Source organism: Serinus canaria, chromosome 15 (assembly GCF_022539315.1).
Source record: "Serinus canaria isolate serCan28SL12 chromosome 15, serCan2020, whole genome shotgun sequence".
Lineage (NCBI taxonomy): Eukaryota > Metazoa > Chordata > Aves > Passeriformes > Fringillidae > Serinus > Serinus canaria.
Window position 1 is genome coordinate 13902242 of NC_066329.1, and position 71053 is coordinate 13973294.

General features: G+C 47.0%; 1 protein-coding gene across 1 annotated transcript; it reads left to right on the forward strand.

Annotated features, from left to right (window-relative positions):
- The first annotated feature begins 6624 nt into the window (after positions 1 to 6624).
- MMP17 (matrix metallopeptidase 17) lies at positions 6625 to 60056 on the forward strand. The gene is made up of 10 exons (XM_030233376.2): positions 6625 to 6771; positions 37497 to 37629; positions 39335 to 39461; positions 45066 to 45349; positions 48225 to 48401; positions 48534 to 48633; positions 50235 to 50317; positions 53835 to 53987; positions 57603 to 57860; positions 59076 to 60056. The coding sequence occupies exons 1-10, from the start codon at positions 6643 to 6645 to the stop codon at positions 59399 to 59401; spliced, it is 1770 nt and encodes a 589-aa protein (XP_030089236.1). The 5' UTR covers positions 6625 to 6642; the 3' UTR covers positions 59402 to 60056.
- Positions 60057 to 71053: the final 10997 nt, after the last annotated feature.

Below are 71053 nucleotides of genomic sequence, written 5' to 3' on the forward strand. Positions count from 1 at the left end.
ATGTGAGGTACCTAAGATGTTCCTGATCCCTCCAGACATATAAAGAGCCACCTGAGTCGTGTAGGCCAGCAAACCTCCTGGGTAGGGACCCCTGGGCTGGTTGCCATGCTGTTGTCTGTGTCAGGCTTCTTTTGGCAGCTTTTCCCAGTTTTTTATTATTCCTTTGACTTTTCTCCAGTCTCTCTTGCCACCCACAGACACAGGACCAAGTCAACCAAACACCTTGACCTCTGTCCTGTATCTTCCTCAGGGAGCCCCTTAGAGACATGATGCTGCTGTCAGACTGGGGTGACTGGGCACTGCTGGTTGTGCCCAATCTCCAGGCCAAAGTGCCTGGAGACATGACATCTCCAGGCCACCTGCTCATCCACCTTCTCCATCCTGCTCCCAAATCATGTAGCTGCCCATTCCCAGGACAAAATAGGGCTAATAATGAGCAGAGCAGGGCCGTTTTGAGCCTCCTGCCCACTGGCAGCTCTCCTCTGGCTGTTCAGATGCAATGAGTTCAGGTCTGGATCACTCAGCACTGGGGCTTCAGAAACCCCACACTCAATTGACTGAGGATTTGCAGGAGCTAGACCCTAGTCTCCCTGTTCAAGCTTTAATAACACAGGGAATTTGTGGGTAAAGTATTGGATTGCTTAAAAATAATAAAACATTTCTCTAGTGAAGCTTTAATTTTTAAAAAGGCATTTGGTGCTTTGATTAAGAGAGAGGCTGTATATAAACCATCCCTTTGAATACCTCGTGTTCAAATAATAATAAAAGTTTGATTTATGTAACAGATTTTAATGTGTATGATGCACTTTAGTTTGTGGTGTAGACAGACTAAAGAGCTGAGCTGTGCTGTGAGTGACAGGAGCTGTGGTAATCTGTTTTTCTTAGGACACGGGGCAAATAAGAGCTTTTCTGTAAAACAGGAAAACTTTTCAGTAAGACCTTTAATAGAGCAGTGAGATTTTGTGCTGTATATAACTGGCCATCATTGCAAACAGGGATATTTACCAGTAGCTTCAAGCCAGAAGGTTCATGAGCAATTTACTTCCAAAGCAAAACGCTGTGCTACCACATGTTTGTTCTTGGGAAAACCATTCAGAGGTTTATTTTTTTTCTCTTGTCGTGCTGCCATTCTGCCTGCTGCAACTTCGGCTTCTAATGCAACACGACACCAGTAGCTGCTTAAGATCTATGGAGTAGAGAGGAGTCATTAAAATTGTATCCTGAGAAATAATTAAATTCCCATGGTTGCTCCGCAAATTATGTTGCTTATTTCACATGACTGTGACATACAGAAGCATAATCCTTCCAGTCCAAATGGAGCTTTCGTTCCTCACATTCATTAGTCCAGGGGAGAGCAAAGTAAGAGAATGATGTTCCTCCTGGGACTTGGTCTCAAATTTCCAGTAGTGAATCCTTCCTCTTCCAAGAGAATCCACTTAACTTTCAAGCTTAGTAGAAACTGCCATTGGTGAGAATAGCTGCAAAGGCAAAATGAGTTTTGCCACCAAGAACAGTTTTCATAGTAAGGATTTAACTGATGTTCTTCCTTCAGGCTTCAAGCAGGGAGGACTGATCAGGGATGTGAAACTTTCCTTTGGTTGTAGCTTTGCTGAGAAGGCAGGTAATGATTTGTCTGGATTTGATGCATTGAAATATCTGTGTCTGAGAAATGCAGGGTTTTCCCATCAGGGCATTAGCAGGGAAGCTGGGCAGCACTGGCAGCTGTCCTTAGGCTGTGCTTAGCTCTGCTAAGGGCCACATTAACTTCATGGACAATGTATTTCCAATACATTTATTGTTTATAGCAAGAAAAAGCCCAGAATTTGCAACACTAGCTCCAAAATATCCCTGGGTTTTTGCTGATGTTTCAAAACAGGTTCCATGGTTGCCAACTGGGCTTTGTAAGCGAGTGGTCTGGGAAAAAACACCTGGACATGTAATTTAGTAAGTGTGCTAGCTCTGAATGCAGACCTGTGACTCAAACACATCTTAAAGGTTGTTTGCTTACTGAAGATAAAGTTGAATTTATAAACTCAGGCTCCAAAATCCCATTATATGAGGGAAGCAGCTGTATGAGTGCAGTAATGGCTTTAGGCTAATGGCTGATTTTCCTCACCTTCTGAACTTCTTCATGAAAATCTTAATTGCAAGAAGTTAAAGGTCAGATGAGGAACAGAAGCAATTAAATGTAAAAGAAGATTAGGAAGGCCATCAGGAGACTGTTCTCCATTCTCCTGCATCAGATTTCCCTGAGCTGGTCCTGAGAGCCTCTTGGTCTGCTGGTAGGGATTGTACAGCCCTTCCAGGCAATTTGGTTAAATACTTTACTATTTTTAGCTTTGTTAGCTTTCCATAATATTTATTTCACATCTTCTGTTTTAATCTCCTCTCTGCCTCCCATCTTCATGAATGATTTCTGTCCCTTTTCTGGTAACGTTTCCTCTAAGAATGCTGGGTATGGTCACTCTGAAGTTCTTTCCCATAAAATGTCTGAATGCTTTTTGTTGCTCTCTGTTAACACCACGTAATCCTTGTCTCAGCGAGATTCACAGAACTGGAAGGGAAAGAACAACAGAATTTATCCAGAGTTCAAACCCAGGGCTCTCAGCACCCTAAAGTGTTGCCCTCCAAAAAAACTGAACTTAGAGGGGAGCAGAGTATGGTCAAAAAACCATTTAAGAGGGACTTCACAGAACTGGCAGGATATATATAAGAAGGGCTGAGCAGAGGAAGATTTTGGAGGTAAAGCAGGAAGAGCAGAGCAAGAAGCCAATGCCAGGGATGTGCTGTTTGCAGGAGTGGCCCACAGCACAGAGTGCAGGTGAGGTCTGTTAACATGTCCTCCAGGGCTCCATGATGGAAATTGCATTGCAGAAGACGCCTTCCTGACCTTGCTGGCAAAAACCCCCAGCTGTCTGGGCCAGGCCTCCAGATAGGTTGTCAATCAACATGTCACAAGCCAAAAGAAGATATACGGCCAGATTTAATTGACAAGCTGTTCTGACATTGCTAAAGTAGGTATCTGTCTCTGTAGGGTACAGAGTATGTGTGAATATAACAGATTGCTGGCTTTTGATGTAGGCCACATAATTTGGTGTCTTCCTGACTGACAGAAAGCACAAACATGTATTAAAGCATTATAAAATACAGGTCAGAGGACTTGTGGTTCTCCCTGGCCAAAGGACAGTCTGTAGTGTCTAAGCAGTGTTAAAATTAGTACTATTTTCCACTGGAAAAGGCAATCTAATGATACCTTATAGCTTTTAAAAATTTTGTTTGTTTTTTTTCTTGGACTTTCTCCTCAGTAAAGTGACTGTGTTCTACTTCTCATTAATTAACCTTTGAACTTCTCATCATTGCTTAAACAAGACATCAACATCCTTTCATGGAGTGTTATTGAAAAGCAATGGGAACGAGGCTAGGAATGCTGCTGGTGAAGAGAAAATTACACTTTGGTTTGCATTAACATGGCAGCTCTGACCCATCCTTCTGCTTGGCTCATTATTACAAGACCTTGATGGAGGCTTTTCTGTATTGGGGACACTGCAGCAAAGCTAAGCCTGCAGAACATGATCTTCTTTTGTATTGTTTTATAATTCATGGGTGTTAATGCCTTAAACACTGTTCTGTGAGAAGAACATAATGCAGCAGGGAGGCAGAAGTGGCCAGTGTTGTTCCAGATGGTCTGTGCTGATGTCTGCTCAGTAGCAACATGGCCTTGAGCTGAGGCTGTGGTGTTGTTGGGTTGCCACCAAATCTTCTAGAGAACATCAGGATAAATATCAGAAAGGTCCCCATTCTCAGACTTTGGAGGGTCTGAGATTTACCACTTGGACTTGGGAGGAAGTCCTTGCTGCCCCTTGGGAATTCCGTGTGTGTTGCTGGAGCAGCTGCACAGAGAGGGACAATGGCAGCAGCCTGGCCCTCACTTTGCACAGCAGTTTCTGTCTCCCTGGTTGATAGGGCAGAAAATTTTTCAGAACACTGACAATAATGGGCAGATCAGGGAAATGTGAATGTGCAAATCAGCTTTACTAGCATTTCTTGTTTAGCGTGGAAGTTCTGTGTTAAAACAGACCATAGGCATCACCACAAATAGCGCTCTGCTCTGTGTGCCTATTTGCTTGCTCTTACAGCTGCTTGCAGTTGTCTCTATTATATTCTCATGCAAAGCAAATATTTTGGCTAAAGTGTGTTGAAATACTGTTTTAACTGAGTCATTCATTTGCAATAAATGAAATATAAAGAATGCTTTTTGGAAACTATGCTTAACTAGAATTAAAATCATCGCGCTGTTCCTTCCTTAAAGAAATTCTATTCAGTAACTCACCTGGGTAACGAATGGCCTGAAAACTCCATCTACCCTCATGCAGTTCTTATGATATAAACGCAGATTAAACCTGTGCTGTTGAAGTGGGGTTTTTTTGTTTACTGAAAAGGAAAGAGAGGAAAAATATTCACAGTTGAGTTTGTTATAACCAGGTCCCTTTTATTGCCCAGCTCTGCTCCCTGTAGCTGTAAGGAGCTGATGGCATCCACACAATGTGTCTCATTATTTTGGGCACAGCTTCCACTTTCCCAGGGAGAGCTGCTCTTCTGCTACATTCATTATGGTAAAGTGAAGTTAGCGTGATTACTTAAGATCTTAAATTTGATGCTTAACTTGGAGTATATATACTATATACATTCAAATACAGTGTTCAGAGCCTCTCTGATATTTCTTTGGGTCTTGGTGGTCAAGCAGTGTTTTATTAAAGGAGGAAGACTCATGCAATAAAATTAAACTATTAAAGATTCTTTCCCAGCTCTTTGCACCTGGCATGGCTGTGGACACTTTTGGTCTTGTAATTTATGGCAGAAATCTGCCATCTTGTCTCTTGTAAGTGCTTGCTAAAAATATTTATAAATACAGTGGGAATTACTTTCAACAAGGTATGGACAAAGCAACTACTCATCTACCCTAAGTAATCATTCACATTGCAGGTTCTTGTGGTGCAAAACAGATTGTCGTGCTGACACAGCACAGGTGCTAGTAACTAATACCTGAGCAGACAGGGAAACAGGGCATTGAGATCTACGGAGGTCAGAGGCTGGGAAGTTCATTGACATTTGGCCCCCTAAAAACTCTGAGGCTTTTATGGGGTGAAACAAATGTGGAAATACTCTCTTGCAATACGCAAGTTCAGCACATATCTGCATTTGTTGAAAATGGATGTGCTTTTTGTTTTAGTATGGAACAAAGCTCTTGAGATAACAGCTCTTGAGCTCAGGCAGCTGTTGGTGGGGCTCTGAGCCCTGTAATTCAGGTGTTTCCCCTCTGGTTTCTCTGGTGCTGGAGCAGTCACTTCAGTCCAGCTTGCAGGGACACAGGGTAGTGCAAACTCACCCACAGGAAGTGAGGTTTCCCTGCCAATTATCTTTAACCAATTTCTTTTGGACAAAGATTTCTTCTTCCCTTACCCACTGGTTTTCTCCAGTCCTGTCTGATATTAAACAATCTCCAGGAGTAGCATGGTTCATTGCTGGATTAATCAATTTGTGCAGAAGATGTCATATCAATGACCATTACAATTTTGCCTGAGCAGCACCTAGAAGCAATTTTTCATCTGTGTCCATTCTTTATTATCTCCACTTACTTATCTTAAAATAAAATTGGAGTTTCTGTTTTAAAAGCCCCCAAATTTAAAAATCATTTGCAAAGCTGTTGAATGTATTAACATGGCAGAAGGAACTGGGGAAGGCAGATGCTGAGTAGGAAGTACATGTTCATCCTGAACTAGCAGGAGCTAGAGCTGTCAGGGTGTCCCCTGCCATCTGGCCTGTCGGAGTATGTGGCAGATTCACAGCTCTCGAGGGAGGACACGCTGTAGAGGCCATAGGATCCCATTATGCTGTTTATGGGGACAAGCCAGACATTTGTCTCGCTGAGACAGTGGGTGATGCTACAACCACGCAGTCTTTGCCATAGCCCCTTAAAAGCTCGGAGATTAAGCTGGTACTTCCAGAAATGTTGATGTTTAGAAAAAAACCATGTCGGAATCCTGATGGATTTCAGCCAGACACAGATACTAAAAGGGGAGAGGACTGAGTCCGCTCCTGCCCGCGCGGCGTAGAGGGAGCGGGCAGGGATCGCTACTGGGGCTGGGCGCTGCGCCGCGGTCAAACCGCGCTTGCGAGTCCCCCACCAACACCGGCGGAGCCCTGGCACCGCCTCCCTCATTAGCATCCCTTCCTCCTCCGCCTCCTCCGCCGGCCGGCCGCAGAGGGGTGCATGGCAGCGGCGCCGGAGCCGCGGCGATTCCCGGCAGCTGCAGCTACCGAGCCGCGCTCTGTTCCGTGCCAGCGGCCGCAGCAACTTTGCCGCTCCGAAGGCTGCGGAAGCGGGGGGATGTAACGGCGCACCCGGCAGCGCGAAGCAGCGCGAAACAGATTGCCCCCAGCTTCTCTTCCCGGTGGGGCGGAGCGGAGCACCCCCCTCCTCCATCCTCGGCGGAGCAGCGCGGAACGGAGTGGAGCTCCCCGCCTCTCTTCCTCCTTCCCTCCCCGGAGGCAGCCGCAGCCCGGGGCGGGAGCGCGGATGCGGCGCGGAGCCCGGCAGAGCCCATCACGGGGCCGGGGCCGGGCGCCGCGAAGAGCGGGGGGATGCTGAGCCCCGCCGCCCGGCACCGCGCCCGCCTCCGGGAGATGCTCTTCGTGCTCGCTCTGTGGCTGGCGTGGCAAGAAGCGCCCGCGGCGCCGACCCCCGCGGCGGAGGACATCACCCGGGGAGTTGTGAGTTACCCGCGGCCCCCCGTTCCTCTCCGCTCCCCCCTCCCCCGCAACCCGACTCGCCGGGTACCCCCCCCCACCTTCGGGCTTCGCGGGCCCACGCGGCGCAGGGCGAGCTTCGGCGGCTGGAAACGCTCCCTGGCGCGCCCCGCTGCCCAGTACCCCCTTTGCGCCAGTGCCCTCTGTCCTGCTTCTGCTGATCGGGCCCTTTTACACCCGGTGTCCCCTCCAGCATTATCTACGCGGTGCCTCTCGTTGCAGCTGGTGCCCCTCCGCGCAGACGGAAGGGTCTGTTTTTACCCCCGCACCCAATGCCTCCCACCCCATACCCTCTGCACCGAGCCCTCTGGGAGCCAGAGTCCCTCTCCCTAGCACTCAGTGCATGGTGCCTCTCCTGCACCCCAGCCTGGTGACCCAACTTTCCCCCAGCCGAGCATCGTGGGGCGATGGCCTCACCAGCTTTCACACATGGATGGTGATTTTTCAGGCGCTGGGAAAGGGCTGGTCTGTCTCGAGGGTTCCCTGCTTGCCGTGGAGCCACACAAACTCCAGCAGCAAGCAGGGTAAAATGGCACGTTTTGAGTCAGAGCGATCCCCTAAGACTGAGACATGCGCTTCGAGGATGTGTTAAGGGCTGCTCTGTGCCGACAGCAGGTGGAGGGTTGGCTTCATTGCGGGGGTCTGCACAGCGCGGGCATCCTTGTGGTCCTGCTTCTCCCCTCACAGGTGCCTGCTTAGTCTGCAGGGATATAACAGGTTTCAGCAGGCATGGGGAGCTTAGGTCACGTCTCTGCCAAGTCGGTGGCAGCAGGTCTATACAGCTTCACCCCTCTGAGAGCGAAGAAATTAAGGGCTTTCTCCTGAAGGAGGAGAAGTTTCTTGTAGCTTATACCATCTGTAGCTCAGAGACGACCCGCGACTATATCAAACCTGCATGTCAGAAAGCCATCTGTGTCTGAGTGTGGGCGGGCAGTCCTGGGACTGGACCCGCCACTTTGGAGAAATTCCCTGAAATTTAGTGCCTTTAGAAATGCTGCTAGTGCACTGCTGTGAAGGCGGGAGGGAGGAAGGGCTTGCCGCGTGGTAGGGCTATCTAATGAGCAGGGCTCGCTTAGAGGAGTGCAACAGGACGCTGCCTCCGCCTCGCAGGCTCCGGCTCCAAGCGTGTGCTTCGGCTCACAGGCTCCGGCTCAGACACCTGCCAGGGAAGACACAGCCTATCGTTCCCCATCTGTTCCTAAGAGAATAGAAAATGGGGTGAATATAAAGTATACCTGCATCATTATGGTGCATTCACTTTCCTCTGTAACCAGATGTTAAATCTGGAATTAATATTTCATGCAAACAGCACACAGATTGATGTATTCTGCCCTAGTCAATTTAACTCAAACTTTGTCTTTGACCTGCTTTTACCCTCGCTACCGAACAAGTTGCACTCAGCTTTTACAGGGTAAATGTTAATACTCGAGGGGCTTATTAGTTACTGATGACAACTTTCAGGCATTAATGTACTTTTTTAGTCCTGGAGTAGATTTGAGCGCTCTCTCCAAACCCTGCTGAAGAGCTGGGGCTGCCTGGCAAAGCAGAAGGTAGTGGGGTTGGTGGTACTAGAGCAGAAGTGAACTACGGGAGAGGGGGGTTACGTTAAACTGAGACTTGTTCCCAGACTGGGAATCCGACATTTAGGATGGATGATTGATGTCAGGATGCTGTCTCCCTCCTGTTGATGTTCTTGCTGGGGCAAAGAATCTCTCCAGCCCGAGACAGCATTGGTGGGTTTCCAAAGGGGTTGAATGTAAATCAGGTTTAAGCTTATGCCCTCTACTGAGCAGCAGGGAGCACAGAAGCCAGATATTTTCAGAGCTTTTGTTAGAAAACTACCACTCTCAGGGAAGCGAGAGCCTTAGGAATGATTTGACATCCACTTTACGAAGCAACTAAGAAATTAAAGATCTGTGGGGCATTTCAATCAAATATTTGAAATCTAGAAACATGACACCATGCCAACAGAAAGCTCTGCTAACCCTGGAAAATTATATACAGCAATTCTCTGCAGTAAACAGAGCACAATGTCAACAGAGCTTTTATATCCCAAATGCTCATCCCTTGTAACCTGGAGGTTTTCAGTGCTGAACTGGACTGTGCCTCTGAGCTCGGTCTTCTGCTCCACTCCTGCTTGGAGTTTGTTTTAAATGAAACAATGGTGATGGGCCAAATTAAAGTTCAGCAAAATGAAAGAGGGCTAAAATTCAAAGGCAGCTCTTGTTAGCATGCTGCCCAAAGCAATATAACATGGAATGATTCTCCAGATTTCATTATTAATGGAATATCCTGCCCAGTTTATAAATCTACCTTGATATTAATGTTTTTCTTTTTCTCCATTAGCTACCCTGACAAAGAGAACATAAAGTAGCTGATGGAACAGAGCTTGACTCGAGTGATTCCATTGAATTTTAGTACACTGCTTTTGAGATTTATGACTTTGCATTTTGCACTGCTGCCTTTACAGTAAACCCCCAACCCCTCCCCAGCCATCTGTGGGTGATACAGCATTCACAAATTGTATCTTTTAAAGGCTATTGAGCTCGGATGTCTCAGGGGTGCGGGCAGCAAAAAACTTCCTATACACTAGTAGTAACTTAGTAATGAGATTGCTCATTTCACTGGGCTTTGTACCGGGTCTGGCAGGAAGTCTACCTCCAAGCTGCGCTTTTCAGAATAGCTGGCGTGTGGAGCCTGAACACTGAAGGTGCTGACGTGGAGACTGGCTGGTTTGTAAGGGAGCCGGCTGTTCGGGCAGACAGCTCCTGCCCACTGGGCTGCATTGCTGCTGTTGTGGGGACGTGGCTATGCAGGGCAAAACCTGTGGCTCGGCTCGCTTGGCCCCAAGGGAGACGTTTTGCCTTAGGGAGTTGCTTTGCCTGGCACAGGGGTTGCCAGAGAGGAGTTGACAGTGGGGTGGTGGGGGTGGCATCACTGAGATCATCCTGTGTGAACATGGGCTTTGGTATCAGTGACTGAGGGATGCAGGAGTGCCAGGAAAGACTTAGTTTGGTTACAAGAGCACGGGTGAAAAAAAGAAGACTGTGAGCGGTTTTTTCTTGGCTTTTTCTTGACTTTGTGGCTAGGGGTGAGAGGGAAGGTCTATGCATGCCCCCAAGCCGTTTCTCCAGCTGGGCATTGCTGGGCATTCCAGGGGGCTTTCGTATGCACAGCCTCCTGCTCACAAAGCCCTGTCTGTGTTGTTCCCAGAGAAGTTGCTTCCAGGGTTTGGAGGCATTTGCATTCATCGGGCGGAGACCGGGACCGTGGTCCCCCTCGGCCGTTATCCCAAGTGGCTCTTTGTTTAGGGCAGGGCTCTCCCTTTGTGGCCGCTTCTCATTTGAATGACAAGGATGCATTTGTGGGCAGAGCATGGTGGCACAGAGCCCTTCGAGGCTGTGCCCCCGTTCCCCCCCCTTCTTCCCGCTGGCTGTGGTGGGCAAGGGGAGAGACAGAGGTTCCTCTGTGTCCCCATGTCAGGGAGCAGTGAGACAGGAGGAACAGCAGTTTCCTATGAGTGTGTGCCCTGCATCTTCCAAGTGCCAAATTTCAGACTAGAAGCCAGCCCAAGACTCATCCTTGCTGTTTCTGGGGTGCTTTCCCAGCCTTTTCCTTTTCCCTGGGCATTCTGCTGCCCACATGCTGCATCCTGGTCCAGGTGCCCTCGTGCTCCCATCTGCCCAGAGTTAGCAAAGAACTCCCCTAAACTCCTGCGTTTAAGTATCCAGTGGGGCATGTCCCTGAGACATGGCTTAGCTCCTGGTTCAAGGCTTGGGGTAATCAGCATCTCAAAGTAAAATCCTTGTACAAATGTAGGCTGTTCCCTGTATCAGGAGAAAGTACTGTACTTCTTCTGTTTCTGCTAATGGGGAAATTAAAAATTGATAATTTCTGTTGGAGCCTCATTCAGCCTTCTAAAATGGCAAGTCTTTAAGGACAGAATACTTAATGGAGTCCCTAAACAGCCTTGGAGAGAGGAGCTTTGCTTGGCCCCTTTGCCATTAAAGCACTTCAGCCTTCCCATATGGAGCAGTGCCCATCCCAGGTCCATGAATTCCCTTCAAGAAAGCTAAGCTACCATATTAAAAAAAAATAAAGTTGGTTACATTTTAAAGTACCTCTTGAAGCCAAAGTACAATGCAAACTAAATTGACAAAAGACTGTTTGGAAGCTTTCAAACAGCCAGGCTGCTGTGAAAGCATTTAATCTGGTATTAAAGCCCTTGTTGGTGTAAGCTGCTCCTTCCCTTTCAGATTTGAGACCTCCATGTACAGTAATGCAATTTCCTCCTGGGCTTGGCTGCTATTGTGGTCTCAGCTGTGGGAACTAGCCAGGGTAGTCAGGCTAAATTACCCCACTTTAATGAAATTCGGGTAGTGTTCAGAGCCAGTGGATGAAACCCTGCTGTCACCAGGGACTTCCCTACAGTTGGTGCTGGGGATGGAGCAATGAGCTCTTGCACTGGCCTCACTCTTCATCCTTGGTGCTGTGTTGGGGATAGAAGTTCCTGGCTAGCAGGCACCCCCTTCCCTGGGGGCACCATGTAGTGTGGCTGTACCTCCATCTTCTCCCTTTGCTGCTAAAATCTCCTGTGGCAAAGGAAGATTGCTGCCTGTGTGACTCAGCCTGGATATTTAGTTATTCTTCCTCATTAAATTAAACATGCAAAGAGGCAACACCAAATGCAATGTGTTCCCATCTCTGCCCAGCATTGGCCAGGGATCTCCTGTTTTGATGTTGGGTGTGACTCACCAGTGGGACCAGTGTGTGTTGGCTCTGTGGAGGACAAGGGGTGACATGGGTGATGTATGCATGAGACTGGAGGACAGAGCTGTCTGTGACACCCTGTTTGTCCTGGTAGGTTCATAACTGCCAGTGGCGGCTCACTGTGACTCATCATCAGTGCCATGCACTAATTTCTCATTATTTACTCATTGTCAAAATGCTGCAGGAATGGGGCTCTGTGGCTCTGGGAAAGGTCATGCTGTGGTTGAGGCAGCCTTTGTTTCTGGAATTTCTGGACCCTGTGGGAGCAGCTGCATACCCTGTGTGGGTCTTGTGTCCTGGCTGGCCCTGTGGAGGTGACAGCTTGGAAGGGAGAAGCTGTCACATCTTGGCTGATGATGAACACGGGCCACCACATTGTCACTTTTTAAAGGGTCTCGCTCAGACTAGAGCAGCACTTGAAAGCTTAGGATTTGCTTCAAAATAACCTGTGATCTGACAGTAACAGTTCTCAAAATTCTTTCTTTCATCAAAATCACTTTAAATGGGTAGATTTGGGAGTTTCGGAATCTCCTGCTGCTGCACACGTGCCAACTGCATCTTCTTTGTCCCAGATTTATATGAGGATTGTCTCTGTTTTCTGGGTCAGAGAATTAAGAGATTTGATGTTATATTAAAATAAACCTCACCAAACCACATATGCAAAGTTAAATCCAATGCAAAACAAAGCAGACAAAGGGGTGAGGGGAAAGGGCTGCTGGAGGACCAGAGAATTTTAGATCAGAATGAGAAACTGTGTTTGACAATAGGTTTGTTCTGAGGGAAGACTTGACATGGATAATTGCTGACATTCACCGAGGACTGTGGTCTTCAGGCAGGATTCTGGCTTTTTAATTAGCCATGATAATTTAATATTAAAGAACCCAATTAAATCTGAGGAACTTCCTGCATCAGAAGATACCATGTGCACAGAAAATTGGTCTTCCAGGAAATCTAGAAATGACCTAAAGCTCCTGGTGACAACAGTCCAAATAAAGTGACTTGGAAAGTATATTCAGGATTTTTTTTCGTATTGTTTTTAAAAGAGGGAGTTTCTGCCTGTCAGTGGTCAGGCAGAGTTCTTCACACCGGGTCACATTCTATTTCATCTTGACAATTTTGAGTGAACAAAAGCAATTTCACCTGTGTCATGGGGCCCTTGCTCCAAGGTGATGTACATGTTTAGATTATATTGTCATATAACAAACCCCAACTGGCATCTCTGTGGTTCAGCTTCCAGATGCCAAAGATCATCCAACAGTGCTGGTGCTGCTGTTACATGCTGGGTTTGCTCTGAAATCCAAGACTGTTCTACACAGCCCTCTACACACATCCTTCTTAAAGAGTACAGACAAAAGTCTTCCTCGTCCAAAACAGAAGTGGGAGATAAGTGGACTGCTTTACTCACAGGTTTGTCTTCATTTGTAGAGGTTGCCTGTCATGCACTGTGGTGGGGGCACTTAACCGCCATGCAGCTTCCCCAGGGCTTGCATCCAAGACCACCTGGCTCTGGATTTTTTCACTTTCCACCAAATGCCCCGGCTGGAGATGGCAGACTACCAAGAGATCAAAAGGAAACTTCAGGGGCTGCTTGCAGACTTGGGGAGATTTCACTGTCCAATGGCTGAGGAAGCAGATCTGAGGATGGTGTTGGGACCAAGGGAGCAGCTGAACCCTGCAGGGGTCCCAAATGGGATAAAAAGATGAAAAAGACCAGTGTGTGAGCAAAGGGCTCCCACAGGATCTCTTTTGAGAGAAAAACCTGGAAGCACTCTTCTGAGGAAGCATCCACTTGATTGGCAGCTGTAAACTTTCCAAAATACTGCAAGTTCTAGGCTATAGTGCTTGTTCTTGACTGTCTACGTATCAGTTAACCCTTCATGAAGATTTGCTTTTCTCAGTGAGATGCTGTCATGAAAAAGTGCTACTGCTGATAATGTGGTTGAAGTACATCTCAGGAGACAGATTCTCCTGCTTTCCTCAAAATGGAAGCAGTGACTTCACTGAGCTGCTGGGTGACTCTGCTGGGCTACTCCACTACTATAATTACCAAAAACTTGGATGACTGCTGGGATTAAAGGTGTAACACAAGAAAATGCTCCTTTAGTCTTTCTGTAGCTACTGGGAAATTTAGTGATGCAACCCCAACAGAAGTACAAGGAGCAAAATGATACTGTGACTGCTAGAGACAACCTCACCATGACTCCAGACCTAATTACTTGTAGCGCTGGAGTTGATGTATTTGGTCTTTGGGAAAGGGTATTACGTCTCATTTATCACCGAGTAAGAAAAAGCCAGTAGTCTCATGTTTTTCCTGAGTCCACCACATGCTATCTCCTCTGGAGATAGCACATCCATTCCACATTAATCATGTTCTGGCTGGTTCTTGGTCAAGGTTGTGTCTTTGACAAGGCTTGTGGTGGGGAGCATGGGAGTTCCCACCCACACTTAGGCTTGTTCTCACCTTGTTACTTGTGTTTACTTTGTCATTTCTGTTCTGCTGTCATGTTCATGGTGTCCCTCTGGTGCATCTCTCACAGCAGGATAATCAGTGATGATGCTCAAGAAGTATTTTTCTCCTTTGATAAACTCTCTGCATTAAGCTGGCTTTTATTTCTCTTGTTTGTTCTCCATTTTGATGCTGCTTGGCAAATTCCCCATTGCTCTGTACCAAGCCATGCTTTCTCTGCCTTTGCATCTTTCATGTCAGAGATGCGTTTTTGTTCAAAAGTGAGAGGATATTGGATTCAAAATGGGAAATTCCTCACAGACACGCCTGTGAAATGGCAACATGTTTTATGTGAAGGCACAACTAAAGGGAGATAGGTAGTTTGGGACTCTTGCCACATTTATTTTATACTGCAGCAATGTATCCTCCGGGTCTGATCAATGAGACTCCAAAATGAGGAACCTTGTCGGGCCTCAGCCAGCTCTCAAGTGTACAGCAATCCAGTCCTTCCTCTCAGGCAGGATGCGTGTCACATTTCAGAATGACAGGCCTGTCATGCAATCTGTTGCTGTTTGGCATTTCTGATGCACCTTGTGCTTTGGTACACACTCAGTGTCCAGAAAGATCAAGATAATCTCGAGGAAATCAACTGTCATGCTACAGAGTCCTGTATGGGCAGTGATGAGGCCAACACTTATTTGAGCAGTCTTCTACCTGCTCACCTGGGTTAAAAATTCACCTGAGAAGATACTGAAATTTTCTTTCTCTGCCGAAAGTCCACAGCATCAAAGGCCTGATCTGCCGGGTTCTGCGGCATGAGGTATAGTTCCTGACCAAGTGGTTTCATCACTCCCTGGAAGGTGACCTGAGCTCTGAGCTCCAGTTCTCCAAGCCAAAAGTTTCCTCTGTGAAGGGTATCCACTCCAGACTGGAGTCGGGTGGCTTTCGTGTGTTTCTCATTCCGATTTTTATTACTGGGGGAGGGAACAGGGGGTTACTTTCGCTGGTTTATCTCTTGCCAGCAAAGTTTTTCCATGCATCAGGGTTTGCCAGGAGCCCAGCACACCCTTCAGACAAACAGCTCCCGAGGGTTCGTGCTCCCTGCCAGGTCTGTGCACGGGGATGTAGAGATTGGAGAAAAGAGCTGCCAGTGGGAGCCCCTCCGCAACCCCCGAGGAACGCCTGTTCCCTTCCCTGCAGCCCCTTGGTATTGGCGGAGCTATTCAAGAAACACGCTTTTTTGAGCAAAAGGAGTTTATTTCTGCAATAGCAAACGTCGTGATGAGTCACGGCACCAAAGTCGAGATCTCCTGGGAGATGTGTACCAGCCGCTTTCCTTCTGCAGACAAAACCCTGGGCGAGACCCCGGCCCCGGCTTCCGCTGCCACGAGGATCGGAGCGGGCAGCGCTGCTCAGGGCCGGGGTGAGGGGGGCGGAAACATAGGAGCGTCTCGTCAGTGTCGTGCTGATGCCCTCTTGTGGAAACTGGGAAAATAGCCGAGAAAATATGCTGGTGCTGAGTTGGGAGCGGTGGTTAGAAACCCCTCCGTGGGAGCAGGAGAAGCGCTGGGTGGTTGGTCCCCTGGGGCTGCACCCTTCAGCTGCAGCCCGAGAGCCTTTGTCACTGCTGTCAACGGTATTGACACTGTGGGAGATGCCATTAACTGACCCTGGGGGCAGGGGCTCCCAGGTCTCAAATCCTGTATCTTGTGCACACCTTTGTTGGCTGAATCCCTGTATGGTGACAGCTGTCTGTGCTTTAAATGTGTGAAGTTCCACAAGTGCCTCTGCACCTCCTTGCTCTGCACCTCCTTGTTCTGCAGTAATTAATTCCCATCTCCCTCATAGCAAACACCTTCATTAAGACCTTCATTAGCAGTACAAACTTTCTTCTTGAACAAGCACTGAGCCTGCCAACTGCAGCAGCTCTGCTCTTTCTTGAGGAAACATCACGCTGCTTTGGTCATCCTCTGAAAACATCAGTGGGTGAATGTGCCCAGGAGACCACAGGGCCGAGGTGCTGGCTCTTGCCTTCACAAACCCCAGCCCTGAGTCGTACGCAGCAGCTCTGGCTGCAAAGGTTGGTGATGAGTAGCGGCTCTGGAGCAAACCTGCAGGTGCCAAGTGGCTTCTGACTCTGCCTCCCACCTAGCTCCCAAGCTTCTTTGTAAGAGCTGGCAGAAATGGTGCTGTGCTGGGTAGGAAACACCAGCCCAGTACCATCAGTGTTTTCCATCCTCTGTTCTGGTTTTCCAGCCCTGTGGGGCACTGGTGAGCCACATGCTGGTCTCCGGTTGCTGCTGCTGCAGAACAGCCCTGGCAATAGATCTGGTTCTGCTGTCCAGGAGCCCCATTCCCACAGCTCCCCTGAGATCAAGTTCTCCTTATCTTCTCCATGTTTCTCTTCTATTTAATTTATTAATATCCTTAAAAAGCTGCCTCTTTTAAATGTCTAAAGAATTTCAGCTGCTAAAACCAACTTGTCTCCTGCATTTTCCGGACTCAGCACCTCCTCCCCCTTCCATGTTTTCCTGGAAAGCAGAGTCTATAAAAGCCCATCTGTGTTGGGTAGGTCACCAGTACCAGCCCAGGAAGGGGTGGTGCATCATCAGAGGTGAAAGGAAGCCAGAGTTCTGGGAACTTTGTGTGGAATTCATCCAGAGTCCTTGCGGAGACTTGCTGACCCTCCTGCATTCTGCCTGTCTGTGTGATCACAGATACTCGTTTTGCTTGTGTGTTTAGAGGAATCGGTTCTTTGGGCAACGACATCTGCTATTTTTTTGTAGCTCTATGATCATCTCTCAGCCTGTAGGTTATCTAGACCAATACTGTCTCTGAACCCTCACAGTCCTGAATTAATTTCCTTTGGTGGAGGAACAATAATATATTTCTGATGTTGCGCTGAGGGAATTCAGTGTTGAGAGCCAGACTTGTTCAGAGCCAGGCTTTAACAGGGCCAAGGAGCTGAGCTCACCTTCTCAGTGAGTCTCTGATCTTATTCAGAGCCAAGAGATACAACTGGAAAAATTTAATTAACATTGCAAACCCCTTCAAAACAGAGTTTCTGGAAAAATTGCCAGCTCTGCTCTGCAGCAGGTAGGATGCTTGAACGGCTTCCATAGGGATCTGTTACAGATACAATACAAATGTTTCTTTACCTGGATGGTTGCAAGAACAGCAACCAGAGAAAATCAATATGGCATACTCCCCTTCCCCAAGGTAGCCTTGAACCCTAAAGAGCAAACTAATTGGCAGCCAGGTCCCCAGCACATCACCTTGCGATGCTCCAAAGAACTGGAAGTTGCTGGATAGCAGCTGGGAGTGGGGTGACGTGTTAGCTTGGACAGCCTGGGGGAGGGTGCAGGGTCTCACTGCCATCTGTGATGAAGCTGGGCTGGTGGGAGCCCTGAGTATAGGCTGGTGCAGAGGAGGACATCACAGTTTGCAAATTTGCCATAGATTGTTTATAGCTGCAGAAGTCACTTTTTTTGTTTGACTGAGCCTTGAGAAATTGTAGTAATAAAGGCAGTGGCAGCTGGAGTAAAATATGACCAAGGTGGTTCCCCTATGAGGATGCGGGCCCGGGGAATTGCTCTGTTGAGAAAATCCCAATACCTGAATTTTTCAAGGGCTTCAGGTCTCCATCCACACTGTTCTGGAGAAGGAACTCATTCCTGGGGCACTCCATTGTGGGAACAATAGCGCTTTCTGCTGTCATTGTATTATCACAGTCCAGTCAGAACATGCTCAAACCATCCTAAAAGGAGGTGACCAAAACTGACCCATCTTTGGTGACTGAGCAGAAACAGAGCTGAGGAGCCACTGCTGGTTCTCAGCTTACCTGTTTTTCATAAGGGGCATAAGGCCCTATTGACCAGTGAAAAGGGTGATTCTGCTCCTAATTAAGAAGCATAAGGGAAAGTAGTTGTTCCCATAACGTCAGAACAGCAGAGGGAAGCTAATGGACTCCAGTCTCCCCAAGCCTGACTTGCTGGTAATGCAGCAGGACAGGCAGTAACCTCAGCACAAGCAGCAACTGAGGCAACAGCAAACAAATCCTTTAAGGACTCTCCTGACATAAATAAACATGGAAAATAAGTTATGTCCTTGGCACTCTGCCCTTAACTGATGGGAAACAAGGTGCATTAACAAAGTAGTTCAATAACCTGGAAGAGCTTCAGGAGAAACCAGCTTGCCAGCCCTAGGATAAGGGGGAGTGCTGCCTACAAGCATGCAGAGGAGGTTAGGACATGTGGTACAGCATGAAGCTGTACAGTGCGAAAGTACTTACAAATTGAATTATGAGTGATGATGGCTTTCCTGGGAGAAAGAGCAGGAAGGAGAGGTGGTGCCTGTTGCTGATGGTGGATGTGAAAGGGTGAGGGCAAGGGTGCCAGGTTTGTATCCTGAACTTTGGAGCTGTGACCTGGGGAAGTCACCTGTGCTTTTACTTTGTCATATGACCATGGATCATTTTGTATAGGAGAATATGCCGTGAATTACGGTATAAAGTCTCCTGGGAGACTTGGTGATGTAAATGCCATCCCCGTAGGAGCAGAAGTAAGTGCGTTGGCAGAGGGGCTGCATGGGGATGCTCCTGCCATTCATGGGCAGCTGTCTTGGCTGTTTGTGGCACAGAAAACCTTGAACTTCAGCGTCAGCCTACCCTGCTCTTTCCTGCTTCCCACTACTCCAGCTATCTCCTGCTTCATCTTTTAATTAGACAGGACTGGGCATTACCCACTATCCAGAGCTCCCCTGAAAGCTTCTCTGTTATGGCAATCTCTGAATGCTTCAGAGCAGTTACTGTTTCTTTTATTCACTGTTGCATTTCTCTGGCTTCTCTAGAAAATTCCTTTTGGTCATTAAGTGACCTGGCTACCAGGGCCCAGGTGGCTGCTTTTCTCTCAGCTTTGGAAATCTCCTGCTGAATTTCCCTGGTAGTATGCCAGCCCTGTGCTGGGTTTGGGGGAAGGAGGGTGCCCAGCAAGGCACGCACAGATATGCTGTGGCTGAGAGGCTCTCTCAGGGCTTCCCTGCCACTGTCCTCTTGTCTGCAGGGACAGTTCTGAGCAGAGGGGAGGATCAAAAATGGCCACAGTTCGTGGAGTGAGGGCTGGAGGACACTTCCCACTCATGCAGGGTCTCCTGGTGATCCCACTGAAGGAGGCGGTGCAGCAGTGGCCTGATGCTGCTGCACACCTCTAGTTCACCTGCACCATGGCTGCCCTTCCTGGGCATACCATTGGGAGTTACTTCAGGAGCCAGTTAGTTTTTTTCTGGCATGGCTCAACCAATTTGCTGTCCATCAGCAAGGCCAGGGCAGAGTCAGGGGTGCCTGGACCAGTGGCTAAGCCTGTGCCAGGAAAAGATGGCTGTTGCCACCCAGAGCAACCTCAAGCCCAGTAGAAGCAGCCCTGTCAGGTCTGCATGAAGCAGCTGATAGGTGAGCAGAGAAACAGCTAATGACTTCTTCCATTTGAGAAGTGTTTCCTGACACTGCTGGGGAGGTCATCGTACTTCCCCCAGAACCATTTGTCTTTTTATCCCAGCCTGTTTGCATTCCTGCCACGTCCAGCCTTCCCTGGATTTGCACAGCCACTGGCACCTGGCAGATGCTGCCTGTCCCAGGAGCAAGGAAATGCTCAATCCAATTCCGTCTGTGCTGTATTTGTCACTGTTGAAAATCCTCTCTGAGTGCAAATACCTGAGAGCAGGTGTCCATAGGAGAGAAGTTACTGTCTGCACCCTCAAAAACAATGCATCCAGATCCAGTGAGCAGCTCCCTCAGTAGCACCGACATGGCCTTACTCTGCCGATATCCCTGATCCAACCCAGTGATCTACACCAGAAGGCGCATTCAGTGTGTGATGCCCTTACTTTAGTGAAAGGTGGAAACCACAGCCAGCTCCAGGCAATTTTGCTTGGGAACAGATAATTTTTCCTCATTCTCTGTTATAACAGATTTCAACCATTAAAAAAAAAAGGGGGGGGGGGAAATGAAGTAATAAACAGTCTCCAAATGACTGAATGCAAGACCTCACAAACAAGATCAAGTAAGTCAGAGGAATCCGTAATTTTGATGTTGAAGGAAATGCCTTTTCCTGGGTTTATTTCTCTTGTAAAGAGTGAAGTTGTTTCCAAACAGAACAGGGCCAGCTTTCCTGCAGGGGAGAACCTGTAGTGCCAGTACCTGTACGGAAGGCAACAGAGAAAGGCAGAAGGTAGCCAAAGTGTCTGGGAAGAAAGGGTTGGATCCAGCCCCACTGCAAAAGAGGCAGAAGTGAGTAGGTCCAGAGCCCAAAGACATCACTACAAATTTGCTTGGTCTTCATGACTGGTAGAGCAGAGCATGTCAATGACAGAAAGCCACATTGAAGTGGAACTCATGAGACAGAGAAACTCTGATAGGGAGAGCATCACCACTTGAGAAACCATTGTGTATTGGAAACTGTTTGCAATATTATTATTACTATTATTATTATTATTATTATTATTATTATTATTATTATTATTATTATTACTATTATTATTATTACTACTACTACTACTACTACTACTATTGTCTCTCCTCACTACTCGCTATTCCTTGATATGGTTGGGCATTTTCCAAATCATTCCCATATGGGTGGAGAGCTCAGGGGGCTGTATTTCACATTTCATAATCTGTGTGACTTGATTAATTTGGCCGTATGTTCAAGCCTCATGAAATTGGCCAATTTTGCTGAGGTTTATAATAGATTGTATCCATCTCCTACCATCAGTTGTGCAAATAACCACTTGTTGGTTTCTTAAAGTGTTACAGATAGAGAACAGGCTGTGCACTGCCAAGGAGAAATCATATTTAAAAGAGATAATATGTCTTCTGTGTGAGTTCAAATGAGGAAATGGATATTTGTAAAGCTCTTTAAAGCATGGTTATGTCAAGAGCAAGAAGATCACTTTTGTTTTTCTTTTGTATGCAAGGTGAAGAAAGGATGAGACTTTTTTATTCTCCTTCTCTGAACTCTTACAATCTTCCACCATAGAAATTGGTGATAATTGCTGCAAAATGACCCAACTGGGTCAAGGTGTAATTTTGAATCTTGAGTATCTTTCACTCTGTGAGCAATTCAAATGATTTGACTTTAATACCTTGGCAACCCATCACTGGAACAAATAGAAATCTGGCGAGCAGATGCTAGTGCAGAGCAGCATTGATCCAGGCTGTGGAAAAGGCCAGCTGCTGCCTTCCCTCACACCCAAGGGCCTTTTGCATTGATTCACCTCTGTTTTGGGTAATTGGCTTTTGCACATCAAGACTGAGAAGTGCTCTACAAGCTGCTCCTTTTCTTCCCTCACTTCTTCTTTCTGGGAGATTTTCTTAGGTTTGAAGAAAGAAAGGGTGAGTTTTGAGTTGCAGGTGAAGATGAACTTTGAACAGCAGGGTGAGGGTCCTCAGACTGCACTGGTCCGTAAGAGTGGGACAGGCTCAGCAGCCTGGTGACCCTGCTTCTGGCACCAGCCACAGCCCTGGGTGTGAGATGGTGTGCTGTGTAGCGGGTTGAGATTTCCTGTTGTATGTATGCAGTCCCTAGAGTCCCTGCTCACAACTACTGCTCTGCCAACCACCTCCCCAGGACAGAAGAAATGCCTGTTTAATTACTGCAGCTTTGATTTTGACAGCGCAGATTTCCCTTGCTGCCTTCTAACCTTCACGGTTTCCTGCCAGCAAAGATAAAGTCGCTTTGCAGAGGCTGTTTGTTCCTGTTTGCTCCCACACCAGATAAAAGCAGGGAGAGGAGCATGCGTGCCGCAGCCATGGGACCTTTTACCTGAAAGTCCTGAGGATTCCAAAACCAGGAATTAACCCTGCAGCAACACTTCCTAGTTGTGTATAAATGGGGCTGGAAAGATGGGGGGCTGTGATTTGGGATATCCTTGGCAAAAACAGCCAGCCCTTTGTTTTTGGGGGCTGGGAAGTTTTCAGCAGGTAAGGGCGGAGCCTGCCCACAGTGCCTAGAGCAGGATCCTGCCTGCAGGATGTAGAATTGGGTCATCATGGAGCAGGCTGGCACAGGCAGTGCCAGGGTGATCCAGAGCATTCCCGCTTACTGACATTAGCAAATGCTCTGGGTTTGTCTGTGGGAGTGATTTGGAGGAAACTCATCATCCAGGTGGTCATTCAGATGAAGTTTTGCCTGCAGCTCATTTGACACCACTAGCAGCAAATGTTTTGTCACCATGTTGCAGTACCAGTTTAGACTGTTTTCTGCACTCTGTTTAATGCCAGCTGTGGTTTCATTAGCATTACTGGCAAAACTCAATGGTACATTGGAATATGTCTTAATTTCCCTTCTTACTTTAGAGCAGAAGGCTTGCCCATGCTCCTTGCACCACGCCCATGGAAAAGCAGCAAATCCAGAGTGATCCCACAGCAGGTGGATGTACTTACCTCCCATTTGCAGTGCTACAGAGTTGTCTCAGCAGCTCCTTTTACATGTGCCCCTTAACTGAGCCCAAGACAGAGCACTGCGGTCTAGGGGAAGGGTAGGTGGAAGCAGGGGCTCAGGGAAGCTCTCCACATCTCTCCCCTTCCATGAGTAATGCAAAAATTATCAGTTTAAGGAGGTCTTGCCTTAGTGATGGAGAAGCAAAAAGGTTCTTTGTAATGGTAATTGGGCTGATCCAATTTGGTAGCTTGATTCAGCAATCAGTAAACTATGCACTCTCTTTGGTAACAGCTAATTCAGTCACATGCATCAGCACCTGCTTATGCCCATTGACCTCACTGGGCTTTAGACACAAATGCTCACTGTAGCAGGACCAAGAGAGAGGAAAAGAACCCAAAGACTTCTATCTCCAGGTATGTGTTGTTTTAACTGATACATTTTCAATATAGCTTCACTGGGAGGAATAAATGCAATGAAAAAGTAAAATGTAAAAGCCCAGCTGCATGGATACCTGTGGTGAAGATCTGACTTCTACTGGAGTAGAGGCTGTATGGATGAATTTGTTTTTAATTTCATGCTATGGGAAGGAAAAACAAGGAGGCAGATACATGAAAAATTAAGGTGTTGTGCTTCATATCTTGTGTAATTAGGAAAGCTGACAAACATAATTAAAAAAAAATTGTCTCTTAAGCAAACACTGATTGTGGGTGAGGATGACTAGCAGTGTTTCCTCCAAGAACAGCTGGAGGTGAGGGTCTTGCTTCAGCTCTCCTAGGTTTATTTTGCAGGGATGCTGGCACTAAGCAGCTGCTGTCAGTGCTCGAGAACTTCTTTTGCTGGTGTTGTTTGATGTGCTGTAACAATTGCTCCATCCTAAATTCGGTGTTGTGGCGCCAAAGGGCTTTAATAGGGGAATGTTCCCGCCCAGCCCAGTCTCTGTAGCTGGTTATGGGTCTCCAGGGCAGAGAGGACTGCAGTTGGAGGTTTCTTTCCTTTCTCTCTGTGAAGCTCACAAGCTGGTGTTACAAACTCGCTGGCAGGCTCTCCTTGCCTTGGTGCATGCCAAAGACCTCTTTTATTTTGATGATCACCAAGAGATGTTTTTTCTTGCACAAGCTCCTCAGCTGCAGCTTCTAAATGAGCCTGTATAACTTGGAGGAGCTGTGTATTGCTACCCTCTGGGTGCAATACCAGTGGTATGACATTAAAGTATCAGATGCTGAGAGTTTTCAGTGGCCTCATTCCAGGACGGCTGCTTTTAGAAGAATTGGTGCCTTGTTGTGCATTAAATTATTTATAATTTTTTCTGTTGGTGACTGGATTTGAGAATAAAAATGTATATGTGAGAAAAGGTTTTCAATAATGAAATAAGGTAACAAAAAGATAAAGCCATTACATGCATAATTAAAATTATACATAACTGTATCTTCTTTATGTAGCTGCTTCAGCAACTCAACTAACTTATTAGGCTGAGTAATCAGCCCCCAAATCTTCCCCTTGTCTGCATTTGGCTCCTGCTGTTGCTAAGGGTGCTGCAGAGCTGCCCTGAGTAGGGCACTGGCTGGTCCCTTGGGAACAGTGGTCCTGTCCTGTCTTACCCCTTTTCCCCAATTTCTGGGCTTGGAGAGTGGGACATCATATGGCAAGGCAGAAAGAGTCTTCAATTTGCTCAAGAAGCTGTTTTTGTCATTTCACTTTGCTAGTGTGTTCCTGTTTCAGGTGTCAGGATGCTCAGAGCCTTCTGAGGATGCACTAAGCAGTTCAGACATCCCCTTATGAGAAGCAGTAAATATTTTCTCCTTGTCTATTTCTTGGCATGATGTAAAGCTCAGACACTGAACTGCAGGAGGCTAGACTGGGAGTAATTTTCTTAGGATAGGGTGTTCTCCCTGCAGGCATGGGTAGTTGATGGGCAGTGGCTGTTGGAAGAGGCTGGACCAAAAACCTCCCTAAACACTACCCTGGAGCATCCTGTACCTTTAATGGAAAATGCAGTTTCCTGCTCCTGTGGGGCAGATTTTCTGTGAGTGGTGAGGGAGGGATCGTGGCCCCACAGGTGCCTTCCTTGGGTAAAGAGCCCCGGGGAGCATCAGGCCACACTGGACCTGCCCAGTCCCTCCTAACAAACCAAGGGGACAGGGAAGGGCAGTGCCTGAGAATGCTGCTTTGATTTGCCCTGGGGTGCCTCGGAGACTCACGGCCAGAAAAGGCGCAAAATGAGCTTGAATAACAGCATAGACAGCCAGCTCTTTAATTAAAAAAATGTGGTTTCACCACTTCTCTGGCTGGTCCCAGCTGGAGCCAGCACAGGAGAGAAAGGAAAAGGCTCTTGCAAACCCCTCACTCTTCTCACACAGCCAGCTGACATAACCTCATTAAATGCAGGCACTCGTCTGTGTTCCTATTCACAGAAAGCTGATTTCTTGTGGAAAATTCACAGGACAGTCACAGACAAACACAGTGCTTTTCCCAAGTAGTACAAGCTCACCCTATAAATGGTGGCATTAAATACGGAAAAGGAAGCAAAAGGTGTTTGTTAACCGTTATAGTCTCTTGAGTGGTGGAGAGGAGCCAGCTGACAGCATCACTGCTTTGCCACTTCCCCAGCAATGGCCTGTCAGTTGCAAATGCTGCCCAAGAGATGAGAAATAATGCTGAAAAAAAGCCAGATTTTAAAAAAACCCTTAATCATTTGTTTTGGTTTAACTGGCAGCTGTAACCAGGAAAAATTATGCGTAACGTGAAGTGCTGCTGTGAATGAGTGCTGAGAGGGGTTGAGGTTTGGTGGTCAGGACATCTGACCCGGAGGTAGGGGAAATATGCTCCCTGCACTGTGAGTCCAGCCCAGACCTTCTCCTCCCTGTTTCCTTTTTGCCATTTCTGTTCCTGACATGGTGAGTTCTTGCTGGAGGAAGGACAGGATCTGTGTACTCTGTGAGACAGCAGTCTCAGAGCCAGTGACACTATTGCTCATTGAGGCATATTATTGATCCTGTTGCTAGAAGAAGGTGCATTTTCATGCTGCTAGATTAGTAATGACAAATATGTGATGGGCAATCAATGTGAAAGCCTAAATTTGCATTAACTTTGGGGTGCATGTTTTGATTTCATTGGTTGTTTTACCAGGAACAAGGTTAACTTGCTTTAATGTCTTGATCACTGAACTTGTCCTAATTAAGCTTTCAAAGTTGCATCCCTTTGAGGAAGGGATCGTGTCCTACCTTGGTGGCTGCTGTTGTGGCCCTGCTTGGGGACAGCTGTCTTCCAAAGTGGGTTAATTGCACCGCAGCATCAGGAGATCGGCTCGCACCAAGAGGCCTGTGCCTTTGCTATGGAAGAAAGTAAAGGATAAGGTCTACACCAGTGGCTGTGGCATGTAGGAAAAAAACCCCAAAATAACAAACACCGAACAAAACACAGCTAATTGATTATCACAGCCAGACAGGTCTCATTATCTAACCTGCTTAATGCTGTTTGAAAGCCCTCTGTGGTATCCTTGCTGGATATACCCCAAAACATCTTTTGAAAGGCAGGGCTGGAGCTGCCAGGTGGAAATACCAAATTGTCTCATTCCTGTGATAAGGAGGGGAGTAACATGTACTGGTATTTTTGGCTCTCCTGTGCCAGTTGTCATTTGAGCACAGCAGCATCCTTCCTTTTGCAAGCAAAGCAGGAAGAAGGACAGGATTCACCCTGCTTTTTAGGGGGATGAAACTAATTACCTGCATTTCTGAACAAGGTCTTTGGTGGTCAAGGCAAAACCCTATGCCATGCAGTCAGCAGAACCTGGTGCTTTGCCTTGGTGCCTCCAAGGATGCGTGCATTCTGTTGTCCTCAACCTTTCTGGCAGATTTTGCTGGTCTTTCTGTTGTAGTATCACCATTCCAAGTCCTTGAGCCCCAGGGTGCAGCAGCCATGGCCACATATGGGTCCTCACCACTGTGTCTTTCCCAGCTTTTGGAATAGGTATGTCAGCAAATTGTGGGCAGTTTGTGTAGTCCAACTGGAAGTTCCTATAGACTCTGCAGTGGCAGGGTGATGCTGATTGCATTTCTGAGCAAGGTTTAGTAGGAGATGAGATTGTTCTTGTGGTATTTAGGAAAGGAGACAGCGGGTCTGGGCAGTTGGCTCCCATATAGTTAATAAATGGTACTTGATAGATGTAGCCAAAGAGAGCAGTGGCCCACTCAACATGCCAGGGCATGCCTCTGCTCCTGATGAAGAGCTGCCCTGGTGTCGCGAGGAGAAGGAGTCTGCTTGTGACATGATACAGATAGCCACTTTGGCATTTTCAATCAAATATGCTGACAGACCTTGTGTCAGGAAGCTGTTGAAGTAAAAATATATGGTCCTTTAAAAAAAAAGGAAAAAGGGCAAAACAAACCTGACATGATTAAGCGTATACAATTTACCAGATGGATTTTTGCTCTGCTGTGCAGGATGCTCTCTTCCAGGAGTTTCTCTGCTTATGTAGGAATGTGAGTTCTCTCCATTTAATGAGTTTGATTGGTATCAAAAGATAGTCTAGAATTGTTCTTGCTGGAATGGATCTTGGAAAGGGACCTGAAGTTGAATTTTTGCCTAAATCTGCCAAGCACAGAGTAGTGGCTGGCCGTAACTACAGGCATCTGCCTCATCCTGCCATCACCACCAATACATACAGCCCTTACAGAGGGGAAATGTACTTTTAGCAAGGATTGAGCAAGATAAAAACATTCATCTTCCTTTACTGTTTATGCTATAGGGGTTATGATGCAAAAATCAAACCAAGCCAGAGAAAGATTTGGGAGACCAGCAGTGCTGGGGCAGTCAGATGGGATCCTTTTACCTGGCTGCCAAAGCAGAGACTTCCATGACTGGAGGGATTCCCAGGTCTTTGGCGAGGAGAGGGGCTGGGACCTGTGTCCTTGCCTCTAACTCTCTTGCGGAAGTGGCTGTTGCTGTTTGCTGAGCCATGGTGGTCTGGTACATACACGACTGGTGCTACGTAGTTCAGCATGACTTTTAATACCTAATGAAATAACACTATTTACAGATGGACAGATTTATTATTCCTTAAATTAGCATTTGGGGCGAGGTAAGTACCAGTAAAAGCAAGCTCTGTATTGAATGTTTCAGCTCATATACCAAAGTCAGGCACTGTATAATTTGAATCCTTCTGGGTAGAAGTTTAATGTTAGGATTTGTTTGCTCTCTGCTCTCTTCTGGTTGTTTTCTGCAAACAACCTGAGTTTTGGTCCGGGGTTATGGATCAACACCAGTTCTCACTGCAAGCAGAATTATCTGGTAGCCAGATGCTAGGAAAATGCTCTGGACTGGTCATAATGGGTTAAATTATTAATTTCAGTTAGTTTATTTTAATAATTAAAGATTCTTTTTTTTCCTTTTTGTCACATTTTGAAAATTGTCCCACACATTGTGGTGATGCAGTGCTCCTTTTTCTATCTGTGGGTAATTTCTTCCAACTCATGCAGCCTGTGGGGTGCTCCTGAAGTACTTCTGCAGAGTTCCTGGTACTTTCACCTGAGAATTTTGATAGTATTGCTTCCTCTGGTCTAATAGCTTTGCTTGTAAAGCCAGAAGGATCCTTTTTGTTCTGTTCACCAGTTGCCCACAGCATCAATAATTGTTTGAGACACTTGTACCGCTAATAGAACATTTCAACAAGAAAAGCTCATTGTAATACCACTGCTTTAAAGAGACTGGGGAAAGCAACAAAGCCCACTAGAAAGTAAATGTGTTGTTCCCGTAGTCACATAGATCTGGGGACAGGAGACATAAGTAGAGCTTAATTCATTCCCAAATGGAAGTTCTGTTTCACACCCCAGCACAGCTTCTGAGTTATTGATTTCTAACACCACAATATTTTTCATTGCTAAAAACTAAATGGGAAGGTGCAGCTAAGTCCTGATCTAAAAGCCTGATGTAAATAGAGGGACAGTACGTGCTGTTACCAGTCCTTAGACCAGTCCTAGCACCAAGTGTGGTGATAACAGCATTTGAATTCCCAGTTTGCGGGGGACTGGAGAATCTCTGCAACCTCTTGAAAGGGATATTGAGCCGCGCTTCAAGCAAATTTAAACAGGCAGCCTGTGTCCTGAAGTTATCTTGGGCTAGGCTACCAAGCTTAGCTGGCTGAAGAGAAGTGTGATGCTACGAGGGCAAGAAAGGAAGGCAGGAAGGCACTGATATGCGAACAAATGCCGTGAAGAAAAATGTGTGGCTGAGCCGATTCGTTCAGGTAAAATGTTGTTGGCTTCTGTAAATGGGGAGTAAGCCAAGTCGTGCTGGAGGTGCAACTCTAAAGGCTGGGATGGAGACTGAGACCTCTGAACAAGGACATGAACAGGCCAATGCAAACTCTGGTGTTCCTAGTCATACTGCTGGGAGACAGGTCTGGAGTCTCTCTTGGAGAAGACGCTGTCCTAACAAAGGATCTGGTAAATTGAGTTAGCAAGGATTTGTTTTGTTGTATAGCAGTCTGTTCAGTTTGCCGCCAGATATGCTGTTGAGTGACTGAAACCAAAAGAGGAATAGCTCATCTCCGTGAGACTGGGAGAGAGAATAGATTAACTCCATTGTGCTCTCTGTGTGACACTCACTTTCCCTACATACCATGAGCCATGTGCTCAGGTCTGGTGAGATGGCCAGGCTCATTAAGCAAAATCAGAACCTCTCGTGTCAGCCTTTAAGAGAACCTCCATGTGTATTCTCATTTTGGTATAGCGCAATTTGTACTTGTTTTAAAAGAATGCATCGTTCTCTTGCTCATCTTGGTCTCAATCCAACACGAAGATAGGAATGTTCAGAACTTCTCTGCACAGTCTTTTTGAGTGATGTCAATAGCCCTATGTCAGCTACTTGGGAGGCTTGGAGATTTTAAGTAAAAATCCAAACATCGGTGTGCTGACAGAGCTTCCCTACTGTGTGGAGGGCAGGTGTCCTCACTCCAGCGATTGAGAGGGTTCAGGGAGCCTCCTGATTCTGGAATTCCCTTGGACATGGGCCACAGCAGCTGCCCTCCCTGGTGTATGGATGGGACATGGTGGAGGAGCATGGGGAGAGGAAGGTCAAGGCACATTCTGTTCTCTCAGCCCCTCTTCAGCAGATGTTTCCTGAGGATTACTGTCCAGCTGGCTCTGCTCACAGCAGCTCCCAGCTTTGGACTCTGATGACCCTTGCACAAAATTCTCCAGGAAACCACAGGTAGTCCTGTCCTGTCCTGTGCCCAGAAAACCCCGAATTTACAAAGTTTTGGTTTTCACTTTTTGTCATACAGAGAGGATGTGATGTCGTGGATGAGGCAGTAACTCGCTGTGATTTATTGTGCCGTGTCAGGCAGGGAAACCTCTTCCCTGGCTGCATGTGGATTGCAGAGAGGGCACATGCAGAGAGGAGTTTTGGGCTTACAAAATGCTGTCAGAACTGGATCTGGTAACATTTAATATAGCCTTGTCACAGCAGATCTGAGGTTAGATTTGATTCTGTCATACCTGCTCAGAGCACAATAGTAGGTGATGCAGATAGAGAAGGGGAGATGCCAGGGAAAACCATTTCCTAGATCTGGGCACATGCTGGCTGCTGGTCTCCAGCACAGAAGGAGCCAGCATCTAGAACTGCCTGTCCTCGGGTTTTGTGTGAGCTGTGGACATCACATCTGCAGCTGCTTCAAGAGTGGTGACTAACAGGTCTTGTGGATTCCTGTTGCTCCATCTCTTAACACTGGAGTTGAGTTTTCCTCTACTCCGCTTAGCCACTGGATTTGTCAGTCAAGACCATACTCATGGTTCATCTTCTGTAAATGGAAGTGGAGCAAGCCTGTGAATTAATCCAACAGCTACCACACTGAAGGATGCAAAGGCGGACACAACCTGTGTACCAGCAGCACACATGCTCTAAAGTGGGTTTGAAAGCACATCCAAACTGATGCCAGTATTTATGAGCCATATGTTGCAATGGTAGTTACTTATTGTGCTTCTCAATAGAGCACAGGGGTTGTTTAGCTCCCCTCCAGTGATGTTACTGGCCTCTGTGCCTACCAGAGGACTAGAACTCATTGTGGTTTTATTTTCCACTACGTTTTCCTTTGTAGTGAGTAGTGCTGAGGGTACTCGGTGAGAGCCAAGGTTCCAAGGTTGCTGTTCAGCACAGGATCTGACCATAGGCATCTGTCACCAAGACATGGCATTGCCAGGTGAAAGCCTCCTGTGCCTGCCACCAGCAGCCTCCAACTGCACCTGCTCAGTGTAGCAGGGCTATTTCCATAATGAGTTAAGTGATTTAGAGCTATTTCTGTAGCAAGATAAAAGGATGCTAATTCGGTCACTTACCTAACTTCCCATCACTGTTCAACAGACCATTATACACCAGACATTTCTTCTTTTCCTTCCTAGATAACTCAATGTTGACATGTTGACCACGATAGGCAGCAGAGTGCAAAACTACGACTGATGTAGAAACAGAAAACTATTACTGTTGAAACCACTTTTTGATGTTCATGTGGCATTTCAGTTACACACAGTTTTGGTCTTTTGTGCATTGTTCATTGACTTCAAGTGGACATTTTTAGGATGTGCTGGAAAACATCCAGTGATTGAAGGACTCCCTAAAGCCCTAGTGTATTAAATCTCCACCAAGAAAAATACACATTTATTTTGAAAATGCAGAATAAACTGTATCTTGTTTACATGTTCTATCACTCTTTGGTACTCTGAAAAGAAATCTAAGTCATCTATAGTAAATACTGTGTTGTGCTGCTCTACTCTGTCTCCCTTCTATGGGTGGGAATTGGTTCTTTGATCTTCAGTTCAAAGGGGTTGATAAGGCTGTTTCTGTGGTCTGCAGAGAATTTCCTTCTACTTCTGCAACATCTCCTGATTAAGTCTGTGTTTCTGGGAAGGCTCTGGGTATCCATCCAACCGAAGAGATGCTTACACCTAGTGTAACAGCTCTTGCATGGTGGATGAAGCTTGTCTCCAAGTCACCACTGCCCTCTTCTGTGCCCATCTTGCCAGGCAAGAGACATCCTCCCCCCAACACCCAGGAAAGTTCTAACATGAGCATAACTGTTCTAATGAGCATTAAGTTACATTCTAGACCTGACAACATCTGACAGGACCCACAGGCAGCCACGTTAGCATCCAGTTGCTGGCTGTTCCACTAATGGAACATTTAAAGCAAGGGTTAGGGAGAGGAAGTCATTAGCAGCTGCCTTAACTTCCACCCTGGATTCTATACACAACGGTTGCTCAAATTAAAGAGAGCTGTTTGGATTCAAGCAACTCCTCTGATGGCAGCTAATGAAACTGGTCCCACAGTTCAGCAGTGGCATCAGCCAAAATCCTGGTGGTAATCCAAACTGCAGGTTTTTTCTCCTAATGAATTAATCAGCTGATTGCGTGTGTGCGATAGCTCATTAGAGAGGTGTGTGGCAACCTTTGGAAGGGAACTGCTGGCTCTGTGGGGGCCGGAGGCCATTCCATTGCAGGAACATACTCCTTTGAGTATTGCAGAACCATATGTGTTGCTCTAATTAACCGGTGTTGTTTCTGGGGTCTTTTGATCTCAGGAAAATGACTGTAAAAATTGTAATACTGTAAATCTTCGATAACTTGGAATAAAACCTAGAACAGCTTTAAGCAATTTCCTTTAATCTAGCTTGTGGTGTTGGGGATTTTTTAAAATTATTATTTTTTTAAAATCTTCCACCCTATTTAATGGTAGCAGCAGAGATAAAGCAAAGTGTAATTTGGAAATTAGTTCCAGATGTGTGAATTGTAGATTTGTTTTACTAATCTGGGTCATTAATTTTGTTGACTAGTATGTTTGGATTTTCTTCCTTAACATGTCTGAAGCATGGTTGCAGGCTACAACAGGACTTTGGCAAGAAAGGGAACTTTCAAAATCCTTTCGTCCCTGGGCAACTCCACCGAAACAAGGCCTATTTCTCTGTGGTTATCCAGCATGAAAGGCAGGAGATGAGATGTGGGGAAGAGTGGTGGGGTGGTTTGTGTTCCTGCTGCAGCCCAGGGCATGGGGCATGGTGGGTAGGGAGCAGGGTGCCCCTGCCAGAAAGCCAAGGGCCAGGTTCAGGTCAGGGGAAGGTTTAACCTCCCAGCCATAACAACACCCTTTTTAAATTAATAAAACCTACTTGTCACTTGATTAATGAGAAAAGGTGCAGTTTGGTAAAGCTTTTCAAAGACCATTAATAAAAAAGATCTTTTCAACGGAAGACAACTTGCTTCTGCTCTAGCCTCGGACTACCCCAAAGATTTGGAAATGGTGACATACTTAGATCTTCTGGATGTTGCACATCCAGATTGTCTCTGGGGGTGTGTTAGTCACTGGCTGCAAAGAGGTGCCTGGAGAAATGTTGGTGGCCATGACACAGACCAGGGAGAAGAGCCTGTGGGTATCGCCACCAACACCTTCAGGCAGAGCACTGAGGGCGCTGCTTGTACGCCTGCCAGCGGTGTCCTCAATTTAACCCCAGTTACCCCAATTTCTTCGTTCAGCTTTGATGGGAGTGGTATGGAGATGGTCTGGGAGAGTGGTGCAACGGTCAGGGTCCGGTTCACGAATCTGCCAAGGAGTGAGGGACTGTGGTAAAGCTCTGCTCTTCTCACAGCTTGGCAACAGGCTAGGTACACTGAGAATAACTATCTCCATCCCTGAGCGAAGGGAATGTTACGACCTCTACAGGATTAAGGCTGTTTTTCTCCAAGAGAAAATAATGTCCTGATTGTTTAGGGCTAAGCTTTAGATAGATGGTCATTTTAATGCTACAAGAGCAGGCAGAATTGTGGAGCCAGCTTGAGTATAATTTTCCTGCTTGTCCTGATTTCTGTTTTTCTGTTTATCCTGTTTATCCTCTCCTTGTTATCCTGAACTGGTTTGTCTTCTTGTAAATGCCAACCTACCAACCTTAAAAAGAAATCATCAGGAAGAAAACTTGCTGACTGAGTCTTTCCTTTGCCTGTGGCAGTTGAATAAGCCCATCATCTTATATAATATTAATATTGGTAAAAGCAGACCTACAGAGCTCATAAATCTTCTATAAAAGAGGGGCAATATCTAAGTCTGTTTTAAAATGAAGCAGGTAAGTAGGTTCTAGAACAAAAGGATATTGATACAAAGGAAGTGGAGAGATGAAAGAAATGAAATTGCCATTTTAATCTGCAAATTGTCTCTGCATAAGTAATACCAGAGGCCTCACTACTGCGAAAGCCAACGCTTTGCTCTGGGTGATCGCTTGACCCTGGAAAGCCCCAGTCCCTGACTGCTACCTGGTATTACATTACATTCAAGTGGCTTTAGGAGCAAAAAAAAAGGTCCAAAATTGAAGCAGAGCTTGTTTGCAGAGGGGATGACTGCATTACCATTTTTTCTTAACTTTGTGCTTCTCCAAATGGGAAAAATAAAAGTGAAAAATATTTGTGGTTTTGAATTCTGTTAAACATTTTTTTAAGGTGAGAAGCAGGCTTTTCCACATTAAAGATGGAAACCCAGATGAGAAAAAAAATACAGTGTATTTTTAGCCTACTGAGTGAGTAATCTGTCTCCAAACACACATGTGGAACTGCTCCATGAAGGAACGACCCTGTGGCATTGCTAACAGGGTCCCTTTGCAAGGGCAGACTCTGATCTGGAGCAGTTGGTTTAAGACTTTGTAAATCTTTTTTTGCCTACCCCACCCATGGTAGGATTGTAAAATGAAACCATGAAACCAGGGGGAAATGGAAAAATTTCTTACTTTTTCATTTTTTTCACTTTTCCTAGTACAACTGTCCTGAGACAGTTGCAGTGGCTTTTCCCGCTGCTGAGGACTTGGTGCAAGTCCCACAGTCTGGAATGAGGCAAGGGGGCCCTCCAGCCCCCAGAAGAGACATTGTGTTGTCCATAAACATCCTAGCTGTGGTTTGTAGGCAATGTGTTGCTGTTGCTATGCGCTGAGTAGTACCAGGGCTCTTGCTGACAGCTGTGTTTAGCTGGCAGAGAGGAGGGGCAGATGGGTGGGTGGTTTTGGACCTTTCTGCTAGACATGCAGTTCTTCCTTTTTTTTGCCTTTTTTTTTCTTTTTTTTTTTTTTTCCTTTTTTTTTTTTTTTCTCCTTTTCCTGGACCTGAGCCAGTGCATTGTGGAGCCTTTAATTCTGTATTGCTCAGTGGTGGAGTAGATCACAAGATTCATTCTGGACCCATCTTTGCTGGTGGTGGTTCCCACAAAAATTGAGCCGGGATCATGTGAGCCTCAGACCAATGAACCTACCCTGGGGCATGGCATGAGTCATGTAATGCAGCCCCACTTGTTCCCAGCTCCTCTCAGAGCCAGAAGATTGTTAGACATTGGGTTAATCTGATTTTTTTGATGTAGAAATTTTTTTACTTTTGAAATAGTTGTTGAAGCTGAATCTTCTTGTGGGAGTAGGTCAATTCATTTAGCAGAGCACACTTTTAAGGAAAAGTTTTTATAGTGCCAGTTCAGGCAAGAAATATGTTCAAAGAATTTTGGCTTTCAGCTGAAATCACTATTTCATTTAAACATTTTAAGCTAATGAGAGTTGGCAAAAAAAAAAGCTTTTTTATTAAGGCGGGAATAAGAAGGAGATGTGTTGAAGTTATCTCAATGGAAAATGTTTGCATATTCTTATTTATGGAAGTATGTAAATTTAGCCTTTGTCATTATTAAGGACAAAAAGAATATCTGAGAAGCTTTCATGGGGCATGCAGATAATTAGCCAGACAATTTCTGCTGTTCTTTCTCATGTCCAAGCCAGCTTCGATCTCCTTCATGAAATTTTCTGCCACAGCAAAAGTAGAATGTTAAATGTTAAAGCTCAATGTTATGAATCAGCTTTGCTTACAAGAAGAGAGGAAACCAGTCAAAACCCCTGCATGGAAAAGAGCTGAATGAGAGCAAGATCACAGAGGTCTATGAAAATAAGGAGGATCTGAGTAAAGCAGGATAAACTTGATGGTCTAGATGAAAAATCACATGAAGGGAAATCGGTGCTTGCAAGGTAGATCAGGTGAAGGATTTGTGATCTCTGACCACTCATTCCATCTTTTGGGTAGAGAGCCTCCGATTTGCTTTGGGGCATCCATTCTCATTTGTGCTTTCTCCGTCTCTTGGGGTTAGGAAGGAAAGAAGACCTGCACAACTTTTGTTGGATATCCCTCTGCTGTTGGCTTTCCCCAGCCTTTTGCTGCCACCTCCATCCCCAGGAGCCCCCAAGGACAGCTGAGTTGTGCCTGTCTCTGGTGTGGCAGTGTCTCCACTGTCATTAGAGGATAAATGACACTGTCTCCATGGCCAGGGAAGAAACCAAATTAAACTCCACCATCCCCAGCAATAGATGGGCCAGCTGCCGACCTCCATGTCACAGCCAATTTCTCACAAAGAATCAAAGATGAATTGCATCTCTAATTTCTGTCACAAATGGCTTGGCTATGCAAAGGGGAAAATAGTTGCAGGGGAGTAGAGGGGATGGCACTGCGTCTGGCCATCAGCCCGATGGCAGGGAAGGGCTGTGACGATGCTCACACATTCCCAGCAAGGTGGTGGCTAATGGTGTTGCATTAATCAACAAGAAGTGGCCAGATAAGCTGTTTCCTGAGCACAGTATCCCACTGAAATAAGGCAACCATGAAGGAGGACTGGGAGGGAACTTAAATGCTAGTGAGAAACCCAGCACAGCAGGCCATGTTCCCCAATGGAGAGTCACACCAAGCCTGGGGAGATCTGTCATAAAGCTCAGTAAATGTGAATCTGTATAACTGGACTTTGTGGTGAGGGGCTGGGGGTTCTGTGGCATTCAGGGCACCAGCTGCAGGTGACACCAAACTATGAGACATTTAGAATGTAGCGATAAGTAGCTACTGGCTTCTGGCACTAATCTGGCTACCATCAATTTGTAGTATATTAGCTGCAGTGGAAATCTGGATCAATATCAGTCTTCAAGAGGCTCAACAGATCAATGTTTGATACAGATAAAGAAAATAGAAAGCAGGTGTTTATGACATCCCCTGTGTGCAGTATTACTATTCCTTGTTCATCCTTCTGCCAAGGGAAGGGAAGGCGAGAGAAGGAAGGTAAGAAAGGATTGAGAAAGGTAATTCACTTTAAAAAGCAGTTGTAAGAAGGAGATTTATAGCATTTTTTCCCATCAATTTTAGCCTGAAGAGAGAAAGAGAAAAATCTTCATGAAGATATATTGTCCTTTGAGAGACAAATTCTGATTGAACAGTGGGTACTGTTCAATCAGAATTGAACAGTATGAGATGCCTGTGGTGAGGGCATCACTGGCACATAGATGTGCTTGCCTAGGCTTTGGGAAAAAGGGATGTCCAGGGGTTCCACAGATCCCTGCTGCTTTCTGGTGGTTGAGAGACCCACACCTGGCTGTAAATGCTTTAGGTCAACTAAGTATGGAAGGAAGATGATTAAACCAGGGAGTGTGGAAATGCTGGAAAGAAGGGCTGTTTTGTGTCAATGCTGAGGTCATCTTCCTCAGGTCTTGGATAACTGCGTGGCACAAAGAGGGCTCGGAGACTTCATGGCTGAGTTTATTTCCAAACAAAATCCTGGTGTTGTGAAAGTCAAGTGTCTTTGGCTGCAAATGCAAGATGTGGCTGAGGGTGTGTATTCTGTTGCTATCTGTTAAGAGGTAGGGCACTTACCTTCTGTTAATTAGGCTGCCTGTTAAAACCAGGTGGGGCAGTTGTCTTTATCTCTTCCACTAAAGGGCCATTGAGTCTCACTGCATGACTGATAAAATTATGAGTCTTGTAAAGACTTAAAATGTAAAGAGCATTGTGAGAGGCTCTGCTCAGGGGGAGGAGCCAAGCAAGGTAAAACAAGCCACCCCCACAGAATCATTTAAGTTGGAAAAGACCCTTGAGATCATCAAGTCCAACCATTAAACTAAGGCCCTCAAACTATCAGGGTGCAGTGGAGGGAGAGGACCTTCAGAGCATCATTCCCTGTATCTATATTTCCTTCCTTTCCTTTTCTCATTTCCCCTTCGCCTTGTTTCACAGGACTGGCTGACAAAATTTGGGTATCTGCCTCCTCCGGACCCTGTCACGGGGCAGCTGCAGACGCAGGAGGAGCTCACCAAGGCCATCACTGCCATGCAGAGGTTCGGGGGGCTTGAGGCCACAGGAGTCCTAGGTCAGTGACTCATGACCCCTCCTCTCCTTGGTGCAGAGTGAGGCAGGGATGGCTTCTTGCAGGTCCATGAGGGAGAAGGGACTCTCCCTCTCCTGTGTTCTGGACCAGCAGCAGGAAAAGTTCCACCATGGGTGGAGCATATGGCCCAGTTTGGAGCTGTAAGAGTAATTACATGGCTCAGGTGTTCCGTTGCCTTGTGTTTTCAAGAACCTGAGGCAAGCAATTATTCCAGCAGACCCACAGACCCTTGGGGGTCTCAGTGTGATTAAAATAGCTCTTGGTGTGTTCAAAAAAAAAAAAAAAAAAAAAAAATTTAAAAAGACAAGGGGGGAAAAAGTGAGAAAGTTGTCCTATTCAAAGCCTTACTTGCAGCATCAAATTGAATTGAACAAAAATCCTGATTAAGCCTCCCAATTTGTATGCAAAGATATTTTGGGTTCCTTGCTGCTGGGGCACAGGCAGGGAAGGGAGAAGGATGATGTTGCATCACCCCAACTCTGTTTGCTCCTGCCCACAGTGCATAGAGCCAGGAGGCTCTTTGGGGCTCTTCTGGGATCTCATTGAGCCACAGCAGCTCCAGGTATTCCCCTGTCATGCCCAGCCAGCTGGGAGCCCATCACCTGCTCCAGCAGCTCTGTTGGCCAGCAGAGGCAGGCAGTGGCATCTGCATGGCAGACGCATCTGCCTGGGTGGGAGAAGTCCAAGGGCAGGCTGAAGCAGCATGAGTTCACCAGCGTGGTTGGGGTCATTCCTCTCAAAGCCTTCATTGAGGGAAGGAGAAAGCCAGCATTATCCCAGCATTATCCCAGCCTGCAGAAGGGCGCCTCTCTGCTCTCCTCCCCTCCATGGCCCTCCTGTCATGGGGCCAGCATGCTTCTGCTGCTCAGGACACAATTAAGGAGTAGCAGCTAATTAGCAGGCGAGTCTCTATCCATCCCAACATCCCAGCATCCCTCTGCTGGTCTCCTGAAAGCACAGCTGCATCCCAACACGAGGGCTTCCTTTCTCTGGTCTTAACTGAGCATGTGCAATAATTTCCCTTCCACTGCCTCACAAGCTGCAGGAGACCCCAGAACAGGAGTGGCCATTCAAATTGCATTTTCAGAGGGGGTGTTCGAAACAGTCTGGGGGTGGGAGGTATGGCTGCCCTGCACAGATCATAGTTGTGGGTTTGTTCATGAAAACAGAGTTTAAGAGGTAAAGTCAGCAGGGAAATGAGTGAATGAAACAACTTTTCTGCGTTTCAGCTGGTGAGAATAGACACTTCAAGATTTCAGTCATTTTAAAAAAATTAATAAGAAGGAACAAGGACATTCTTCAAATTAGCTCCTAGCTGAACAGAGACGGAGCTTATTTATATGTGAATGTTTCTCCTTGACAGAGGAATACTTGGAAATTCATCAAGAGAGAACAAGACAGAATATTTGAAAAAAATATGTTTAAAAGCATGATCAAAGCTGGCCACAGGTGGGCTTCCAGCAGGAATTGCTGTCCAGTGGTGGGAGCAGCAGTGAGACATAGGGGGCTCAGTGTTCTGTGGGTGTCACCATGACATGCTGGGGCTGGTGCCATGCCCCAGTGGGCTCCTGAGTGTCCACTTTTGCTTTTCTGGTTCATTCTTAGCACTTCATTTCCCATCTCTTTGTCCCCCTGGGATTTCTTAACCCGCCATTCCCATGATTTCTTGTTTTTTCTCTAACCCTAGATGAAGCCACCCTGGAGCTGATGAAGACCCCTCGCTGTTCTCTGCCTGACCTCACCATTGAAGAGACCAGGAGGAAGCGATTTGCCCAGGCTGTCACCAAGTGGAGCAAAAGGAACTTGTCCTGGAGGTAGGAATTCATCTATCCCTGCTGAAATCTTGCAGCAAAAAACCAATTCCACAGTCACCTTTGTTAAATATAGCTTTGAGATGAGTTTTAGGGTGCTGGTTAAAACATGTCCCTATGTCTTCCCAAGGCACCATAGATTATTTATTTTAATTCTTCTCCTGACAATCTCAGCAGTGACTTCTTGGACCCACTTGGCAGCACCCGAGAATGATGCAGATTTGGCTAGTGAATTAGCTGGGAGCTTTTTGCTGGGTTACAATGGTTGTTAGAGGATCTTTTTTCTTGAGTTCATTAGTTCTGTGCTTTCTCAGGCAGCTGCCAAGCCTGGAGCTTCTTCTCTTGCCCCACCTGAGTCCAAGGGCAAGAGCATTTTCTGGGTAATAAAGTCACTCTTTTTTTCTCCTAATCCTTGCCACAGGCTAGTATTTTTTCCTCAGTGTCAGGATCCCTCTGCACCTGTGACACACAGAAGTTCAGGTCCAGCTTTCAGAAAGATAACCATAATTCAGCTTCAGTAAGAAACAACTTTGGTTCATAGATGGCTTTGTGTCGTGAAGTGACCCGTGTTATAAAAACTCAGCCTGTCTCCCTGTTGCCCAGGCCTGACTTTATGGGGTAAGAGCAAGAACTTCACATTTCAGAAAGGAGAAAATCCTTTGAGGGTAAAAAGAAAACCTGCCCTGGTGTTCTGGGAGCTGCCAGAGCCAGTGCCAGGGCACAGCTTGTGCACAGCCTGACCCCAGCAGCTCCTAATAAACCTGAATGACATCCCGTGGCTGGGCAGCATGGTCAGGGAAATGGAACTGCAGGTGCCATCAGGACTTCGGATGTGCTGACACAGTATCACCAAATCCAGGCTGGAGAGAAATGTGCAGGTGAAATGGGGTCCAGCTGTTCTGGTGGATGCAGCCCTGGGATATTCCCAGCCTCCCACCCCCTTGGAGACTGATGCTGCAGCAAGGATTGCCATAAAAAAGGGTTGAGTTCTGAGACAATAGTATATGTAAGCCATAAAAAAACCATCCATCTCCTGACAACGTAATTTCTGCTTTTTTATTCTTTGATGCTTTCAAAAATCTTGTCTTTTGTCCAAGAAAGACTATTGTATTTTACAATAGTAGGTTGTAGCCAGCAGAACGCTATAGCATTACAGAAACTCCAATGTAGTATTTATATCCAACCCTTGAGATTAAACTGGCTTTTTGGAAACTGCCCTGAAAGTCGGCCAATAGAGATAAAGAAGTTTTATTCGCTTACCTTTTACACATTGTTTGAAGATTTTAAAAAGGGGAAACAAAACTAAATGCTACTCTGACATGGATTTAAAAATTGAAGAAAAACCTGATCAATTGCAAGGCTGAAATAAACAGTAAGCAGAGCTGTAGGAAAGGAGGGCCTCAAAACAGGCACATGCACTGATTGAGAAGGCGGTTTTGGGCAAACAAAATTGTATAGGTATACAGGTCATTCAGGTTTCTTCATTTTACCTTTGAGTACAACTATCCTGTGGGACTGGAGGGCCTAAGGAGCAAAACAATACAGGTCGCATCCTGCACAGCTCACAGCACAGTCTTGTAGCATCCAATTACTGCATCAGAAATAGATGGTTTTCTGTGCCTCATCTCCATGTAGAGTTTCCAGGATGTTACAGCATACAAATTTTCTTTTCACAGGATTGTTTTTGTTATTATATTTTCCCTGCACTCTCCCCAGGTGCCAAGGCAGCTGCTGAGACAGTGATGTGCTGTGGATGCCCTCTGCCGGCATCAGCGCCGGAGCTGCCCACAGCCACTTCCCCCTCATGTTTACAGCCTTGTTTTTCACTTGCTGATTTTGCTTTATTACTTCTGTTTACGCTCCACAGAAAGGGAGTTCATAGCTGGCACATCTCCATTTCTTCCCAGTGCTTGGTGTTTCCCCGCAGTCCTGGGAAGTGCAGCAGCAGGGCCATGTCCCATCTCTGCATGCTTTGAGCTCCCTGGGGAAGGGGGAGCCATGGAAGCTCAGCTTTTAAATTGCCCACTTTTTTCCTTTCAGTGCTGAACTGAGCTGGCTTTCATCGGTGTGTAGTTAAGACCTGCTCCCTTGTGTCATCTCATCAGAGCTGCAGTCTTTGACACTGGTGCTCTGGCCGTGGACTGTCAGAGTGGGAGCAGAGCCCACTGGCAGAGAAGCAGTGACACCAGTCAGTCAGTGCCCACCATTGCTGTGAGTGTCCTGAGCCATCCCCCGAGGGGAGGTGCCACTGCCTGAGCCCAGGTGTGGATTTACTCAGGCCTGGAGGGGTGGCAGTCAAGAGGAAAGTTTGTGCTCCCATCCCCACAATGGTCCTAATCCTTCTGCTTTTTTTCCTTTAATCAGTGGCATCCTGCCATGGGGACCTCCCATCCAAAGCCCAGACTGCTTTGTCCCCCATGTCTGGGGCTGACAGGTGTCCAAAAGGGGCAGACTGTCACCTGTCGGTGTCAGGCTTCTTTAGGTTATTGTAATGCCCCTGTCCCAGGCAACTGGGACGCCCGTAGGAAAATCCCTGAGCAGCTGAGGCAGAGAGCAGGTAGGTGTGTGGAGGCACAGCGGCTTGGAGGTGACTGGTGTACTGTGTGTGATAAAGGGCAGGAGAATGAAAAACCTGAACATTTTTGGTTGATAGTCTTGCTGCTGGGAGAGCGTTGATAGAGGGTTCCAACACCCACTGCTTTCCTCCTGCAGACAATGGCAGTGTTGCAGCACTGCCAGGGTAGCACTGGATCAGGGCTGCTGTGCCATGGATGGCTCTGGGCAGCTGGAAAAGCACCTTTGCCAAGGCAGCAAGCATCTACCCTTTCAACTATCCCCTCTTCCTTCCCCTTCCAAGAAAAATCAGTGTGGATTTGTCAGGCACTCCTTAGCTTGCTGTGTTTGGTAGTTCTCTGCATTTATTTTATTTGTCTGTGGTTTCAGGGCTGGGAAAGTGAAAGAGTGCTTTCATTAATGAGCTATTGATTTCTCATCCATACTGTCCCACTTTTGTCTTTCGGAGGACAAAAACCAATAAGGAAATCAGAAAGCAAAGTAGGTGTGGGTGCCCCTCAAAAGCAAACAGAGGCAGATCAGTCATCTCTAGTCTCTACTTATTAACCATTCTAGATGCAAAGTCTGTTTGGGATGGGTCAAGCAAAGGAGGTGATTCAGGGGACACATGAAGGACTGGCAGCGCTGTGTGAGAGTCAGCATTCATTTGTCTGCATGGCAATGCTTCTGCCTGGCTGAGCGCTAAACGCAGAGGGGAGATTTTCTTCTTGGTATCCAGTTGTGTCCCTCAACACCACATCCTGCTTGGCAGCTGCCAGTTCCAGTGTTGTGGCCAATGCTCCCTCCTTCAGCCCCATCTGCCACGGACGTCCCAGAGTGTGATTTGCAGAGGGATGTGACTGACCCTACAGTTTAGGGCAGGTGGTGGGGTGGCTGGAGGGACTGAGCAGTGGCTGGTGGAGGCTGTCTGGAGCAGGGAGCTTTCTCTCCAATTACTCACATCAGGCTTTTGCCAAAGATCTGAGTTCTGTAAGAGGAATCTCAGAAGGGATTTACATCCAAGAAGGAGTGCTTCTCTTCACTGGAAACCTAAGCACCAGTGAAGAGAACAACTACTACTACTACTACTACTACTACTACTACTACTACTACTACTACTACTACTACTACTATAATAATAATAATTTAGAGGTAGAAGGAAGGTTTTTTATCTGCATGCTGTTAAAAATGTGCTTCCTTTTCAGTGGAATTGGGTGATGCAAGGCCAACAAACATCCTATCAGCATAATAGTCTTTTCCTAATGTCATTGAAAACAATTAGCAGAGCTCCAGCAATCAAATCAGATGCTGAATTAAAAAACCCTGATGGGATTCTCTTAAAAAATGACAGTGATAATGCATAAAGGATAAGGGACTTTTCACTTACACCTGCAGCATATTAATAAAATGTGGATCAGCTCAGAGGTGTAGGACTTTTAAAAAGAAGTAAAATAGGTATTGATTCTGTTTCTGCCTTAATCTAATGCTTCTGGAGTCAGATATTGGGATGAATATTAATAATATTTGTTTCTTTAGACAGGGCTTTTTATCTACCATCCTTGTACAAGGGAGATCTGATTTATTATTTTCATTCTACAGCTGGAAAGGAAAGGATAGGAAAATAGCTCACATGGTGAGCAGGGCTTGGGAAGGAAAGAGCAGATAATGTCCATGAATGTGACTCTGTGCCTTAGGCACCATGCTCCCGGAGAAAGGTCATAATTCGTAGGCTGAACATGGTGTGTGTTACACGTATAATGGCTTACTCTGTAGAAATTAAAGCAGCAAAGGGTTTACCTAAGTCCCGAGGAGTGTTATGAAAGATGAAGACAGCTAGTTAATGAATATCTGGAATCCAGGTGGCCTTTTTCTCTCTACTATAGAGGATTACATCCGGACACAATCTCTTCTATAAATCAAAAATTGCCCAAAAACTGCCTTTTCTAATCCCATGCTAATACTGCTTGTACCTCTGTGCTGTCTCCTTTACAAATGTGTTTTTTTTTGAAGTCCTACAATCATCTGGTGTTACATGCATGTAACTCATTTAGATTAGTCAATAAGGTTTTTCTTTGCCCAAAGAGTCAAGGGATAGAAAAGGCAAAGATATGAATGATTTTTTCTCATTTGGCTGTGATGTGTTTTTCCTGATTCACCCACTCATTCCCACTGTCTCTAGGATGAGCATCCCAAGTGCTTCAGAGGATTTGCTAGTGAGATTTCTGCTTATTTTCATGAGTCCTTTTTTCTCTGTCAGAGATTCCACCCTGACTAGTTTTGTCCCGGCCTGAAGGTGGTGCCTGCTTTGGGCTGCCTGTCTCTTGAGGGTGTGGGATGTGTTCCCAACCTCAGCAAGCAAGTTGCTCCCTACTTTTCACATCCATGCTGTCTCCCAGCACTCAAATCGCTATTCAGAAAGAGCTCAAGTGGTGTGACATCCTCTTCCGATGCTTGTAATTATCTCTTGAAGTGTAGTCAGATCATCACTGCCCGTTGGTGATGGGAAGTGGTGTGGTACTGAGTGATGCTGTCACAGCCGTGTTATGCAGCAGTGTAAGTGATGTGGTCATAATTGTTGCTTCAGCCTTTAAAAGTCTGTCAAACCATGAAAACACTTTGGCTGGTGCGCTGGTGCACAAAAAAAGAAAGTATCTGCTATTACAGGGGTAGAGCTGCCCAGAAGGTATCCAAACAGGCTTTTGTCAATAATTACTCAATCAACAGAACATTTGCTTGGAAAGCGTGTATATTTTGTCAAAATTGCCAACGAAAGATTATCTAAATATACTCCTTTAGATGCCAAGGTGCCTTGTTGCGTCTTTGTCTTTTCATCTCCTCTATTAAATCAACAATATTAGGAATTCTTTTTCAAAGTTGGGTTATACAGGAAACATTGACTTTCCTTTCATTCCAGCTCAGCCCAAAACCGCAAAAAGCTCTGAAAAGCTCTGAAGGCCTCACTGTGGCACCAGGCACCTGCAGAGCCAGTTCTGGTTGTTCTTGGAGATCTTTCATGCTACTGACCCATCCTCTTTTTTGCCCTCTTTGTTTCAGAGTTCGCACCTTCCCAAAAGAGTCCCACCTGGGCCACGACACTGTCCGAGCCCTGATGTACTATGCCCTGAAGGTCTGGAGTGACATCACCCCGCTGAATTTCCATGAAGTGGCTGGAAACAATGCTGACATCCAGATAGACTTCTCCAAGGCAGATCACAATGATGGCTATCCCTTTGATGGGCCCGGTGGGACGGTGGCACATGCTTTCTTCCCCGGAGACCATCACACTGCAGGGGACACTCATTTTGATGATGACGAATATTGGACCTTCCGATCATCAGGTAGGTCAGGGTGGGAGAGCTGCAGCCAAGCACAAGGGCTCACGATTTCCCTCTTCTGCTCTGGTGGCTGGAGTGGTTTAGCCTCTGCCATACCTTCACCCTAGGCTTCAGGATCCCTGAAGTCATCTGATTTCTCTTGCTAGCAAAATCAACCCAGGCACTGTTGAGGACACTCTTATGTTCCTGGAAGCCTCAATGGCATCTCCATATTTCTCCTTGTCCCGCCAGCAATTGCAGAACTCCCCATTGCCCAAGCTTAGTCCCCGTCTCTTCTGAGACCCGGAAGGTTGCAGGTTGGGTATGCGGCTGCTGGAGCTCTTGGATGGGGACTGCATTCTCTAACTTTGACATCTTTTGGGTGCCTTCACTGCCACGTGTCCCAGTTTCCTATTTTTAAAGTATACTGTTAGCTGACCTATGTATAAAGGGCTCTGTGTTGTGCTGGGAAAAAGGCCTAGTTTTCTCCTGCCATCTCCTGTCTATTACCGGGCATCAGGATGGTTACAGGTTGCAGTTCTTTTCTTTTTTATCCTCATCTCATCTGGCCAAAGCAGTGTTTTAATTAGCAGAGGGAGTATCAGAGGCATGTGTTCCTCAGTTTTAAAACCATCTGTGGGGATCAGGTCCCCAGCCTTTGTGTCAGGCATAGTTTTGACAGAATGTCTTCTCTGCAGCCACCAGCTGCTAATTTACTTGTCACGCCACCACCTCCACCAGCCTCCTAGTGGGATCCTGCTGCCTCAGCTTAATGACTTTGTTTAAACTTAACTGTCTTCTCTGAAACAAGCTAATACAAGCCCATCGCTTGACCTGCATCGATACCCCCTGAGTGTTCATGGGCAGAAGTGTTTACCGTGGTGCTTGAGGAGGTTTTGAAATGAAAGTTAAAGGTCTGGACAGGCTGATCCTTGAGAATTACCTGCTCTTTTTTCATGCTCCTTGTTTCATGTTTCTAGCCCCAGCTGATGGCTCTTATCAGAAGGAAGGAAAAAAAAAGCAGCAGTTTCGATCTGCAGACATACAGGGCAGAGGCAAGGACTGTGGTCAGTAGCTTGCCACAGGGAATGTGCAGTCAGTTTTGCAGCTAGTGGTTGGGAGTGCCCGTTGTGAAACAAGCTGCAATGAAGGAGCAAGCTCAGAGCCAGTGCTCCCACAGGAGTGCCCCTCCAAGCTCCACCAAGGGATGAGGGGATGAGCTTGCCAGTGAAAAGCTGCCCTCTATTTTTAAGATCTTTGAGGAGCTATCCAAGCTTCATCTTTTATTTATTTTGTTCTCTCTACTGATTCAAAAACAACAACTCTGTAGATGATATAAAAATATCCCCAAGGTTGTCAGTCTGGCATTAAAATGTCAGAGAGCATATGTCTTGTTCTCTCTTAGTGCCTGGGAAAACAGCACAGGTTATAAAAATCTCACTTGATTACAGACACTGTAAATAATAGTCATGAAGGAAAAGGCAAAATTCAGCAAAGGCTATCTCTGCCCTGCTCTGGCACCCTGAGCCTGGTGAGGAGCACTAAGGACTAGGCAGGATCAGCCATGGCAACTTTTGTGCAAAAAAGTAGCCATCTCAGATGGTAAAGAAGCCATCTCTTTCTCAGGGAATGTGACACTCCCCTGAGCTCCACAGGGATCTTTCCAACTCACTGCTTCTTTATTACAATACTTGACATCATGATCTTTAAAAGAACCATACTTAAAATCATTGCTGCCCTCTGGTGTCTCTCTGCAGGACATAGCCGTGCAGAGAGGGGCAGAAATTGCATGGACGTGTGGCCCAGCCTGTCTGGAGCTGGGTGGTGGGAATGCACCAAGCAGGCTCAGTCTCATAGAGCTGGGAGCAGCTCCTCCTTTGCTTTGGTAGCAGAGGAGTATGTTTGGAAATGAGCATTAACCCCTTACATGAGTGTTTCAGGCTCTGGAGAGGATAGGATTGGTCTGTATGTGGGTGTGGTGTGAGGCACTGGGAGTTGGATTACAAATAAGGAAATTTGGGGAAAGAGAATATAGTAGAGATAGCCCAGACTGAAGGAAAAAAGTCATCAAAGCCTCGAGGTATTGATGTTCAACGGTGTCTTCCTAACGGCCATTGTGGTGTGTGAGGATCAAAGTGTTTGCCAAAGGCAGCAGACACAAGAGCTGCAGCCCCATTAGCACAGGATGTGTAACAGGAGAAGATGGTAAATCCTCTAAAAAAAAGCTGGATACAGTCACCTACTTGTGTCAGGGCAGCAGCGAGATGAGCAGGTTGGTGGTCGATAAGCAGATGAACATTCCCGCCTTTGTGTGCATACAGGAAGGCTGAGGGATGGATTTGGCCGGGGCATCACCGTGCGAGGCCAGGCAGGGAAAGCCCTGCAGAGGCCCCGTGGGCAGGCAGGCACTCCCGGCGCTCCCCAGCTCCTTGGCTCACTGTCATAGGATGTGATGAGCTCCTGGCTGGTGGCTGCAGAAATCTGGTATTTTGGGCAATGCAAAGGCTGTGTCAGCAGCTGCAGCAGGCATGAGATGCAGGGAGTGACTGCTCTGGCCCAGCTTCTGCAGTGCCACTCAGCAAATGGTTGTGATGCGGTCGCTGTCTCAGCCCTTTGTCCAGCTTTTTCTCAGGTGCCGACAGTGATGTGGAAATAAGAGGGATGATACCCAGGCTAGTGTAAGCTGAAGTCTGGCTTGCTTTCCATTTTCATATGATCCACCCCATTCTCTAACTGGAAAAAAAAAATTTTTTTCAAACTTTACCTATTCCAAAGCTCTTCTTTCCACTTTATTCAAAATAAACCTATACTTTCTCTTACTGCCCCTGCAGCCCACCCAAATCCCCCAATTACTCTCAGCACTTAGTGACTTTTACTTCAATTTTATCCTTATCTCCAGACACTCATGGGATGGATCTATTTGCTGTAGCTGTCCATGAGTTTGGTCATGCCATCGGCTTGACCCACATCTCTGCCATAGAGTCTATCATGAGACCCTACTACCAAGGTCCAGTGGGGGATCCCCTGAAGTACGATCTGCCTTACGAGGACAAAGTCCGGATCTGGCAACTCTATGGTAAGTTTGTGTCCCTCAACTGGCTGCAGCCTGTTCCTGCCATGGGAGGACACACTGGAATAGCTGTTCTCTAGGGTGAGTGGAGCTGGTAGGGAGGATGGTGTTCCCCACTACTGCTTCTTTTCTACACAGGAGTCAGGGAATCTGTGTCCCCCACAGCCAAGCCTGAAGTCAGCAAAACAAATGATCATCCAATCCTGCCAGAGCTGCCAGAGAACCGCTCCACTGTCCCGTAAGTCAAATTTCTTCCTTTCCTGCAAAGGATGTGTCGTAGTGAAGCTCTACTTCATCCATATCTTTCCTGCTCACTCTGGCTTTGGTATTTCTCTCTGGATATTTCGCTAAAACTCAGGGTTTTTTTACTCATGTTAGTGGAAAGTTGTCACCATCACCCTTAGGTAAATCCCTTAGGTAAATTCATCCTTGCTGGAATTTTAAACAAGCTTCCTCACCAGTATCCTGAATTGCAGAAGCATAACTTACCTGAATTGTTCCACAGTGAGCAACTGCCTAATGTACCTGAGGGAGTGAATATTGGAACAAGTGGACTGATAGCCTGACTCCAATGCAGGTTAGCATTGGCAAAGGGCTGCTTACACTGAGGCCATCAAGCATGGCCTCATTAGACAAAGTGCAGGACATAGCTCATTAATAAATGTTGACCAAGACAGCAGGACAGTTAAGAGAAGAGGGGACACTGGACAAAAAGGCAGGAGGTGATGGTCACACTTTTTTGCCAGACACCAAAAGAGCCCCAGTTGAGGGCGGCAGAGACAGAGCGGGTCACTTTCACCTAGTGTGCCTTTTGTTTGAACATGCTGAATGCCATTAGTTACGTTTCTCCACGCGTAGCTTCTAAAGGCGCTTGTCCACCAGGCTCCTTATGGCCATGTTTGGACCTAGATATACGAGAGCCTTTCTCCCTGCTGTTGTAAGAGGCCACCACCTCATACCAGCAGCAGGAGCAGCAGGAAACTTGCTCATGTCATCCCCTTGTTCCTGCCTCGTATGCTGGGAGAGTGGATGGGGTTTGCCTCCACATCTGTCATTTTGTGGTCAAAGAGCAAAGAAGCTGGTGCTGGCAGCCCAGCACAATTTTTCTACCTGCAGAATAGATTAATGCTTCCTTGTTACCTACAGGAGCTTTTCCATGTGTGTCACCAGCATCCTCTCCTTGTTCCTCGTCAGTCATCATTTCTTATGTGGGCTTTGTGGCTCTCTCAGTCCTTCATAATCTGTGCCTTCCCCACCCACCTTGTTAAAGCAGCTCAGTATCTCAGGTGCCACTTGCCAGGTGGCTTTCACCAGGTAGATTTCACTGGACGTCACATAGCTCCTCCAGGTCCCTCTGTTTAAGCTCAGCTGCTTTCTGCTTTGCAGCTCTGTCACCTCTCACTGGCACTTTGGAGCTCAGCCCAGGAGCAGCGGCATCCCGAGCTGCTGGAGTGAAAGGCTGCTTGGCTGTTGTCCATGTCCTGCTGCCCTGGGGCAGCTGGCCAAGCCACGCTATGCCACTGGGAGCAGGAAGCCAGCTCTCACCAGCTACATGAGCTGGTGAATGTAGAGCATGTCCTCGTTCAACTCCCAGCAATGGCATCCGGTGGCTCAGAGTTGTCAGCCCAAGCTGTCTTCAGGCTGAGGTTTGGCCGAGCTCGCCTTGGAAATCCTTGTGCACGTGGCCGGGCTTGAGCATGAGGAGTGACAGATGGGCGCAGCCTGTAGTCTTCTCCAGGAGCAGGGGTGATTCAGTCCATGGAATAGGAGGCATCGGGGGTGGGGACACAGCCCCTCACTGCCTGCCTGGGCCCTGCTCACCTGGACATCTCTCCACAGCCTCAGGCGGGACGTGCCCAACAGATGTAACACGCACTTTGATGCAGTGGCCCAGATCCGGGGAGAGGCTTTCTTCTTCAAAGGTGAGCACCAGGGGTCTGTGCCCGTGCCACCCTGCGGTGGCTTTGATGTGGCAGCCCCAGAGGCTGCACAGTGTGGGACGGGCTGGAGTGGGTGGTGAGGATGAGCTGGCTGGGCTTTGTGGGCTGCTCCCACAGACCCAGAGAGGCATCTCATACCTGAGTGTGTGGCCGGACTGGTGACAATCCAGCACAGCAGTTTTTACTCTGATCTATCACACTGGACTGCCCGGTGAAGGACTAAAATCTGATAATTGTGCTACCAAAAAGTCAAAATCGAGGTCGAACCAAGGATAATCAGAGTAGCAACAACACTCCACTGCTTTCTTCCTGGAAACCTCCAGCCTTTCTTTCCTCCCACGCTTCACCTTCCCTAATTCTTCTTGCTGTACATCTCTCAAAGACAGTGTGTACATAATTGAGGACCATCTGGTTTTGTGCCAGTGAACACTTGCTGGCACTGTGTTCCCAGGATGCCCAGCTGTTGATGAGGATCCCATCGGAGCCTTCTCAGCTGAGCAGAACCTGTGTAGGCTGGACTCTTTGGGCTTGCTTTCTCACCTTTCCAAGATGTAAAAGTGCCCACGGATGTTGCTTTGCATCCCTGACCACCATTTGGCTACCCCAAAGCCATCCACCAGGTAAGCAGAAGCACTTTCTCCAGGGATGAGCAGCAACGTCCTGGCATCTGGGTATCACAGCGTGAGCCTTGGGTCACAGGCAAGAACAGCAAAAGGGCTCCAGAAAATTTTGTGTTTCCTGAGCCCTGAGGGAAGCACAATGTGGGGACTGTTCCACAGGAGTATTTGTTCAGATGCCAGCTCCAAAAAGCCACAGCGAAGAAGGGAAACTCAAAGACATGAACTGGTGTCAGGATAAATGGCTATCTGTCCCTCAGAGGAGAAAAACATGAAATACAGAGAAATCCATCTCGGTGTCTATTTTTGGATATATTTATTGCGGGCCAAAAAGCAGATGTAAAGAGCAAAGGGTCAGTGGATACCAGCTGCATGTCCGCCTCCAGCACTCTACTCGCAGCCCCCATTGTTGCCCCCTGAATCATCCTGTGCACCAAGGAGAGGAGACGTCACCTCGTGGGCAGAGTAAATAATCTCTAGTGCTGAGCTTTGTCCCTCGATAGGCATTTTGTTCAGACCTGGTCCTGCTGGTTCCTTAGACAGAAAGAAGCCACTGCAAAGGCACCAGAACTGGAGCTCCCCAAACCTCACAGGCTTGTTGTTTTGAAGGCAACGGTGGGTTCTCTGCTCTTTGGAATCACCGCTTTCTTTCATGTAGGTGCTTCACCGCAGACTCCCGAAGTTTTAAACACCTTTGGCCTGCATGTGCGTCTGCATGGTGTGTGCAGCAGTCTTGCCAAAGGCACCCAAAGTCTGGATAGTGTGGACACTGCTGGGATCAAAATTACCTGAAATTAAAGAAAGCAATTGCCTTGACCTATCATCTTGGTGCAGCAGAACCTCACACTTGGCTTTCATCGTGTTCAGTTTTTCACCTCAGAGGAGGATTTAAATTGAGCTTTTTAAACAAATACAGGGTTGGGATTTTGGTTTTTAAATCATTCCAGCATGCTAATGGCAGTAGTTCTCCCATGGATCTGGCTTCGGCTGATGATCATCCATGCAACAGCAGCACTTTGGAGAGCAGGCTGGGCCATGGCAGATCATGAGCCCAGGCACACTGGAGCTGTCTCGTTCAGCATTCCTTGCTACTTTAGTGCTTTATTTTCTTTCTTCCTCCTGATAGCTTATAAAAACCCAGCCAAAGTCACCAACAGCTCAGGATATTTACTCCTAACTTTCGGGGTAGATTTAAGGTTTCCCTGCTGCAGCCGCTCACCTGCTGAGCCCATCACTTGCAAAGGGACAAAATGTCAAAAGTACTGAGGCTCCCCTTTGTGTCTCCAATGAGCCCAGGGAACCTGGAAGTTCAGATGTTGATCTGCTAAAGAAGGAATTAAGTTGAGCTGTATTTCTTGCTAAAAAAGTGGAAATCTGACCTTGTCTAGTGCCTTGCTAATTACAGATGCAGAGATCATCTTTATTTAATTACATATGTTTCCATTGATGTAAAATGGCCACCAAATTTGAATCCTCGGGATTGTTTATATTCTTTAAAAGAATCTGTAATTATGGCAATTCCCACCATATCGGAATGTATTATTAATTTATGTTTCAGTTAAGATAAAGCAAATATGCAAACTGGAGTAGAAGAACAAGAATATTATATAAATCCTTATGATTAGAATAAAATTCCCTCTCTGTGGATGTTAAAGTGTTAGAGTTTTGTGTCCTGCATTATTATGCTAAGACCAAATTTCCATAAAAATTTAAAAGCTGGTGTCACAATCTGCCAGCTCGAGAAAGAACTGTGCGTGTGGGACATAGAAATCTGAAGATGCATCTTTTGTTACTATTGCTTTCATGCAAGAAATTAATGCAAGACCAGATGCAAATAATGTACAATAATTTCTAACGGGCAATAACAAATAAAAGACAAAGTTGAGAGTTGCCTCCTAAACATCTTGCTCTGGCTCGTGTCACTCCATGGAGCTCTCTGGAGAAAACACAGCATTACATGTGCTGCAAAAAGGCTGAGAATCCCAGAGCCAACACAGAGTTGGGGTTGGAGTTGCCCCTGAAAACCATTAAGAATCCTCAGGAAATCCCATATAAGGCTCTTTCAGCAGGAAAAAGTATGTCATCCTTCCCACAAAGGATAAATCTGTTTTCTTTTACACTATCTAAAAATATTTCAGAAATCTCTAAAATACTCTTTCCTAGCTGGGGAAGTGCTGCTGCAGGTGTTGAAGTGCATTTGCTGGCACCAGCAGTACATTCATCCTGGAAGCTCCACAGGACTGCAGTCTCTGCTTAGTATCCTGCACCTCTAGATGGTACCAAAGTCCTTAACTGCCTCCTTCCCCACCTCAAGCCTTCCAGATCTATTCAGATGTTTTCCTCCTCCTTTATTTTCTCATTCCTTTTCGTTATTACAAAACAACCCATCTGGTATTTCTGTATTTCACTGTAACATACTAGACCTTTCCAAACATGAAAGCAGCTGGAGATCCTGTGTGCAGGAAGCTGTGGCTGCTCCAGGAGAGGAGGAATAGGGATGTTTTTTTGGAAGCTCTTGCTTAAGGCTGTCAGTGCCTAGTCCCACCAGCTTGTAGGAGGTCCCGAGCAGAGAGGGGGAGGGAGGAAACGAAAGGCTCCTCTCTCCTGCCTTGGCTCAGCAGCACCGCCTCATGCTGCGGCCAGGAGTATAAGAGCTCCAGCGCAGTGTCCAGAGGATTATTTTAATCCAAAAAAGAAAGGGATTTCTTCTAATGACTGCTAGAAATAGAAAGCAGTTGCAGCTGCTGCTGGAAAGCAGGATGGCTCTAAATCATGGCTCCTATCTCACACACTTTGCTTCCTGCTGCTGCCGCCCACCCGACACTCACCCGCAAGGAAGGTGGGTTGAGTGTGGTTCAGTAATGTCCAGTCTGTCCCTCCAGGCAAGTACTTCTGGAGACTGACTCGCAATAAGCACTTGGTCTCCCTCCAGCCGGCTCAGATTCACCGTTTCTGGCGGGGCTTGCCGCTCAACCTGGACAGCCTAGACGCAGTCTACGAGAGAACCAGCGACCACAAGATTGTCTTCTTCAAAGGTGAGAGCAAACACGGTGCGGGGAGTATAGGATGCAGTGCTAGGCAGGAGACACCAGTGCCACGTGTTAAGCATCTCGAGTGCCAGTCTGAATCCTGTTGTCCATGAGCAAGGCCAGAAGGGAGGGCAAGCAAAAGATAACAGTCACGTTCCCCAGAAAATAAGGGAAATGTCATTGAAGATAAAGTTCATCCAAATGTAACAAAAATCCTTTCAGGGGCTTTTCAAGAATGAAACACAAGCAAGAACCACCCCTACACACACTCACAGGTGGTGTGTTCCTTCTTTGACCTTTTCTCTTTTCAGTATGTGTTGCTGAGAAAAGAAATAGTCAGAAAGGAGATAAAAATTAATCTGAAGACCTTCGGTTTTAATAATTATATTTCTGTTACTGTGTTTCTTTCTTAAAATTAGTAGTATAATTTTCTCTTTTTATTTAAAAAAACTGGCACGCTTTTATTTCAGAAGAGCTGGAGGACCAGTTTACTTCTTGGTTTCTATACAAATGTCCGAGTCCCCCACAGACCATCTACCTGTGCTGGTTAGATGCCACCCATGCACTCAATGTCACCCAAGACCCTGGCAAGTACTGACTCATTTCACCGAGGTTGGGCACTTGAAGTGCTAAACACATCCCAGCCCACCATTCTTCCTGTTTGGAAATTGCTTTTTGTCTCCCGCCCCTTCTGCTTGAAACATGGTGCAATTATCGGTTTCAGAGGTGCTGAACCAAGCTCTTCTGGAAGCAATAATTTGCTTTCAGTTCCCCCAGCCAGGCCAGAGAGATGGCTCATGTCCCACACAAGCCCCTAGGCTTGCTGAAGGCCTTTGCAAGTGCAGCCGACACCCTCCTGGACCGCCGGCACACTGAGCTCCACACCGAGCCCCACATCTCTCAATGGGACAGCATATGGAAGGCGCTGCCACGTGTGTCCTGTTGCCTCAGGCAGCCTGCCCTGCTTTCCCAGAGGGAATAGGGCCAGCTTAAGGAGTGTGCCACCTTGGCCCCTAAGGTCCTGCTGCTGATACATGGGCATGCATTTAAGGGCCTCTTCAGATATTCTAGAAAACCAAGGGAGGAAAAACTCTTATCCCTAAAATAGGCTATGCAATACCCAAAAGGGCACTGCAGGTTCTTATATAGAAATTGTAAAAGAAGAAAGACTATCCCAGTGGTTAGAGAACTATGAAGAAATTGAGACAGCTGGGTTCATTTGCTTGTTCTCTCCTGCCCAAGGTCAGGCTGAGGAGGCAGCTGTGTAAGACCCTTGAAGAGCAGTGAGCTGCTCATATGGGATGCATCCAGTCCCTATGCAGCCTCATAATGCACAGGTGTCTCAAGCCATCTGGCCCTAGAAAGTGGCAATTTCTCTTCCAAAGTGGATTACACTTGGCTTCTTAGGAGCCAGATAGTTTGCAGAAAGTGTCAAGTTTGCCCACAAAAGCTGCTTTGTTTCTTTGGATAGCAGGCTGTCGTGGTTTGACCCTGGCACAATGCCAGTGCCCCCATGAAAATACTTTCTCCCTGGTGTCCACTGTGAGATGTGATCAGAAATAGAGCAAAGCAGGCTCCAGCTTAGGAATAAAAGGGGAAAAACCTTTGTTAATCTACAACTATATATAAAGAGAAACACACAGAACTCGGAATGAAAACCTCCCAAAAACATTCCTCCTCCCCCTCAGATCATCAACTCTCAACCCATCACCACCCTTTAGATAATCAATTCTCATTTCATCAAGGAGAGAGGAGTCCCTCTTGTACCACAGGCTTCCCTAGGAACCACAGTTGAAACCTCTTGTGTTTCCATGTCACACGTGGCACCACCCAGAGATCATTTTGCCATAGTGACATCTTCCTTCCATGCCCAGTGCTCTCACCACTGTGCATAGATCAGGGCTGCTTCTAGGGTTTTCCTTTTTAAGGGTGCCTTGCCCTGTTCCAAAAAAAGCACAGTCTCTCACTTTTGGGACACCTGTCCCCCCCAGATTTCACCCCCTGGGGCCGAGGGATCTCAAGAACAGAGATCTTCTTCTTCTTCCCTGAAGATGGAGGGCACCACCACCGCCCTCCTCACCTGCCATCTCTGCTCACACCACTCCTTTGCATTACATCACTGCACTCTCTTGGCTCCAAGCCATTGCCTCCCCCCCTAAATGCAGTCTCTGTGTCACAGGAAAAATGGTTCTGTCCATGGCCATACAAGAAAAGTCCCACCAAAGGCCACTCCATCATCTCCTCCCACCTAAGATTCTTTTCAACTTCTCTTGTGGCCCATTTGCTCTTATCTCTATCTCTCTTCTCATTCAACTCCAGGAGGAATCAGCATTTGTAAGGTTTCCAGCATCCAAGAAAAGGGTTAAAAGTCTCAGGCTCTGCCTGTCCAGAACGCCCACGGCTGCCCTGCCGGGCACCTTCTCACAGCACCCCTCTCCCTTCTCCTTCACACCGGCCATGCTATCAAATTTCAGTGGGGCACAAGCACAGGCACAGGCTCTCTCCCTCTCTCTCTCTCCTGGGGGGGCTGCCCAAAGCCTTTCAGTGCTCCTCTGTTAGTGTTCAGGAACACATAATCATGAGAAATGATTATATGCAGGTGCTTTTATTGAAGAGCTCTGGGTGTCAGGGGTACAAACCCAAATCTGACTCCGACGCGGGTTCGGGGTGAACATACTTTTATATTCTACCATTATATAACTTTCATGTTAATTATTACACTTATATTGTTCTATTGTATACATAGATTTCAGCCAAGCATAGCCTCCTTAGATAAGGAGGGGCTTATGGATAAGGATATGGCAGTTTATATTTAAGGATAGATAAGCATAGTTTCTCATGATTCTTCTTATGATTATACAATAATTATATTTAATTACTAAGCAATCATCACATTTATATCATTTATCATATTACTTACGCAGGTGCAAAGCTAAGCTTAACATTTCAGAGTCTATCTTGACATTTTCCAGGGCCCCACTATCACCTCCACCCTTCCATCTTGCAGGGGCCTTCACCTCCCTTCTCTGTCCAGACCCGGCCTACCTCCTCCGGCTGCATGGCTTCCCTTCCCCCGCCCAGCTCGGAGCAGGGGAGGTCTGACCTCTTTCACAGACGGAACCCAAGAGAGAGCTTCCCTCTGGGAGTTCTCAGCTTTTAACCCCGCTGTGTTCTCAGAGGCGTATCCATGTCCTCAATGGCCACACCAGGTGCCAATATTCAAATCTGAGCACCTATTGGTTTGACCACAGCATCCCAAAAAACTCACTTCCTCTCTAACCACAACACAGGCAGAAAATCAAATGCCTCCATCAAATACATAAAAGTGACAGCCGTACTGATGCTGTCAGTGCGTTCGTATCCTGGGACGGTCGTGCTTTCAGCAGCAAAGCGGGGATATGTCCATGGACAGCCTGACACAAAGAAGCAGCTATTCAAAGCCAGAGGTTCCCCCATGGGCTGACCCCTTCCTTTTCCCATCCTTAAATGCACAGAGCTCAACCCCGAGGCTTTGTCACTGCAGTAGATAACAAAATATTAGCTCAGCTCATCTGTGGAAAAATACTGGTTTAGGCTGTGAAACAAATGTGATTTTATTCTGTGCTTGTTTCCTTTCCACAGGAGACAGATACTGGGTCTTCAAAGATAACAATGTGGAGGAAGGGTACCCACGACCCATTTCGGACTTTGGCCTGCCCCTGGGAGGAATTGACGCTGCTTTCTCCTGGGCTCACAATGACAAGACTTATTTCTTTAAGGACAATCTCTACTGGTGCTACGATGACCACGAGCGGAGGATGGATCCCGGCTATCCTTCAGAGGCCATCCCGTGGAAGGGAATACCCAGCCCTTTAGATGATGCCATGAGGTGGTCAGATGGTGAGTCCATATGGCGGTTTAAAAAAAGCACAGCAAAGAAAATCAGTGCTCTGTTGAGCTGTAGCCCCTTCTACCCTGCCTGCCAACACAAAGGCTGAGCCCCTGATGGGCTGTTCCTGGTGACTCGAAGCTGAAGAGAGAGCTCTGGTCATTCCAGCCAGAGCTCCCCATACTGCTCACTAGAGGATTTTGTATTTTTAAACAGGCAACAAAAATATCGTGAGGTGATAATTATTGTACTCGGTTAAAAGAACACAGTTGATGTGCGATGTCACTGCTTTGCAGTGATTTTTGTCCTAGTATGGGCTGATTTGCTCCTCGCTGGTCTTATTGTCATTGGATTTTTAGGTGCATATATGAGGATGCAGACAGAAAATACTTGTAAAGATGTTTTCCCAGAGTTACAACTCATTTTCTGATCAGATTTCTCAGTGGTTTCTTTCCCCTGAAAAGACCACAAAAATTTTGTCACAGGAGACGTTTACAATCAGCTATTCACTCACAACAAAGCGACATTTCCGGGGTTTATTTACTGACAACCTAACAGTGTAGTAGCATTAAACCAGGCAGAGGGGACAGCCACTTCTAGAGACTTTTCAAGCTGAATTTCCAAAGCTATTGAGAGTGACATTCCCATAGGTAGGAGTCCTCCTGGGCATGGGGCCTACTTAAAGAATTGACTGCCTCCCAGTTCAGAGCGGAAAACGTGCACCTGAAAGCAGAAGGTTCCCAGGGCCCTGTCAGGCTCAGGTTATTTTTCTGAGCCCAGGATCAGCAGCACACACCTCAAGTCATTAATGGATAGCGGGGTCTCCAGTTTTACCATGCCCGATTACAAGAAGGAGAGTAGTGCATGATGTGTCCAGCTGTGGGCTCACAGGGCCTCGACCCTACACGCCCACAGTACTGGGAGGCATAGCTGCTTCGGGACTCAGCACGGAAGAGGCAACAGCTCACCATCCACCTCCAAGTGCTGGTGGCTCCTGGCTGATGTTAGAGATCGTGGGCAGGCACAGTTACCTTCTTTTCTGGAGCATCCCTCCAGCAGCGAGAGGGGAATATTGACAACAAGCAATGATATCTCATGCGCCTCTGCTCCCCGGGCCTCCGCTGGGGTGGGAACACTCCTCTGCTGCTCCAAGTGCTCCTTTGACCTTCCTCTGGGACGTCATCCACCAACACTCACCTCGTGTTTGGGTTTTGGTCTCTTTGCAGGTGCAAGTTACTTCTTTAAGGGCAAGGAGTACTGGAAGGTGCTGGACAGTGATCTGGAGGCGCAGTCCGGGTACCCACAGTCCATCGCCAGGGACTGGCTGGTGTGCAGTGACATGCAGGCCGACGCCCCCGAGGCAGCCGGGAGCAGCAGGACTGGGGCACGCTCCAGGCCGGGACAGCACGACGAGAGCCGCTCAAAGAACGGTTACGAGGTCTGCTCCTGCACCTCGGGCACCCCATCCCCGCGCCCTCACCCCACACCCGGACCGACTGCCAGCCTCATGCTGGCTGTGTGGACAGCAGCACTGGTTTGTGTGGCCCTCTGACGGCTCATCTCACCATCAGGACAACACCGTGGTGCTTCGGAATACAGCTCTGTGATTGCTAACTGTTCCAAGCAGAAAAAAAGACATTCCTAAGAACATGCCAGTGAAGGGTTTGAATTCTCCATGAGAAATGAACAGTGATTTTGTTTTGGGGTTTACTTTCTTCTTAATTTTAGTTTAAAGGTCTAATAACAGAGTTGAGTTCTGCATCTTCTTATTCCCCCATCCAGTTAAAGATAAGAGCAGCCTTATGTTGAATTTAGAAATGCTTCATAGAGATGTGTTGCTCTGGATGTTCAAACACAGCAAATGACAGAGGGGAGAGCTCCTGGGATGGAATGGGGGCAGAAGAGATGCTGCTGAGATAGATGGCAACAGAAAGGCAGCCAGCAGGAGATAGCAGTTGTGTGCTGACACAATGTACACATCCCATTGGATGTACTAGGCAGAAGAAACCGTGACTCCACTAAGATTAACTGCAAGGTGATCATTATTTACTGTCAAGCCTGCTGTAGTCACTGGTGTCTGGGTAACCTGTATCAGTTTCTATGGGTCAGAAACACCTTTGCCTTTCGGAAGGTGCCGCAGCTTATCTTTGTATACGAGTCATTGTAATTTAACAGTTTCTCTAATAAACCTTGGCCGCCTACATGGAGATCTCCCAGTCCTGTGCCAGATCAAGCCTGATACCTGCAGCAAGGTACTGTCGGCTGAGGCTCTTAGCAGCCTCGCCTCTGGATGAGGGCAGTGCAGCCAAATGAGATGCATTTACAACCACTTCCCCAGACTAATCTGTGCGCACAAACTTCTGGTCTCACAGAATTCCTGTGTCGGGTCAGCCTTATGTTTTGGGAGGAATCAAGATGTATTGCATTTGCTTGTTACTCTGCCATACCTTGCTGTGCTGCACAGCATGGGCTGGAGCAGGGAAGGTGCTGTGCAGTCAGCTCAAATTCCTTTTGATGCCTCTGACAGGAGTTTGGAGTGGTAGAAGCCAGGGTCAAGCGCTGCTCCTGGACCCTAGGATGCTCCTGTTTGTGTTTATTCCTCACCATTCATCAATTTTCTGTGGTATAATTTGGGCATCTGAGAGTTCTTGAAAATAGTGAGCGATAACTTGGATGAGATGGCAAAGAAGCCAGGGTCTTCGAGTCTGCTGTTGTCAAGGTGCTGTTGTCGTGAGCGGAGGCCACTGGGACACGGTCTTCTCCTCTGCCCTGCTTCTGCAAAGCTCCTGCACAAATGTCTTTTGCTGCCCTGCCGAGTCCAGTTTCTCGGGGAGACATGGAGCAGACAGGGACCCAAGGCTGCTCCAGTTGCCCTGGGTGGTAGGTGTAACACAAAGCCCCCTGTGGCACAGCAGGAAAGGCAGGAAAAGTTTACAGTTGCATCCTGACAGAAAGAGGGGGTCACCTTGGGTTTCCCTCTGCTATTTGCATTTTTGAATAGTCCCAAGCACTCACAGGTGTGCTACAATGTGATTTTATGCGTCATGACTCAATGAAACATCCCATTAAACCACTAAAAAGCCTTTAAAAACTTAGAAGCAAAAAAAATCTCAGGCATGCAGTTCCCTCTGCTGAGTGACTCTGCCTCTGTTGTTCAGAGCAGCATCCCATCCCACTTATGGCAGTTGAGCCAAGCAGAGGCTGCTGGGGCTGTGGGAGATGTGAAGTTCCTTTGGTTGATTCCCGTTGCATTTCTTTCTCTTCAGTCATGAAGACATGGCTTTTACTCCTTTAGCCTAAACATCAGCACTTCACAGATTCCTCTTGGAGCTGTAGCCAGGTAGCAGAAGACACCCTCTCTCCAGTCCTGGAGTACTTGACTGTTCATCTCTTGAGCTTGGAAGAGACACGCTGGACATGAAATTGCAGGGAAGCTACAATTGCAGTAGCACTTGGAACAAAAAGCAGCGGAAGCTGTTCACTGTCTGCTCCTTCCCCATGTTTCCCTCAGTCTTCTGGAACTCCGGGTCACCAGACATCAGTTTTGCTTTTCCAGTGTTTTTGCTGAAGGGTTTCTAAATGTGGTGGTGGAGTTTGCTGTCGCTGGAATTTGTATCTGTTTCAGGAAGCGTCTCATACTATATCCTGCAATTTAATAGTTCCCATGCCTGGTTAATTGTAGTGGTAGAAGTTAAATGAAACCAGGACACTGAGCTTGGATGTCCCAAACCCCTGCAAATCACAGGTTATCAAATAACAAAGCCACAGGTTACAACAATGTTAAAAGCCCAGCTTACAAAAAATACCAAACTCCCAGCCAAAAAAATACTAAAAACTTGGTCTACAAAAATACCAAACAAACCAGCCTATAAAAAACTACATTTAAAAATACCAGAACAACCTAGTTTCAAAATAACCAAGGAAACCCAATTTCAAGATACCAAATGAAACCAGGTTTCAAAATCTCAGATTTAAAATACCATAACTTTAACCTAACCCAATTTCCAAAATACCAAAGCGATCCAGTTTCAAAATACCAGAATAACAAGTTCAGATATACAAGTTCAGGTTTTTTCAAAAAAAAAAACCCTTTTAAAATACCAGAATACCAAGTTCTAAACTACAAAAATAATTCCATTTCAAAATATCAGAATATCAATTTCCAAAATATCACAATTATCCCATTTCAAAGTATCAAACTGCAAAGTACCAATTTTCAGGTCTCTTATACGGGCAGGATTCCCAAAACCAAAAGAATTCTTATTTTCATTTAAAACGTAGATAGCCCTAATTAGAGGCCCTAATGAGACTTAGGCCATTCATATCATTACTATTCTTCTCCACCCTACTTAGTCACATGTGGAACACTACTTAGTAATCACTAAGGAATAATTATTTAAGTCAACAATAAATTATCCAACTTAGCTAGCTGTACTGCCAAAACAAAAAATTTTATTACTTATTAGTTTTCTGGCCTTTTACTCAAAGCTGTTGCAGCAAAAAAGAAAATACTGTAATTTTGCTGAAGAGTTTTCTTCAATATTGAGCCCTTTACTCACCTTGAATTTAGGTCAGAGGAGCCAAACAGCTACAGCACCTCTGAGGGCTTTTATACCTGGTGGGATTTACCCCCTCCCTTTTCCTGGGCATCATGGGAACGAGAGGCGGGCACTGTCAGGGGTATATTAACCCCAGCCTTTGCTAAGGGGCCTCATTCCCTCTCTGACATCAGCTGGGGTAAGAGTTCTCCTCTCATTTTAGTGCAGAAGCTCTTTCAGCTTATCTCAGCTTGTTTTCAGCAGGTGCTTTTGGGTACCTAAAGCAATAGAGGTTTGGAAGATAATGTGAAGTCTTGAACACAGGGAATATTTAAGTTCATGATTTAGGGTTGTGTGTACAGGGGTGGTAAGGTGCTTTTGTAGTTTCTGGTTTTGTTCTTGTTGGGGTTGGTTTGTTTTTTTTTTTTTAGGAGGAGTGTAACTTCCTGAAAATCCAGGTTGCGTCAAGTACAGCATTTCAGATTTGTTCAGCAGATTCGTCATGTCACAAAAGAGATCTGCCCTGTGTCGAAGATGATGTTTGAGATTGAGGCTTCAGATGAATTGAGGACTGTGACTAGGAGAAGGAGGGGGTGAGCAGGGTACCCGGTTAGGAGATATTGTGGGGGGTTTTGAAGGCAGCAGGGTGAGAAATAGTGTTGATTTGAGTTCTGTATCTTTTCACAAGGCCTTTCACAAGCATAGCAGAGGCATTCACATGTCTTACAGCACACAAGCTCATCCACTCCACTCACAGAAATGTCACGTAACTTTGCCTCTCTCTAACCCAGGTGCCGCTCACAAAACAGCCATAGCCTTGGACTCAGGATGAAGCTGGAGACTCGAGGACCCAGGCACACTCAGGAGAGGGCAAGTAGCCGAATTGCTGGGATTTGGCCTCCATAACGCTAAACTTGTACATTGATTTTGCAGTTCTTTATTGTAGCTGACTAAGAGGCTAACAGGCGATCACGGGGCCCTCTGAGGCAGACTCATTTTAGGTCAAATGGGGATTCTCACCAGCGGTCATCCAAAAGCTAAGTCGGGGGCCGCAGCCCAGAGATGAGATGATAGACTAGCGGGTTGGAAATTCCTGGGACAGATGTAAAAATTAGCAGAGGGTAGAGAGATGTCCTCTAAGGGGCCTCGTAGGACAGCTAAAGGGAGAAGCTCTACTTTTGATTGCAGCTGTAAGGGTGCACAGTGCAAAACAGTTCCGGTCTATGTTATGTTGTCTGGTGTACTGTGTTACCAAGTGTGTCTTGGGGGTCCCATGGATCAGATAGCTCTGCCTTTTCCCCTCGGGGGCCTTACCACGAGACGTCATCTCTAGGTTCTCGAAAACTCACGCTTCTCGGCACGATGCCGATATCATTTGTTCTTTTACTGGTGCGCTCGGCGGCATCTCTGAGTCACATCTCAGGAGCATCGAGTTGGCTGTCTTTTGAGGGCTTGTTCCAGGCTGTATCACAATCCATCCTTTCCAGCTGTGAGTTGAAAAATCCTGGGGCTTATAAGATTGTATCATATGGAGAACATTGTAAACATAGCATTGTCTCACAGCCATCTTGATCATCGTGACCAACAGTTCTTATAATGGGTCACTCCGTTCCAGTCTTTTCTTCTGCTCCTTAGAGGAGCCTCCTCCATCTACTGTCACTTTAGCATCAGTCATCTCTTCTGGCATCCTCTTGGTTTCTGCCAGGAACTTTTTACTAATCCTTGTGGCACACTGTTTGTAACATAACGTGTCCTTTGTGTTTAGCGTCCCCTCGTTTGTCACGTTCTGTGTCACGGGTGTCTGCACATATTTGTGCCGGAGCTGCTCTGCCCTGCCGCATAGCCTGGTGTAATAGGACAAGTCCCGGGGACTTGTAATTTGTAATGTGGGATGTAGTTAGACTCTAGATGGCATTCCTAGATTGCCACAAGATGTTTGGAGCTGTGAAGTTATCCTGCAGCCCTTTGACTTTTGTCCTAACTTTGTTTCAGATGCAGAAGGATGAAATCCATGTCAGAGCTCCCCATCCTGGGTGAGGGGGTTCCCCTGGGCAGGTCAGTGACTGTTTGTCTGTGCCGGGCGAGTGTAAAGTGTGACTCTGTTCCAGCACTGGTCCTTTCTTTATTTTTAGGAAGTCAAGGCAGATAGCAGTGGGCAAGGTGAGGAGTGAGCTGTGGAGAGAAGCAGTTGTTATTACTGGGGTCTCAGTTTCTGGTGCAATTCTAAGTATCCATTCTCTTTTGTGTGCTCTAGGCAATCCGTTCCGAGTATGCCAAGCCCCCGTCACCAGCCGGCAGATGGAATGGGTTTGCTGCTCTTGTGAGCCCTGTGGAAGTATTCCAGGATTTGGAGATGAAGCCTCTGCGTTTTCTAATTAAAGGTGTCTTCCGGGCAGCCGTCAGGAACCGCTGAGGAGTTGCGGTGAGTCGGGGAAGTAGGGAGGAGGAGCAAGGGTCCACTCAGGTTACAGCAATGCCACATCAGCTTGTCCCTTCTTAACCCAGGTGAACACCGTGACGATGGCATCAGCTTCTGAGCGCAGCCAAAGCGTGCGGTCCAAGCAGCTGGGCATTCTTAGGAGAACGGTGAGTAGCTGACTTATGGATTTTTGGCCGATGTGCTTTCCAAGATCATGCACTGATGTTTGGTTCTCTTTAATGTAGCCGTCTAAGAGACAACAGCCCGGTGACAGCAGGAACTTCCCAGATGGCAAGGTAGCCGTCTTTCGCACCTGACACGGACCGGCGTCCCCAAATGTCTGAAAGATAAGTCGAGGGCTACGACCCACAGAAGGGATGAAAGTGGGGTGCTGGGTTGGGACTCCCTGGGAGGGGTTTTTGAGTCTGCTTGGGAGACGGAGGTATCCAAGAACGTTAGGCTACATAAAGGGAAAGTATCTCTAATGATCACAGTGCCAAGGTGCACAGGGCAGAGCAGTCTAGGTGTGTCTCGTGTCACTTGTCTGTTGTGCATTCTGTGTTGTTTGGGTGACTCGTGTTTTATCTTAACCCTATGAGGGTCCTATCAGAAACCCTGGAATCATTTGTAGCATCTGTGATCTCTGCATTCCTCGCCCTGGCCTTCATGCCATAGAACTTTTGACTCAGGAGCTCAGCCAGGCATCAGAATCTCATCTCTCTTTAGATGCATCCAGTCAGATGTCTTTTAAGGTCTTGTTCTGAGCTGTATGGACAGCTTCAACCCACAAGGATCATCAAGATGGTGTAGGACTTGTAAAAATGTGAGGACAGGTAGAGAATTCTGACCATAGGATTCTTGAGCATCCATCTTTGCAGTTCTTCCTCCAGGGCACTCTGAGCCTCATCAGCTTGCCATCAGTCCCACCTCAGTCATCTAATTTTGCATTCTCTTGGTCCTTGCAGTCATTCTTCCTGCCACGAGATTTCTGTCCCTGTTGTGTCCCCATTGTTCATGACGTCCTTTCTGTCCTGTGTCACGGGTGTCTGCACGTATTTGTGCCGGAGCTGCTCTGCCCTGCTGCATAGCCTGGTGTAATAGAAGAAGTCCCGGGGACTTGAAAGTTGTTATGTGGGGTGTAGTTAGACTCTAGATGGTATTCCTAGATTGATGTAAGGTTTTTGCAGCTGTTGAGCTATCCTGCATGTGTTGTCCTAACTTTCTTTCAGGTGCAGATGCATTACATCTGTGGGGGAGCACCCCATGCCGGGTTAGTGGGTTCCCACTAGCAGGCTAATCATCATTTGTATCCGCAGAGGAAGCATCAATGGTGACTATGTTACAGCCCTGTTCTTTGTCTATTTTTAGGAAGTCAAGGCAGATAGCAGCAGTCAAGGCGGAGTGGGCAAGGTGAGCATTGAGTAGTGCACAGAAGCAGTTATTGCTCAAGTCTCACTTTGCGGTGCAACTGTAAGCATCCATTCTCTTTTGTGTGCTTTAGGCAATTGACTCCGCATAGGTCCAGCCCCCGTCACCAACCAGCCAATGCACCGGGTTTCGTGCACATGTGAAGCCTGTGGAAGTACAACAGTACTCTGCGGTGATGACGCCTTCAAATTTTGTATTTCACGGTCCCATCTGGCTAGCCGTCAGGGACGGGGGGGGAGTTGCGGTGAGCTGGGGAGGTAGGGAGGAGGAGTGAGGGTCCCCTCAGGTTTCAGCAATGCCACATCACCTTGTCTCTGCTTAGCCTAGGCAGACCCCGCAACGATGGCGTCAGCCCCTGAGCCCGGCTGAAGTGTGCAGCTTGAGGACCTGGGCACTCTTAAGAATGTGGTGAGTAGCAGAGTTGTTAGCTTTTGGTTGATGTGCTGCTTAACTTGTGCACTGATGTTTGGTTTTCTTTCTCTCAGCAGAGTAAGACACAACAGCCTGCTGACAGCAGGGACTTCTCTGACAGTGAGGTCGCTTTCTTTTGCATCCAACATTGATTTGCAATCCCACCTACCTGAGAGATAAGTAGAGGGCTGCAACCCACAGTGGGGATGATAGGATGAAAGGGTCAGGAGTCACTGGGAGGGGATTCTGAGTCTGTTTGGCGGTGGGGATGTCCAAGAACCGGCTCCTTAGGCCTCATAAAGGGAATGTGTCACTTTTGATCACAGTGCGGAGGTGCACAGGGCAGAGCAGTCTAGGTGTGTCTCGTGTCACTTGTCTATTGTGCATTCTGTGTTGTTTGGGTATCCCATGTCACAGGTCTTTTACCTTAGCCCTTTGAGGGGCGTATCAGAAACCTTTGCATCATTCTTTGCATCTGTGACCTCTGTGTTCCTTGGCCTGGCACCAGTGCCATAGAACTTTTGAGTCAGGAACTCAGACATGTATCAGACTCGCAACTTTCTTTAGAAGCATCCAGTCAGAAGTCTTTTCAGGTCTTGTTCTGAGCTGTGTGGACAGCTGCGCCCTACAGAGATCTGTTGTGGCAGATTGAGAGTTGTAAGAATGTGAGGACAGGAAGAATTCTGGAGCAACCATCTTTGTAGTTCTTGGAATAAATCATTCTGTTAGTATCTTTTTCCTGCAGTGTTCTCTGAGACTCATCAGCTTGCCATCAGTCCCACCTCGGTCATCCAATTTTGCATTCTCTCGGTCCTTGCAGTCATTCTTCTTGCCAAGAGATTTCTGTCCCTGTTGTGTGCCTGTTGTCACGTCCTGTCCCGTGTCACGGGTGTCTGCACGTATTTGTGCCGGAGCTGCTCTGCCCTGCCGCATAGCCTGGTGTAATAGGACAAGTCCCGGGGACTTGAAAGTTGTTATGTGGGGTGTAGTTAGACTCTAGATGGCATTCCTAGATTGCCACAAGATGTTTGGAGCTGTGAAGTTATCCTGCAGCCCTTTGACTTTTGTCCTAACTTTGTTTCAGATGCAGAAGGATGAAATCCATGTCAGAGCTCCCCATCCTGGGTGAGGGGGTTCCCCTGGGCAGGTCAGTGACTGTTTGTCTGTGCCGGGCGAGTGTAAAGTGTGACTCTGTTCCAGCACTGGTCCTTTCTTTATTTTTAGGAAGTCAAGGCAGATAGCAGTGGGCAAGGTGAGGAGTGAGCTGTGGAGAGAAGCAGTTGTTATTACTGGGGTCTCAGTTTCTGGTGCAATTCTAAGTATCCATTCTCTTTTGTGTGCTCTAGGCAATCCGTTCCGAGTATGCCAAGCCCCCGTCACCAGCCGGCAGATGGAATGGGTTTGCTGCTCTTGTGAGCCCTGTGGAAGTATTCCAGGATTTGGAGATGAAGCCTCTGCGTTTTCTAATTAAAGGTGTCTTCCGGGCAGCCGTCAGGAACCGCTGAGGAGTTGCGGTGAGTCGGGGAAGTAGGGAGGAGGAGCAAGGGTCCACTCAGGTTACAGCAATGCCACATCAGCTTGTCCCTTCTTAACCCAGGTGAACACCGTGACGATGGCGTCAGCTTCTGAGCGCAGCCAAAGCGTGCGGTCCAAGCAGCTGGGCATTCTTAGGAGAACGGTGAGTAGCTGACTTATGGATTTTTGGCCGATGTGCTTTCCAAGATCATGCACTGATGTTTGGTTCTCTTTAATGTAGCCGTCTAAGAGACAACAGCCCGGTGACAGCAGGAACTTCCCAGATGGCAAGGTAGCCGTCTTTCGCACCTGACACGGACCGGCGTCCCCAAATGTCTGAAAGATAAGTCGAGGGCTACGACCCACAGAAGGGATGAAAGTGGGGTGCTGGGTTGGGACTCCCTGGGAGGGGTTTTTGAGTCTGCTTGGGAGACGGAGGTGTCCAAGAACGTTAGGCTACATAAAGGGAAAGTATCTCTAATGATCACAGTGCCAAGGTGCACAGGGCAGAGCAGTCTAGGTGTGTCTCGTGTCACTTGTCTGTTGTGCATTCTGTGTTGTTTGGGTGACTCGTGTTTTATCTTAACCCTATGAGGGTCCTATCAGAAACCCTGGAATCATTTGTCGCATCCGTGATCTCTGCATTCCTCGCCCTGGCCTTCATGCCATAGAACTTTTGACTCAGGAGCTCAGCCAGGCATCAGAATCTCATCTCTCTTTAGATGCATCCAGTCAGATGTCTTTTAAGGTCTTGTTCTGAGCTGTATGGACAGCTTCAACCCACAAGGATCATCAAGATGGTGTAGGACTTGTAAAATGTGAGGACAGGTAGAGAATTCTGACCATAGGATTCTTGAGCATCCATCTTTGCAGTTCTTCCTCCAGGGCACTCTGAGCCTCATCAGCTTGCCATCAGTCCCACCTCAGTCATCTAATTTTGCATTCTCTTGGTCCTTGCAGTCATTCTTCCTGCCACGAGATTTCTGTCCCTGTTGTGTCCCCATTGTTCATGACGTCCTTTCTGTCCTGTGTCACGGGTGTCTGCACGTATTTGTGCCGGAGCTGCTCTGCCCTGCTGCATAGCCTGGTGTAATAGAAGAAGTCCCGGGGACTTGAAAGTTGTTATGTGGGGTGTAGTTAGACTCTAGATGGTATTCCTAGATTGATGTAAGGTTTTTGCAGCTGTTGAGCTATCCTGCATGTGTTGTCCTAACTTTCTTTCAGGTGCAGATGCATTACATCTGTGGGGGAGCACCCCATGCCGGGTTAGTGGGTTCCCACTAGCAGGCTAATCATCATTTGTATCCGCAGAGGAAGCATCAATGGTGACTATGTTACAGCCCTGTTCTTTGTCTATTTTTAGGAAGTCAAGGCAGATAGCAGCAGTCAAGGCGGAGTGGGCAAGGTGAGCATTGAGTAGTGCACAGAAGCAGTTATTGCTCAAGTCTCACTTTGCGGTGCAACTGTAAGCATCCATTCTCTTTTGTGTGCTTTAGGCAATTGACTCCGCATAGGTCCAGCCCCCGTCACCAACCAGCCAATGCACCGGGTTTCGTGCACATGTGAAGCCTGTGGAAGTACAACAGTACTCTGCGGTGATGACGCCTTCAAATTTTGTATTTCACGGTCCCATCTGGCTAGCCGTCAGGGACGGGGGGGGAGTTGCGGTGAGCTGGGGAGGTAGGGAGGAGGAGTGAGGGTCCCCTCAGGTTTCAGCAATGCCACATCACCTTGTCTCTGCTTAGCCTAGGCAGACCCCACAACGATGGCGTCAGCCCCTGAGCCCGGCTGAAGTGTGCAGCTTGAGGACCTGGGCACTCTTAAGAATGTGGTGAGTAGCAGAGTTGTTAGCTTTTGGTTGATGTGCTGCTTAACTTGTGCACTGATGTTTGGTTTTCTTTCTCTCAGCAGAGTAAGACACAACAGCCTGCTGACAGCAGGGACTTCTCTGACAGTGAGGTCGCTTTCTTTTGCATCCAACATTGATTTGCAATCCCACCTACCTGAGAGATAAGTAGAGGGCTGCAACCCACAGTGGGGATGATAGGATGAAAGGGTCAGGAGTCACTGGGAGGGGATTCTGAGTCTGTTTGGCGGTGGGGATGTCCAAGAACCGGCTCCTTAGGCCTCATAAAGGGAATGTGTCACTTTTGATCACAGTGCGGAGGTGCACAGGGCAGAGCAGTCTAGGTGTGTCTCGTGTCACTTGTCTATTGTGCATTCTGTGTTGTTTGGGTATCCCATGTCACAGGTCTTTTACCTTAGCCCTTTGAGGGGCGTATCAGAAACCTTTGCATCATTCTTTGCATCTGTGACCTCTGTGTTCCTTGGCCTGGCACCAGTGCCATAGAACTTTTGAGTCAGGAACTCAGACATGTATCAGACTCGCAACTTTCTTTAGAAGCATCCAGTCAGAAGTCTTTTCAGGTCTTGTTCTGAGCTGTGTGGACAGCTGCGCCCTACAGAGATCTGTTGTGGCAGATTGAGAGTTGTAAGAATGTGAGGACAGGAAGAATTCTGGAGCAACCATCTTTGTAGTTCTTGGAATAAATCATTCTGTTAGTATCTTTTCCTGCAGTGTTCTCTGAGACTCATCAGCTTGCCATCAGTCCCACCTCGGTCATCTCATTTTGCATTCTCTCGGTCCTTGCAGTCATTCTTCTTGCCAAGAGATTTCTGTCCTGTTGTGTGCCTGTTGTCACGTCCTGTCCCGTGTCACGGGTGTCTGCACGTATTTGTGCCGGAGCTGCTCTGCCCTGCCGCATAGCCTGGTGTAATAGGACAAGTCCCGGGGACTTGAAAGTTGTATGTGGGGTGTAGTTGGACTCTAGATGGCATTCCTAGATTGCCACAAGATGTTTGGAGCTGTGAAGTTATCCTGCAGCCCTTTGAC

What these genes read in the sequence shown, in the direction of transcription:
- MMP17 (XM_030233376.2), top strand. Translation starts at nt 6,643, where the DNA reads ATGCTGAGCCCCGCCGCCCGGCACCGCGCCCGCCTCCGGGAGATGCTC. An exon ending in AGGACATCACCCGGGGAGTT is followed by an intron (nt 6,772 to 37,496) that starts GTGAGTTACCCG and finishes CTTGTTTCACAG; the next exon opens with GACTGGCTGACAAAATTTGG. An exon ending in CCGGATCTGGCAACTCTATG is followed by an intron (nt 48,402 to 48,533) that starts GTAAGTTTGTGT and finishes TTTTCTACACAG; the next exon opens with GAGTCAGGGAATCTGTGTCC.